Source organism: Bidens hawaiensis, unplaced genomic scaffold, assembly GCF_021521415.1.
Source record: "Bidens hawaiensis isolate Kalapana, Puna unplaced genomic scaffold, B.hawaiensis_p1.1 tig00014774_1, whole genome shotgun sequence".
Lineage (NCBI taxonomy): Eukaryota > Viridiplantae > Streptophyta > Magnoliopsida > Asterales > Asteraceae > Bidens > Bidens hawaiensis.
In genome coordinates this window covers 373,984-446,072 of record NW_027492301.1, presented here as the reverse complement: position 1 = coordinate 446,072, position 72,089 = coordinate 373,984, and the positions used below count along the sequence as shown (strand labels likewise).

At 39.3% G+C, this 72,089-nt stretch overlaps 4 protein-coding genes across 4 annotated transcripts in view; 1 reads left to right on the top strand and 3 right to left on the bottom strand.

Annotated features, from left to right (window-relative positions):
• LOC143547652 (organelle RRM domain-containing protein 6, chloroplastic-like) overlaps positions 1–1,041 on the top strand; it is a 1,047-nt gene extending 6 nt beyond the window's left edge. The window contains exons 1-4 of the mRNA XM_077039029.1: positions 1–121; positions 461–529; positions 609–715; positions 783–1,041. The exon at positions 1–121 is cut by the window's left edge and continues 6 nt beyond it. Coding sequence (XP_076895144.1) covers positions 1–121; positions 461–529; positions 609–715; positions 783–908 — 423 coding nt within the window. The 3' untranslated portion in view covers positions 909–1,041. The remainder of the gene's footprint in view (positions 122–460; positions 530–608; positions 716–782) is intronic.
• A 131-nt stretch (positions 1,042–1,172) lies between these two features.
• On the bottom strand, positions 1,173–3,486 carry LOC143547651 (choline-phosphate cytidylyltransferase 2-like). Its single transcript, XM_077039028.1, has 8 exons — positions 3,336–3,486; positions 2,405–2,518; positions 2,227–2,322; positions 2,077–2,119; positions 1,831–1,986; positions 1,685–1,765; positions 1,493–1,603; positions 1,173–1,418 (listed from the first exon to the last, which is right to left on the bottom strand). The coding sequence occupies exons 1-8, from the start codon at positions 3,473–3,475 to the stop codon at positions 1,212–1,214; spliced, it is 948 nt and encodes a 315-aa protein (XP_076895143.1). The 5' UTR covers positions 3,476–3,486; the 3' UTR covers positions 1,173–1,211.
• Positions 3,487–38,614: 35,128 nt separating this feature from the next.
• On the bottom strand, positions 38,615–61,541 carry LOC143547650 (polygalacturonase QRT3-like). Its single transcript, XM_077039027.1, has 4 exons — positions 61,412–61,541; positions 43,317–43,342; positions 42,976–43,206; positions 38,615–39,658 (listed from the first exon to the last, which is right to left on the bottom strand). The coding sequence occupies exons 1-4, from the start codon at positions 61,539–61,541 to the stop codon at positions 38,615–38,617; spliced, it is 1,431 nt and encodes a 476-aa protein (XP_076895142.1).
• Positions 61,542–69,042: 7,501 nt separating this feature from the next.
• LOC143547649 (polygalacturonase QRT3-like) lies at positions 69,043–71,555 on the bottom strand. Its single transcript, XM_077039026.1, has 3 exons — positions 71,367–71,555; positions 71,058–71,291; positions 69,043–70,091 (listed from the first exon to the last, which is right to left on the bottom strand). The coding sequence occupies exons 1-3, from the start codon at positions 71,553–71,555 to the stop codon at positions 69,069–69,071; spliced, it is 1,446 nt and encodes a 481-aa protein (XP_076895141.1). The 3' UTR covers positions 69,043–69,068.
• Between the last annotated feature and the right edge of the window lie 534 nt (positions 71,556–72,089).

The following is a 72,089-nucleotide window of genomic DNA, read 5'->3' as shown; positions in this document are numbered from 1 at the left end:
TCAAGCGGATGGTTTAGACCCACAATCGGGATAAGAACATCTCCTCCTATTATTCCCAAGCAGCTACAGCTGCGTGCTTGTTTCGTCGAGTATCCTCTAGCAAGCAAAATTATCGTCCGAAGTAAGCCTAGCCTTTCTTTCAATTCCCACGCTGTTTATCAGATAATATTCTGCCAATTTAGAGCTCCTTCGCACCCTTTTTTTATTTATTTATTTTTATTTTAGGTAATTGGTTGGGTATCTTATTCTTAAAATTACAACTTTAACAGGAGGTTTTTATATAATTATAATAAGGCCATTGTTTGTGTTTTTTTTTGCTTTGCTTTAAATACGTAAGTATTCATATTAAGTTTTCAGCTTTGTGTTGGGTTGAACAATATCCATTTAACCGCCCTGAGATGAACAATTGAAATATAAAAAACTCCTAAAAACAATACCAACTGTTTATGTTGAAATGCAGATTTATCATACGCAACCAATGAAAGCAGTTTAAAGCAACAATTTTCAAATTTTGGCCAGATAGCTGAAGGTATGCCTGCCTGCCTGCCTGCATAATTCCTTTTCAATTTTTATTTCAAACTGTTTTCTTAACCATGTACGGTGTTTAGTTAAACTCGTTAAGGACCAAATATCGAAGATATCAAAAGGGTATGCATTCATCCAATACACGAATCAAGATGATGCCATGAGCGCCCTTGAAGCAATGGACGAGAAGGTTTGATCCCTTTAGTTTTAAAATTCCCTTCATTGTGTTCATAAGTTAACGTTTAACCGTCTTGCAGTATGTAGATGGCCGAGTTGTGTTTGTAGAACTTGCAAAACCCATGGACAGAAGAATTGCTTACCCGAAAACCTCTGGACCGCCTCAGGAATTACCTTCTTTGGGTCAACAACCGGCACAAGATTAGCGTGTACGCTATGATAGCATTGGAGCACGTATTGTTGTTACCGTATATTAGTATTATGCCCACGGGCCAGTTTACATCTCGATATATTGTAATATTCTATTGAATGGAATACATTTCAGTCTCTTTCATATTCTTACAAATGGTGGCGATGTTAGATTATCAAACGGAGCCGTAGCCGTATTTAAGTTTGTCAGTACATTAACTAAATATAAGTTAGAACTTAAAAGCCAGAAGTTTATGGCCTACACAGAAACTTAATAATATTCATTATTACATAAACAAACAGGTACTAAACAACAAACTTCATTGCGATGATGGGTCGGGTACCAACCCATCAGAATACTCTTCTTCATCGGCACTATAATCGTAATAATACTCGTCATCACAATCATCGTCGTCATCATGACAATCATCTTCATGATAATCATCATCATCATAATCGTCATAAGTGAGCTCCCCTGCGTTCCCCTTCAACAACTGCACTTGAATTCGGTCCCTAATCGCAGTTCCCTGAAAATGTAGTAATACTTAAAATGTTAAATCTTGATATGATTTTAATGTGTGTGTAAAGATCATCATCTCACCATTTTGTGACATCCTTCTTCAAACATTTCAAGAAAACCGGCAACCAAACGATCGGCATTCTCGACCCAAAGGTTGTGATTCATACCTGCAGATTTAGCCACTGTACTGATCTGCAATACCAATATTATAAACATTGTAACAACCTTAATAAACATATTTGACCTAATCAAAAGTAATAATATCTTTTATACCTTCTCTTCCACCTTTTCTTGTTGTTTCTTCACTTTTTCTTGAAACTTCTTTAAACTCATGTTCACTCTCAACCTTTTTTCCTGGTACATTAAAAACATATATGTAAACTTAAATATTATTAATCTAGATTAACACAAAATTATACCTTAACATAACTGACACCAAGGTCCCTTCTTGAATAGCCTCGATCCAAATTGCGCATCACATAATTGTTATAATCTTTTACAATTCTCATGATAATATCTGATGTTGATATGCCTTCGGTTCGTTTTGTCTCCTTAAACCGCCCGATAGATTTGACCTAAACAGAGAATTTTTTTTTCAAAATTATTAAGGTAAACCATGAACGATCCGCTTACAAACATCTATACCGAATGAGGTCTGAACTTACAAATTCATACACATCGTTCGCTGCTCCGCTTGCATCAGCATAACTGAAAGTTTAAGAAAGCAAAAGCAATTAACACATCACATATGCATATTGAATAAAAACCTTATTTGATGATCAAATTGAATATAGTTTAGGGTAGGTTGACCTTACGGTAGAGAGTCGTGAGCCACATAGTCAATCTGATGCTTATCGATAAATTCCTGGTTCATAACCCAGGGTGCATCCGGGATAACTTCATCAACCCACCTGCACAAAAGTTAAACCAGACAACTTTCATCAATAACTAATTAATCAGTTTATCATAATATCACAAGGGTATCAAACATACTTGCAATGACGAAGGGATTCATAGCGTTCGATGTCGGTCATGACTGTTTTTCCCTTTAAGCTGTGGGTGACCTCATCATTGCAGCATCCAACCAACAGATAAGTATTTGGAAACCTAATTTAGTCATTACAGAAATCATAAGTTAATTGTAATGCAATATCTGATTATCATGTCATAGTTAGGGCTGTAAACGAAGTGAACAAGGCCTTCATAATGTTCGTCCATTAAGCTTTTATCGGACTAGCGAACAATTAACCGAACAAAATTTCTTGTTTGTGTTCGTTCATTAAGGAAATAGCTTGTTTGTGAACGGTTAACAAACACAAACAATGTTTTATTTAATACGGCTAACCGAGAATGGTGAGAGTCAACGGTTCAGTACGGCTACCAAGTTTGTCTTCGTGTTTTTTTTAACATTCATGTTCACATGTTAATTTTACATGTAAACATAATACCCATATACATATTTTTATTTTATACTGTAGTGTTAATAATTTTGCTTAAATCTATATAATCATATCACAAAAGTCATTAACAAGTATTAAAAACCTGACAAATATTAGCGAACGTAAACAAACACATTATCGAACGTTCACGATCACAATTGAACAAACATGGCCTCAGTCTGTGTTCGTTCATTTTGTTAATCGAACGACATTCGTTAATTAAACGAAGGAACATACGCGGCCAAACTCTTAAGTTCAATTACAATATTACAGAATTTAAACCAATATAACCAACCCTCTAGGTATCCAACCCTATAATAATAATTATTGAACTAGTCACAAAAAGTTTCATTTCTGACGCTTTGTGTTAAAAGCGGTAGGACATATGTAACCAAATCATATATATATATATATATATATATATATATATATATAAATTTTAATAATAATAATAATAAGAAGAAGAAATAGATATAAGGATTTACGATTTCTTGGCTTGTTCGAGGGAGCGGGCGTGACCGAAGTGGAAGAGATCGTATATGCCGTCGGCGTAGACGCGGACGGGGCGGTCCGTGGGGGGGTCTAGCATCCAGATGCTTTGTTTCTTTTGTTGTTCATCCTCCATGGTTTTGTTTTTGATTTTGGATGGATTAATCAGGGGATTGAGAAGAGAATTGTGGGAACGGGAATCAATTCAATATCAATAGGGTGCAAGTTTTAGTTATTGGGGTTGGGTTGGGTTGGGTTGGGTTGGGTTGGGTTGGGTTGAATATTATATGCAGACAACGTGTCCGTGTATTGTTCGCGTTGCTGTTGCTTCTAAATCATGCACGTCCATATGTCGTAATAATAACATAAGTTTCTATTATAAACCAATAAAGCTCATAAACGTTGGGCTAGACTATAAAATGATCTTGCTTCATAACACTCCCCCTTAGGCATTTTATATTATACACTATTAACATTATACTACTGGATAATGTTTGCTCGGTTTTTCTGGACCGATATTTACTGATACTGCTGGATTAGTTATGTTGCCTTATTAAAACCTTACTAAGAAAACCTAGTGGGACAAAACTTAGTCAAGAAAAAAGAGTACAGCATTTGTATTTCCCCCCATCAATTGAACATAACATCTAACACTTTAGAGGCCAATATTCTACCATTGCTGCTTGACTTGATTTTGATGTGGTCGTCTCCAATTGGAGCTTTGCATTTTATATTGTCTTCATGTATAGTCTTTGGGTTCTTCATGATTTGGTCTAAATCATATGCCTCTTGTAAGTGTTGAATCATTGACCTTTATAAGTGAAAGCGTATTGGAATTATAGCAGAGCTCAGTGCAAGTCTGATGGATATCTGATGTTCGGTTTATTTGTACATATTTTTGTTTGCTAACTTAGTCGTTTTAAGCGTTTAGTTTAGGAACTTTGGTACTTCATACATGTTTATTGTGTTTCAGGTCACAAGTACTTAACGCGCTTAATTTGGACCTGTACGAGCATGGAATGAAGACCAGGGATGTCCAGCAGGTACTTCATACATGTTTATTGTGTTTCAGGTCACAGGTACTTAACGCGCTTAATTTGGACCTGCACGAGCATGGAATGAAGACCCGGGATGTCCAGCAGGCAAACCGAGACATTAATATGGACTTGCTGAGTGAAGTAACCCATCGCGTAGCGCGATGGGTGTGGAAGGCAGGGCATCGCGCTACGCGATGCCCTTCATTATAATCTGCGATGACTTTGGTCCATCGCGTAGCGCGATTGACCAGGAGAAGAGACCATCACGCTACACGATGGTCCCCAAAATATGAAAGTTAGGGTTTGAGTTTATATTACGATTTGACGACCCTAGACGCTATTCTTCACCTCCCAGGCGATTTTCAGAGCAGTAAGGAGGGCCACCATCACTTCCAATCATCACCAAGCATCATACATGTCATACCAGATCGTAACCGAAGCCTGAGAGATGCCGATGCGTGGCTAGTTCCTTCGAGTCATGCCCGGGATGTAGAGTATTGTATCTTTCAGTTTTCTCATGTATTAAGAACGAATTGATTGTAATTATCTTTGATGTTAATATTTGAGTATTGATGTCTAGTATGATTGTGCACAACGTCAGTTTAGGTTTATTTCGATCAGAACGATTAGTGTGCCAGTTTCTATGATAATTGCTTGTAGGATTGTGTTGACCTGTTAATTGTAAGAAAGCATACGTTTGCCCTTAGTTGAGTCACACTGGCAGGGATCGTTTGATAACCAGTGCCGTGTGTTAGTGAGCGTGGATGCCTAAGGTTTAACCGGTTAGTCAGTCTGTAGTTGACACAGGATAGTTTATCTGTTAAGTTGCAAGAGTTTGCTGTTAGGTTACATACTTGGATTCCCGGGTGTGATTTGCTTTGTCTGATTAATTGAATACTTGATTACTTGCTCGTTTACTATAAAACCAAACTGTTTGCTAGTGTGATCAGCACTTTACTTGAACTACTTCATAATGTTAGGAATCAGTTTCACTGTACACTGACCACATACTCCCGTGGTTCGACACCCTACTTACCCTAGCTTGCTTAGGTTATTAGGAACACTGAATTAATAGTTTTTGACTAGATAGCAACAGTCTAGCATCAAAATGGCGCCGTTGCCGAGGAGTTAGTGCGCTTAGTGTTTTTGTGTTAATTGATTTCTTTGTTTAATTTAGTTGGTATTTTTATTTTTAGCTTAGTTTACTTTAATTTCCCATTTTACACGAGGTGTGTTCGTTGTGTAGGTAACAGGTTTATGCACACCCGCTATTCAGGAAGACGGTCCCCATTGATTTACGAGCCAGAGATTGAACGTTTAGCTCGGCCGAACCGAGTTCAGATCAAACAGCCAGATATGGAAGGTCAGAACTAGAACCAGAACCAGAACCAAAACCAAAACCAAGACCCACCACCCGAAATTAATGCTTTCCAACCCGAACCAAACCTACCAAATAATGACCTACCACCACCAATACACACCAATCAATAACCCCAAAATTTAGCCCGATACTCCAGAAACCGAAACCGAAACCATGACAGACCCGGGCCATCAGCCCTAAACAATACCCCTCGTCACCGACAGCCGATTATTCAAGATTTTGACCATGTCAGTATTCACATCGAAAACGAAGAAGAGGGAGATGAGGAAGAATTTGGGCCGAGAAATGACAATGCGGGTTTGCGTGTTGAAGAGGTTGATGAGGTTGAGGAACCGGTTAGGGTGAGAGGTAACAGGTGGAGGAACAGGAATCTTGATCGAGGTGGTATAGGAAGATATCGGGAGGAACAGAGACAACTGATTCAGGTTAATCGGGGAGGTTTTGAGGAACCGAGGGCCAGACAAAGGAATTACAGGCCTGCGGTTCAGGGTGTTAACAGTCGGTTCAGACCGGCTATTTTAGATGGTGCATCACCGATTGTCCCATAGGTGCGTGTTTAGGGACAGCCGACATTTAAGTCCCGTCCGTCCTACATCAACATAGTTCCCATTTTCACGGACTGGGGTCAGAAGACCCGTATTCACACTTGTCAGATTTTTCAGCTATTTGTGGATCTATGGTGATGGTACTTATGATCAGAATGAGGTTCGGTTGCGGTTGTTCCAGTTTTCATTAAAAGACAAAGCAAAACACTGGTTCAACTCGCTACCGATGCACAGTATTGAGAGCTGGGCCGAGATGCAGCAGGTTTTCCTTAACGAGTATTATTCGCAGTCGAAGACTAACGAAGCCCGGATGGAGATTCGACATTTTGCACAGTCACCGGGTGAGTTATTTCATGAGGCATTTATTCGTTATAAGGAGATGATCAGGAAATGTCCGCACCACCAGATTGAGTTGTGGGAGTTAGTGAAGTGTTTTGTTGACGGGTTGACTTACGAGGACATAAAGTATTTGAAATCGTCATGTAATGGGATGTTGTTGAACCAACCAGAAGAGGATGATTGGGATTTCCTTGAGTTTATGTGTGAGGATTCCAAGTCAGAAGCAGCAGCTGAACGAAGACGAAAAGTTGGGTTACCCGAACAGCTAAATCAGCTTTGAGTGAGTCAGTCAGAATTGCAGAATTGGAATGCGAACTCGCGAGTTATCGGAAAGAGAATAAGAAAGAGGTTGGTAAAGTCGGGGTGAAATTCCCGGTTTGTTCAGATTGTGGTGAGTTTGGGCATAAGGTTGAAGATTGCCCCGGGGTTGATGATGACGAGTATACCGATGAGGAGGAAGTCAGTAACGCGTACGGGGAGTCCAAGGGCCAAGGATTCAATTCGAACACTTATCACCCGGGCCTAAGGAATCACCCGAACTTCAAATACGGGAACGCGTCGAACCAATCAAACCCGAACTTTCAGGGGTCCAGTCAGAACCGACAGCAGAACAGCTACCGACAGGGTGGTTCGAACAGTTAGTATAACAGATGGGGATATAACAGAGATGGTTACCGGGGTAACAGTTCGTTAGGTAATCAGAATCAGGACCAGCAGAAAGGTCGTTCAGGAAATTCAGATGAGTCAATACATTCAAAGTTAGATGCGTTGTTGAAGCTCGTGATTGATAATCAAAAGGAAATGCAGAGACAGTTCGAGTTGAGAGACAAGTCAGCAGAAGCGATGTTAAAGGAGATTGGTCAACTCGCAGCAAACATGGCGAGATTTCAGAAGAACGCGGGTCAGCTACCGAGCGATACCATAGTAAACCCGCAACATGCCAGCTCAAGCTCGAAGAAAGGTAATAGTGTGCACATTAACGCGGTAAGTCTTGTACCTCATTTTGAAATTACCTGTGTTGAAGTTGAGTCGCCACCGCAGTTTGTTGAGGCGGTGGTGAATGATGTTAGTGATGAGAATGAAGGTGTTGGTCAAAATGAAATGGTTTTCCAAAATAAAGTGAAATTAAAAACAGATGAATTAACTTTTTGTGAAAACTGCACTTGTGAAAAATGTCTAAACGCCAAATTGACCAACACGAGAGATGAGGAGGTGGAGGATAATACCACCTCAAGTAAACTCCAAGACCCGGGAGTGCCATTTTTATCAATTCAAATTGGAGATTTTAAAACTGATCGGGCACTTCTAGATCTTGGAGCATGTGTTAGTGTCATGCCCGGCAGTTTATATGATTAGTATGAGTTTGGCGCGTTAGAGAGTGTAAACACCACCGTGGTGTTGGCGAATCAAATTCATACACACCCCCGGGGCATGGTCACTAATGTAATGGTCCAAGTGGACGATTTTTGCTACCCAGTTGACTTCCTTGTACTTGATTATGCTAAGGGTAATATTAAACAATCTGAAGTCATACTGGGCAGGCCGTTTCTTGCTACAGCACATGCGGTAATTGATTGTTCTGAGGGATTTTTGGGCATTAAGTGTGGGAACCGTGTTAAGCGGTTATTATTGTTCGAAAATGCTACTAACCCTCTTGTTGACAAGTGTGTACCATCGTGCACAAATCATACAAGAAAGGGATGTTTTGTAACTGACAGGAACAAGCTGAAAGGTAGCAGTGAGAAGAAAGGTTGGAATGAGAGAGGCGTTAAGATGAAAGATGGAGAGAAACCAACAGTAAGGAAAGGGAAGAGAGAAAAGAAATCGGTGTGTTCTATGGTGACTTCATCAGTTTAGGGAACTTCTTGAAGCATTCGAGGCATTATCGAGCTGTAGACACGCAATTCAGCACTGACCGGGAGGCAACCCGGGGTTTGTAAGTGCGTTCCATTTTATTTTATGTTTGTCGAGTCGTTGTTTGACTTTTGTCTCGAGTTATGTGCAACAAATCCCAAGTGTGGGGAGGCTTTTGGTGAAGTGTGCATCATGGAGGTTCGGTAAGCATTTGGTCAATTTCACGTCAATCCAGGTACGCATTGCAAATTTCAACTTCGGAAACGTGTTCAGGGTGATGTCGGGATGTCGAAAAGTGACCGGGTTGGAAAATGCCCGACGCAAAAATGGCAAAAACTTTCTGTTCTCTAGGGACCATCACACTACGCGATGGCCCTGGAAGGCTAACCATCGCGCTACGTGATGGTTGAATTGGCATCCCAGACGTCTGACGTCATCGCGCTACCAGCCACCATCGCGCTACGCGATGGTTGTCAAACCCTAATATGACCAGAATTGGGTCGCGTAGCGCGATCCCAATGTACGTGACCCATCGCGCTACGCGATGGGCCATGGATAATTAAAAAAATAAATAAATAAATAAAATTTAATATAAGATATAATATATATATATATATATATACAACTATCACCACCATCTCTTCATTTCACCTCTGTCTCTCTCTCACTCCAATCATCTCCGGCCACCATCAACCACCATCGCCGGCCACCGTAATCACTACCATCGACCACTACCGATCATCATCCTCTTCATCTCTCACCGATCATCATCATCTTCTCACCCTCCATCGCCGTTTTCATCACCACCGCCACTCACCTACATGTCACCACCATCATCCGTCTTCGTCTCATCTTCTCCTCTCCGCCTTCTCTCCACCACCGGCGACCACCATCATCTCTTTCATTTGAGTTCTTAGTCTTCCCGATTATCGAGGTAACGTTATTCTATCAAGTTTCTTTATCGGGTTATTGTGGTTTGTTGAATTGTTTATTATGGTTTGACTTGCGATGATTGATTAGTGCCGGGTGTAGAGGCAGTGGACTTGGATTAGGAACTAGTGTTATTCATGGTTTGGTTGCCGGGTTTTGGCAGACTTGATATTTGTCGGGTCGAGTTTAAATGTCCGGATACGGGTCGGGTTTCGTATTTTTAAGAATAATAATAATAATAATACAAGTAAAATAAACTAATAAAAATAAAAATAAAAATTTTAAAATTTTATTATTATTTAATATTATAATATTATTTTAATATAAAAACTATAACAATTAATTTTAATATCTAATATATAATATCACATAAAAATATGTTAATATTTTAATTAATAATAATAATATTAATAATAATATTTTTCTAATACATTATAATTTAATATTATAATAATATATAATCTAATATAATAATATTTTAAAATTTTACCTACGAATAATAATACTACTAATAAAATCTAATTAAATTAACTTAATCTTTTGATAATTTAATTTATATATAATATTAATGAATCTATAAATTTAATAATATTTTAATATAACATAATAATTTAATTTAATAATATGATAATAATATAAATGGATTTTGAGGCCCGATCTGCCCGATTTTGTGAATCTCGATTTATGTTAGTTTTTTTGCACGTTTGTCGAGACAGTAGTCAGTTGTGTCTATTTTCGTATCGTTCGAGTCAGTTTTGTCCGAGTTGAGTCGTGTGTCGTGTTCGGGATTTTGAGCGTTACTCGTATTTGGGTTATCCGCCCGTACCCAATCTCCATTCGGCCGGAGATACCTGGTTTATTTTAGATGTAAATAGGGTATCCCGAATTTTTCTCGTTTTTCGTGTCTTATATTGATATTCTATCTTTGTATCATGCAGTATGTTAGACATTCCCGTACCTTCATCAGGCGCCGCCGGGCGCAAGAGACAGAGACCAGCCGGCGCGGGACGACGTGGTCCCGTAGCCCGACTGAGAGGTGCTCCAGAGCCCCCACAGCCCGTGGTGCGCCCACCACGGGTCATCAGGTATAATGGGGACGAGATCCTGATCACTCCCGATACGGATCGGGAGTTGATCGTGGGGGACGGCCGCTTTATCCCTCATATTATTCTACGATTCGCTCCTTTGTCGGAGGAGCAGACATTGTATCGCCGTTTCGCAGCGATGCAGCTGTTCCGACATCGTACGATCAACTGGCCACTGCTCAGTGCAGTGGGCCATGAGGTGGTCGTCCCACGTATGTCGAGCTCACACGTGAGTTCTTTTCTACATTTTGACATGTGCCCACGGATTTCTCCGAGCCCCATGCAGTGTCATTTGCCCTCGGCCGGCAGACATTCGAGATGTCTGTACCACAGTTCACCGTGGCTACCGGGTATTACACCGCGGAGGAGGTGCTGACCCCGGCGTTCCTTACGAGCGTCCGAGGTTATACTCTACGATCGCAGACCGATCGTGAGTTTTGCCTGACCGAGGCCTAGTTGGCCAGTTCTGGGCGAAGATAGCGGACACTCGAGCACCGTTGTCGATTCGTCCATTCAGGACCCCGTCCACCGGTACCTTCATCGCATTGTTGGACCCCGTCCACCGGTACCTTTAGCAGACTCGGTTACCGTTTTGGGTTGTTTTTCCATTTATTTTGTTTTTATTCATATGGTCTTATATTATCTTATATTTGGGAAAACATGTATGGGTAACCGGTTGGGTAACATTTGTATATATCTTGTGATGTTTGCCTGCTGTATTTGATATGTATATTTGTTTGTGTTGCTTTGGAACTTTGTGGGTGTGTTCACCATAAACCCTCACGAGACCTCACTCGTCCATTCAGGCTACCGTGGGGTTTAAAGGGCTTGTTGTATACGCTAAATGCAACCGTGATTCCTACGAAAGTGAGTTAGGTCTTTTATTATTTTTAATTAATTAACAAAATTTTTTATGAAATTGACTAATTCGGCTCGGTAATGATTTTTAGAATATAATAATAATATTAACTCTCAAAAGACCTAAGTCTTATACTTGTAGTGGTTGCTTATACATGTCTCGAGATTTGTGCAGATTTGGTTAGACAGAATTGGTCAGTGGTGGAGACGTGTGTCACGAGTGTGTTGAGAGTTGTGGGCTGCGTTTAGCATTGCATTGTCTTTATTATCAGGTGATTTCAGTTTCATAAACTATTTTGTTATTTTTATTTTAGTTGTTAGAAATGTAATTGTATAATTTGCTTTAGTTCATCACATTTGTTCCCTGATTTTTTTTAGTGGTCAAACTGTCAGTTCAATCCCGTCCCCCAAATGATTATTAATTATTTTAACATTGAGGACAGTGTCAACCTCAAGTGTGGGGATGGGGGAAAATTGAAAATTTTTAGCCCAATAGTACATCGAACGGTATTCAGAAACTTAAGTTGTTAACTGTCACTTATTGCTATAAATGCCAAGTTAGAGGTTTTTGGTCATGGTTGGTTTTTCAGCTTCTCGATAGTTTTCCCAACAAATGTTTTTAAAATGAGAAGTTGGAAAATGGAATCGTCTAAGCCGGGATAACGAGTCAAGGGGACAGGTATACATGTTTCATATCGGCAGCCCATATTTCCAGACATATTGTGAGATTAGCCCCTATACTTAATACACATATTATATAATAGATAAAAAACATGTCTTGTTATTTATTAAGGGAAACCGGTATGTTTTACAGAATTAGAACTTGCTTGTCACATGCTTTTCGAGATCTTAATACCACCACCTGTATGGAGATTAGGACTTTAGAAAACCTATTCCGTACATATTTTCCTCACTAAATAAATTCCTTACCTGATATTATCCCCTAGGAGCCCGTTTGGACCATATTCCTTTTTCGTTTGTTAAACTAAACATTACACACCATTTCAGCCTTGGCCTTTATTTTATTTTTACCCTTGTAATGAAATCCAGTTCGTTATCAAGTTGTACTTAGTCATCGAGTTGTAAAGTTGTCAAGTTCTGAGTTGTAATTATCAGTTAATTCAGTTATTGATGTCTAAAAAAAATCAAAAAATCAGCAAAAAGACAAAAGTAAGTTATCAGTTCAGTATTTCAGTTGTTATTAGCAGTTGAGTATGTAAATAGCAGTTGATTTTGTATCTAGTTAGTTTGCATTCGTGAGTCTGTATATTGGTTTGTTGAACTGGGTTTCATCCACCTGAGTCACTAAATATGCCTAATCCGTACCCAAACCTAAGCCACAGCAACCGGTGGTTAATGGGTGGAGATAAGACTGACCTGCAAGCGTATTAAGTTGTAACTCATATTAGGTATTTTGAGGGCAGAGACATATACTAGCACATCTTTTGCTAGTCCAGATATTAAACCGAGTGGAGTGTTGATAGTGTGAGGGGTATGAACATGTATGCCCTAACCGGAAACAAAGTACACTTGTCTGGGTGATTCTAGGGTTTTATTGTAGCATTAACTTGATTTGCGAGTTGTCAATCTAGAAAGTGTCAGCCTGGGAAACTGGGTATGACCTTAAACCTTACTAGTATTAATGGTGATAATTTGTTGACCTATGACGGCAGTTAATATTTACTTTAGAGTTTTTCTTGAGGGCAAGCAAAAGACAAGTGTGGGGATGTGATGTTCGGTTTATTTATACATATTTTTGTTTGCTAACTTAGTCTTTTTAAGCGTTTAGTTTAGGAACTTTGGTGCTTCATACATGTTTATTGTGTTTCAGGTCACGGGTACTTAACGCGCTTAATTTGGACTTGTACGAGCATGGAATGAAGACCCGGGATGTCCAGCACGCAAACCGAGACATTAATATGGACTTACTGAGTGAAGTGACCCATCGCGTAGCGCGATGGGTGTGGAAGGCCGGGCATCGCGCTACGCGATGCCCTTCATTATAATCTGCGTTGACTTTGGTCCACCGTGTAGCGCGATTGATCAGGAGAGGAGACCATCGCGCTACGCGATGGTCCCCAGAATCGTGAAAGTTAGGGTTTGACTTTATATTATGATTTGACGACCCTAGACGCTATTCTTCACCTTCCAGGCGATTTTCAGAGCAGTAAGGAGAGCCACCATCACTTCCAATCATCTCCAAGCATCATACATGTCATACCAGATCATAACCGAAGCCCGAGAGATGCCGATGTGCGGCTAGTTCCTTCGAGTCATGCCTGGATGTAGAGTATTGTATCTTTCAGTTTTCTCATGTATTAAGAACGAATTGATTGTAACTATCTTTGATGTTAATCTATGAGTATTGATGTCTAGTATGATTGTGCACAACGTCAGTTTAGGTTTATTTCGATCAGAACGATTAGTGTGCCAGTTGCTATGATAATTGCTTGTAGGATTGTGTTGACCTGTTAATTGCAAGAAAGCATACGTTTGCCCTTAGTTGAGTCACACTGACAGGGACCTTTTGATAACCAGTGCCGTGTGTTAACGAGCGTGGATGCCTAAGGTTTAACCGGTTAGTCGGTCTGTAGTTGACACAGGATAGTTTATCTGTTAAGTTGCATGAGTTTGCTGTTAGGTTACGTACTTGGATTCCCGGGTGTGATTTGCTTTGTCTGATTGATTGAATACTTGATTACTTGTTCGTTTACTATAAAACCAAACTGTTTGCTAGTGTGATCAACACTTTACTTGAACTACTTCATAATGTTAGGAATCAGTTGCACTGCATACTGACCACATACTCCTCGTGGTTCGACACCCTACTTACCCTAGCTTGCTTAGGTGATTAGAAACACTGAATTAATAGTTTTTAACTAGATAGCGACAGTCTAGCATCAATATCCTGCATAAACATAGCATGGAACTATGTATTCTCTTTATGGAAACAAATCCATGTCTCGAGTCCTTCAAGGATATTAACTTATCATTTAATACGCATAATGATGTTATCTCCTTAAAAACCTTGCTAGGAAAACCCAGTGGGACAAAACCGTAGCTAAGGAAAAAAAATTGTGCATAGCGTATTTTATATTATAAACAGAATGCTTTAGGATGATTTTAAATCGGTACTTCAAGACCTATAAGATAAACTGATGCTACTGGATCAGTTATATTGCCTCATTAAAAACCTTACTAAGAAAACCTCTTAGGACAAAACTTAGTGAAGGAAAAAAGAGTGCAACATGATAGAATAGAATTAAATTTCACTAACACATATATTAATAATGCAATATTCAATCTCGTAATATTTTCAAGATACATAGAGGCATTGATCTCATTTAACTATGATACTTCTGGACCAAGTACATCTTCACCTTCTTCTTGGGGACGGTGAATTTTTATATGTGCATCTAGAGATCAAACAATCTTAAGTGTGCTTAGTGAACCAACTTTATCTGTTATTAAAATATGTTAACATCTTCTGGATGTAATTTGATTAACAAACAAATATAAGATTACACATATACTCGAACTGCTGGTCGAGGATTAATTTAGTTGCATTAAGTTATTTCATATCAAAATTTTCTCTTAAATAGTTCGACAGAGTCTCTCGATGATGTAGGACATCATCACTGTAAATTGCGATTATATGAACTTTTAAGAGTGAAATTTTGATAAATGCATATGACTCATTTGACCAAACTCATACCCTTTATTAAGATGTCTATAGAGTCGTTTGTACCACATACTACTAGTTTTATAGAGACCGTATAAAAATCTTAGATTCATATCTCGGGGTATTGTTTTTAATGCTTTAGGCATTTTTATCCATACAGGGATATTCATGTATATGTAATGTTCAATTGTCACGTACAAATATATAGTGATAACATACATAACTTTTATCTGAAGTCCTTCTGAAATTGCGAGGCTGTTTAAAACATCTAATGGTTATCGCATCCACTACAGAGGAATTCGTTTCCTCATAATCTACTACTAGGATTTGGGAAAACAACCATTGTGTTACAACTCGTGCCATACATCGCAAATCTCATTCTTTTCGTTCCTTTTTATTTTAAGGACACCAATTTATAACCTACTGATTTGATGTCTATGGATGTTCGAACTACAGGTTCATTAGCGTTTACCATTTTGGCAGTCATCTCTGTGTATATACTCTTACAGATTTTTAGATTCGTAATCTTTCTCATCGATTACATCTGTAGCTATAGCATATGCAAGTATTTCATTAGCGCGCATTACATGTAGGTTCCATATTGTACCTTTGTACATAATTTGAAGAGATCTCATATCGATTTAATACCGGTATTTCTTCTGGAACTTTATGGATTATATTAGTCTCTTTTAGGACATTTACCTCTTTCAAGGTTTTATTATTTCCTTCTAGAAATATATTAGTCTCTTCTGGGACATTTACCCAAACATGGTATTATATTAATAACCTCTTATATGGTTTTACAAGTAACCTCTTCTAGGGTTACAACAACTGCATTACTTTGCTCATTTGATTTTCGTGGGTTTTATCTTTGGAACCAATTCTGTCTTCCACGTGATCTTTGTTGATTACTTTAATTTGAGCAAATGAATTTTGTACTGGTATATGTGACAATGTCACTCTATATGTGTTTTATGAATCCATCTAGTAACTCTTTAGTTACTCTTCATAAATGTATGACATATTTGACTTCAGATTTATATTGATCTCTTCTGGGATCTAAACTTGATATTTGTGATGCATTTCATATTATTTCATATATAACCAGACTTTTCATTTATTCTTATGTCTCCCTAAGACTAGGAACATTGTTTCATTAAAATGACAATCAGCATACCTTGCTGTAAACATGTCTCATGTCAATGGTTCTAAATATTTAATTATAGACGGAGAGTTAAAACCAATGTAAATGCCCAGTCGTCTTTGGGGTCCCATTTTAGTATGTTGTGGCGGCGGTATTGGTACATATACCGCACAACCAAAAATTCTTAGGTGGGACATACATGGTTCTCTCCCGGAGACCAGTTGTAATGGGGAATACCGCTATCTATCAGGCATTCATCACCAATCATAGCTTTTTTAGAGCTAGCATACATATTTCTTCAGGAAATATATTGAAACTTGTTACAAACTTGAATCATAAAATATATTTAAGTAAATATACGCTTTTAGATTATTATGAATGCTTGGACCACTTTAAATTATTTAGCACTATAGATAATTTAGCACATCATTATGCTATACAGATGACCTAACTGATGTAGTAACTTTTTGTTACTCATTATAATATTAGGTTATTGATAATAAGAACTTTAGATGTATAAGTTCTAATATGGTAGTTTGTATGTTTTCAAAATTTTAAATTCATTTCGGATTATGTCCAATTAATTAGGACATAATATATATTCTTAATATATATTCTGCTGTGCCATTTGTTTAATAACTAATCAAATTTTCCATTCCTAACAACCGCCGGCTTATCCGTTCATAACCATCGCCGAAAGTTGTCATTTCATCAAGAATCCGTTAATTAATACAATCATATGCATATATATTCATATGCATATGGGATTATGCTTTCATACAATTATATAATCATTATATAATCATTTTATGGGTTATATTCATATGCATATATATATATCAGTTAATTCGAAATTGATTTGTAAATTTAAATTCTTGGTTTTGGTTTGATGATATCAAGTGAAAAATTCTTAATTGTTCTTGATTCGGATCACGAAATTCAATTTGAATGTGAAGGGTCTATTACTCTATTATATTATTTTGTGAGAATGGTGAATTTGATTATGATGCATAGAGGAGTATATATTTGAAAAGTCTGGTAATATATACCATACGTTTCAAAATTCGAACAAAATGGCACTAAGTACATTTTATTGATTCATAAAATAATTAGTCGTTAAAGTATAATAATGACAGTAACTATAGATATTTATCTTGCTGTGCCATTTGTGAAACTATAAAATACCTTTATATAGTTTACTAATTTCTGGTCTCTGTACGTAACCACCGCAGCTTTTCATTCGTAACCGCCGCCGGAGATGTGTAGCCACTACTCGGTGTACGTTATCGTATTCCGTTATGAAAATCACATAGTTCGTCGTCGCTACGTCCGCCATCAATTTGCAGTTGAGTTTAGTCACCGGAGAAAAAGATATAGAGGCAACAACGATCACCGCCGCATAAATATTTGATTTAAGAACAAATAAAACAGATTCCGTTTGATTTTCTTGTCACCGAATAAGTTCTTTGATGTTTTGGTCGGAAGTTTTGAATGAAATTATACCTTTAGATTGACGATCAATATTGAAGTTTTGTGATTCCAGTTTAAAGATTTAATTAGAAGATTGACGATCAATATTTTCTTGAATGATTCAATCTCCTCTGGTCGGACTTAGGGACCGTGTGTTTGTTGTGGGTCAGGCTGCGTTGAAGGCAGAATCGGGCAAGGTTGTCAAACACAAGAAAGCCTGTTTGGAGAATTAGCATGTGTTTCTCCCTTTTGCTTTTGATACGTTTGGGTTTCTGGCCCCAGAGGCTGTGAATTTTCTGAGTAGGGTTCAGCGCGTCGTACATGGCACTTGTTCGGCTCCTACGGCCCAACGCTTCGTTTTTAGTATGATTGCTTTTGCTATTCAAAAGGGGGTTGCGGCGCAGCTTGTTGCCCGTTTTCCTGCCACCGGATTGATGAATGTGCATGAATGGTTCCACGTAGAGATCAAATCGTGCTGATAACGTATTATAACTAGAGAGAATATAGAGAGAACCGTTCTTCATTCATTATTGATTAACATAACTATCATATACATCACATATATATATACATACAACATAAACCATTAAAGCCCATAAACGTTGGGCCAGACTATAAAATGATCTGCTTCATAGCAGTTTCCTATTTTTTCAGCAACAAAATTAAAATTAAAATGAAGGGTGTCAACCTTGACTTAGGACTAGCATATACTCGTCGCCTATATGTGATTTAATAATCTCTACAAGTTTTTAATTAAATCTCGTGAAATTTTGATGCCAACCCTTATAAAGTTATACAACTTTAAAACCGACCAGATAAAACTTTAACATTGACTCTTCTAACATATTTGTTTAATATTTTAAAACTATAGAAATATAATTGTGTAAACTTATTATTATTATAAACTAATTAAGACATGTATAACGACTAAGCCCATTTCAAACTAAACTTATTACCCATTAAACCAAAATGCCTAATGATAGTTTTAAACAATTAATCTCAAACATCATTTAGAGCATGTTTGAGATTGAGTTTGAAAAATGCTTATTGGCTTATTGGTGTTTTTAAAAAGCCAATATATTAAAATGTGTTTGGCAATCACAAAAATCTTTTTTATAGCTTTTTGAAAGTGTTAAAAAGCAGTTTTCCAAAAGCCTTTCAAAATGGCTTTTTGAAAAAGCCAATAAGCACTTTCAAACTCAATCCCAAACATGCTCTTAGTTTGTGTTATACAATTTTGGTGTATCCTCCCCTCCTAATCGACATTTGGCATGGTTTAAACACTAAGTTGGACCTAAAGAATGAGATAAATTGAATGGCTTTAGCAAAGAGACGTTTCACTCATAATCATCATCACAAATAAATTAAAGGTACCGAATTGGGTTAAAATATTTACTTTATTATTGGATATTTTCTGATCAATTTTTTAAGCCATAATATATAATTGGGTCTCTTGCTGATTTGACCAAAAACATGTCTACAAGCAAATGAGTTGTTTTGGATAAATATTGGAAATAGACAAACCATCATATATAATGTCATGATGAGTACAATTTAATTTTCTGGCTGCCTAAATTTAACTATAATTGTCAGAAATCAATAACCCCAACTTTATTTTCAGATCTTGAATACCACCGACTCGATACAACTTTAACACAATCAATATCGAACAAACAATACAATCAGTAGTCTAACAATAGATCATCATTTGTGATTATCTGCACTAATAATCTCTCATACAATCAAGACCAACCCTAACTGTGATAGACGAGAGAGAAACGAGAGAATATGAAAAAATATCTGGTGATTAATCGATGCAGGCCCTCTCTCCTTTTCTTTTATATATATCTGCTACAAGCATAAATAACAGCAACAAGTACAAGCTACAAGGCCAAAGCACCAGCCCAACTCCAAAAATACATGATTACGCAAAACGAACACAATATTAAATCAACTATTATATAACACAACATTAAATCAACTATTATATAACTAATGCAAATGTGACAATAACTGATATGACCTAATTTTAACACCCTCCTACAGATCAATTATTGAAACAAATCAAACATTCCTAATAATGAACAAACAGAATCATGATGTGAAGGAAACAAACCTTTCGTGAAGACGTCTGCAAGTTGATCATTAGAATCCGTTTTGATCATTTTGAGAAATCCAGATACAATCTCCTCTCGAAGATGAAACAAGCTATTTCAAAATGCTTAGTCCAGTCGTGAAAGACAGGATTTGCACTGATTGCCACAGCAGCACTATTATCACAGTGCAGTTCAACGGGAAGTACCACATTTATTTGTAACTCTCGCATAATATTGACCAACCAAATAAGTTCAGAAGTAGCAGCACACATTGCACGATATTCAGCCTCGGCTGAAGACCGAGAAACTGTGGCTTGCTTCTTACTCTTCCACTAAACCAAAGACTTGCCCACAAACACACAAAAACCAGTTACATACCTTCGAGTAGTAGGGTATTTTGCCCAATCAGAGTCTACAAATGCAGTGACACACATGTCCCCACCTTTTCTCAACAACACACCTTTCCCAGGAGATTTTTTTAGATATCTTAGAAGCCTAAAGGCAAGTTGTAGTGAGCACGAGTGGGAGTACGCATAAATTGACTAAGATTTTGAGCTGTATAGGCAATGTCTGGTCGAGTGTGAGACAAGTAAATTAACTTCCCTATCATCTTTTGATACACAGAAATATCTCTTAACACAGTTTCATCTTTTATGCACACATTCGTAACAACATAATTCTGATCTATAGGAGTATTTACTGGTTTACTTCCGGTTAAACCAAACTCGGCTAATAATTCAACACAATATTTTCTTTGGGTTAAACAAATACCACTCGAGGTTCTTAAAACCTCAATTCCCAAAAAAATATTTTAATAGCCCTAAATCCTTAATCAAAAAAACTGATTTTAACAAACTTTTAACCTTTTCAATTTCACTTATCTCATTACCAGTAACAATAATATCATCTACATAGACAAGTAAAACAACAATCACATTTTTCACAGATTTAATGAACAAAGAATAATCACATTTACTTTGTTCAAACCCTTGTTCAATTAAAGTGTAACGTCCTCGTTTCGTTAAATAAATAAAGTTAGTCGGTCTACGTTAGTTATCGTATCGTGTAGCGTTGCTTAAATTAATTAGATAATATATCGAATATGGATAAATTTAAGAGGTGTTAATGGACTTGGGTGAGATTATGGGCTAAAAGCCTTTGAGCTTTACCTATTTAAACCCCTAAAACCCTAAATCATCCATATCCTTATCATTTCACCATCATTATCACACCCATACACACAAAAACCTCCTGTGCACCAAACCTTCCAAATCCAAGTTCATTCCATCCTAGGTCTAGCTCGATCAAATCCAAGAGGTAAATATTATATTCATTTTGTTCATTTACTCGTTAAGATTATTAACATGAAACTGAGTCAAACCGGCATAAACAAATCGACATGAACGAACTAAGATGAACGAGTTTCTTTCAATCTCGCAAATGAATAACAACAACAACAATAATAATAATAATAATAATAATAATAATGGAATTTGACAAGTAAATAAATAATACAAATAAGAAATTGAAACAAACAGGTGTTCTGTGAAACCCGGATCCCAGCGGCTCGGCCAAAACAAGAACCCGAGCCCAGATCTGAACCATAACCGACTTAGTGAGTCTTGTATTCGAACCCAAAGAAGAGTTGAGCCCAGATTTGAACCACGACGGAATCTGAACCCCTAAACGGCTTGAACCAACCCGGAGAGGAACCAGAACCAAACCCATTTTGCGCGAAACTAAAACCCTATGCGAAACCACTAATTCGAACGCCGTGCGAAGCGAACCCCGCGCGAAGCGAAACCACCGAAGCGAAATCCCGTGCGAATCGTCAAGGACTCTCGTGCTTATGAGCTGTGATGGTGGAGGATGGATCTTCTAGAGTGGAGGCAGCGGTGTGGATGATGTGGGTGGCCGGAAATGGAAGGGGATGGCGGTGGTTGCAGGTTGTGGTCGTCATGGTGGCTGGGGGTAGGAAGGCCGATGATGGCCGGTGAAGGTGATCGGAAGTAGGAGCGGCGGTGGTGGCTGCTCGGTTGAAGAAAGAAGAAAGGAGAGAAGTGGGTGAGTGGGGGGGGGGGTAGGGTTTAAATACTTAGGGTTTTGAGGGGCATAACGGTAATTAACTAAAGACCTTTAATAATATTAATACTAATAATAATAATGGATAATAGTATTAAGTTATAATAATAATAATAATAATAATAGAAGTATATTATGGAAACGAGGATATAAACGAAACCCGAACCCGAGACCAGACTCGTTTAGAACGTACCCCGCCTCGAACAAAGGAATATGAGTTGTATGTGAATCAAAAACAAGAGCCCACTCGTTAAAGAAATGAAATTATTAATGGAGTTAGGTATAGACCCGACACAACCCGAACTCGCTTAAGGAAACGCTAACTTGCAAATGCGTGAGAACGTAAATTAATAATAACAAAGTGAATATAATATATACACATATATATAATAATAATAATAATAATAATAATAATAATAACTAAGGGTTGTATTACAATAATATTAATACTTAAATAATAAATCTATAATAATAATAATAGTAAGTTGTTAATAATAATGATCATAATATTGTTAGACATGAAAGGTGAAAGTAAAGGTTACAAGGTAAATAAAACCCGAACCCGTAACTCGCCTTATGCCAAACCCATGGTTTATGGGACCCGTTCAGAAACACTTAAATGAAAGAGCCCGTTGTAAATGGAGAAATTGAAAGGAACGTACAAGCGAAGGATAACTTACGAAAATATATAATTATATAATAATAAGTATGAATAATGAAATAATATAATAATAAACATAAATGCGATAACAATAAATATCATTAAGAATGCAAACTAATAAAGACAGTTCATTAATAAGATAAGACCAAGTATATTAAATAAATAAGATCAGTTTAAGAAGGGTATATGTCATCTCAGTTAATTTAAAAGTTAACCCCGTTAACTTTAGAAATGAATGATGAGAAATTATAGAGGATTAATACGATGCATTATTAACAATTAGTCGAGCTCAGTTGAAGAAGGGAATTACTATTAATTCGGAGAGAAATCGTCTGCAGGTGAGTTCTAGCCCCTTTCTCTGTGACGTTTTTTGGGGCTGTATGCATACTCCTATGTGATAGTTAATACACTTATCCTAAGTAATAAGTGTTGATATGTGTATGATTATTTATTTACTGTTATTATTAATCGTTGTATGAATGTGCGTATATAAATATAATTATTATATATGCAATTGAAAGATGTGTAAAGTATGCACATATGATAGGAAACATAGGAAGTATTGTATAGACGATTGACGGGACATGTATGGCTATATGGTTAAACGAAACAAAGGGACCAGACCCTATTAATATCTGGGATAGAAGGACCAGACCCCAATAATATATGAGATTGTGATAGAGGGACCAGACCCTAACAATATCTGAGATTGTGATAGAGGGATCAGACCCTAATAATATCTGAGATAGTAGGGATCAGATCCTAATAATATTTGAGATTTGAGGGACCGGACCCTATTAATATATGGGATAGAAGGGATCAGACCCTTGAAAATATCCGAGATTGAGGGACCAGACCCTGATAATATCCGAGATAGTAGAAGTAAGATAGTTACGGTATGCCATAGGAAATTAGGAAAGAAAGTGCGTAAATACGTATACATGTAAAGTATATATGAATGAGTAATAGCAGGTAAAGTACGAAATACGTATCTCCGGACGCATATATGTATAGACGTGAATGTATTGTATGTTAATTGATTAACTAGAACTCACTCAGTGTAGCTGACTTTTAGTATGCACGCAGGTGAATAGGATGAGACAGGTGACTTGAGGGAGACACGTGGTGAATAAAGGAAGACCGGCATTGAAGAAAAGAAGAGACACGTGTTATTTATGTTTTATGTTTAAGACTTATGTTATTTCTGTTTAAGACAAGTACTTATGTTTTGTAAGAATGATTGACGCTTATGTTCCGCGAAATGTTTTAATTAACTCTGATTTTCCGAATTATGTGAATGAGTAAAGCCAATCAGCGAGAAAGTAGGGCACCCGGGTCGAGGGCCTTGATGTGTTGTAAAACACTCGTATTTTCCGCACGTTTTATCTACGTATTATAATATATTTTATATGTTTTAACTCGATTTAGATAGGTTTTACACACATTTATTAATCTTGTATGTTTTGGGTGAAAGAAAGAAGAAAACCGGGACTTTTCGAGCATTCTACGAGCCTTTTTACGCATACAAGTTCAAGACAAAGCTCAAGGCCCGACCCGTATGCATCATGGAGGCCCAAGACCATATTATATTATAACATAAAAAAATTAAAAAACCCTAATACAGCTACAGTAGCCGCGATCGCAGCAGGCAAGGGGAAGAGGAAAAAGTTTTTTCGGCTTAGGTTTTGAAGGTTGTGGCGGCTAGGGAAGGAAGAAGACACAAGAACCAAGCCTCGGGATTGAATCCCCATCGTTTTTTACAGCAAGAACAGCCCCGGAAACATCCATATCCTTACATCTTTTTCATTGTTCATACACTTTGATTTTCTTGTTTAATTGTTGATTTGTTTTGCAACTGATTGAGAGATTGAATTGTTATTGATTATTGTTGATCATTGGATTATTGTTAAGATGTTTGGTATGGGATTAATGATGTGTTTATTAATTGTTTGCTGCTGTCCAAAAATGATTCTCGGCTAAACTTGTTAGTTCTACCTAGTATGATGATTCTTGTTAGTGTTTGATAGGTTTTATGGATTGTTTGATTAATAGACTTGAATTGCTATTGTAAAGTTTGATTTAGACATGATATAGAAGGGCTGGAAATTTTGGTGATTCATTGCATAAACCTCGTGTGTTGATTGATTAGTTTTTTATTGATTGATCGGTGCATTTTTTGATTCTAGACTTTGTGTTTAGGGTTTGTTTGCGGTAGGTACAACCGTAGGGTTTTGTTGCGGGATTAATTGGATTAAGTACAGCGGTTAAACACCTTCCTTGAGACCGAGAGGTGATAGGAAGTTAGGGTTGTCTCATTGTCTTTGCATGCTAGAATAAGGATTGCGCGAGAGCGAGTTCGTTTCTTGTCAGGTTTAGGTGTTTTGAGCGACTAGTTGATTATTTTAGTTTAAGTTGAATTGTTCCTCTATCCTTGGTTGTGTAGTATTCATCGCCATTAGGGTCGAGTGTTGGTGAGACCGAGAGGTGATCCTTCATTAGAACACGTTAGCAATTATTTCCCGGTTTGGTCGTTTTAGGCGATTTTGAGTAATTTAGGCTTGTTGAGTGAGACCGAGAGGTAATCCAGTGAGCCCGAGCGATCCTTAGTCGTGTCATCTTTTGGGACCGGAGTCTATATATCATTCAATCCATCAGCTTGTTAGGCCTACAATTTGATTCAGGCCTATGTAGACGTTTTCTCCATCCTAAGTTAACACAGTTAGTTTTCCGTTAAGTTTTCTATTTTTGGTAAGTTTTGTTAGTCAGTCTAGTTAGTTCAGTTAAGTATTTAAAAATCAAAAAATCAATATAATTATTATTCTGAGGTAGGTCTTGTCTAGGGTTAGTGATCTTTAGTGTTCTGACGTGTCCACGTGTTCGATACTCGGACTTCCTAAGTCTATACTACTTGCGATCGGTACACTTGCCGGTTGTGTGTGGTTTTAGGATTTTCATTTTAATATTAAAGCTTAGTTGTGAGGGTCATATTTATAGGGTTATTAGACACACATCAAGTTTTTGGCGCCGTTGCCGGGGACACGGTTTTAGGCGTTTTGAGAGCAATCCGAATTAGGACTTATCTTTTGTGCTAATTGTAATTATTTTTTGTTTTATTTTACTTATTTGTTAGAATAGTTTAGATAATCTTTTTCCTAATTATAGTTTTTTTGCGACAGACTCGATCTCGTGGACCACCGACCCTGAAGCATTTCCCGAGCCAGAGAGAGTTTCGTGAGAGACATCATCCCGTATCACCTTCGTCCACTTCTTCATCCGTTGACCCCGACGATAGGGATAGGATCATGGGCGACATTCCACCACCGAGGAGGACAGTTGCGGACCGGGCCCGACCGGCCAATGCTGGCGCGAGATCCAGCATCGCACCACCCGCCATTGGAGTTGCGACGAACTGGCAGATCCCGTCAAACATTCTAAATACCATTGCTCATTCTGTTCAGTTTCACGGGTTGCTTCATGAGAACCCGCACTCTCATCTCACCCGCATCGTGCGTATCTGCGACACTTTCCATCTTGTGGGCGTTTCCGAAGACGCCGTTAAGCTCCACGTCTTTCCGTTTTCTCTCGCTGATCAAGCGAGTCTGTGGCTCGAGTCCCTCCCACAGGGCTCTATAGCTACTTGGGCTGCCATGCAGACCCAATTTCTTGAAAAATACGATCCTCCGGCTAAGGCCGCTCGTTTGCATAACCAGATACATTCTTTACAGATGGAGGACACAGAGAGTTTTTACGAGACCTGGGAGCGGTTCAAGAATCTATTAGCGTTGTGCCCCAACCACGGCTTGCAAGATTGGGCGGTCGTCGAAAAGTTCTACAATGGAGTGACGTACGCGACGCAGAGTATGCTCGACACGGCTGCGGGAGGAAATCTGTTGACAACAAAGGACCCCGATGAGTGTATCGCTTTATTCAATGGGTTAGCTATGAGTGGGTACCAGAGACCACCCGCTAGAGGAGGTAAAACCGTCGATTCCATCTCACGAGGCATGCATTCGGTGGACACCACCACCGCACTGACGGCACAGGTCGAGGCGTTGGCGAAGATGGTAAAGGACATGCAGACGAAGAGCAAGTTGTGTGAGATCTGCACAGGCGGGCATGATACTGTTCAGTGCCCAGTCAGTTCCCAAGAAGAGGCCGTAGACTTCGTAGGAAATCCAAACCAAAATCTAAATTCTTTCAATTCGTATAATTCGGGATGGAGGGGAAATCAGAACTCCAACTGGAGGAGCGGCAACCAGTCCGGTTTTCAGCAACGCCAGAGTTTATTTCAGGATGCCGGTGAGGGAGCGAGCAGTGGGGAGAAGAAGCCCACTTTCGAGGAGATGATGGCGCAACAAACACAGATGCTGTCACAGCTTATGTCACGAGAGGATTCCCGACACAAGGAGACGCAGGAGAAGTTTCGCGAGCACGAGCAATTCATGAGGAATCAGGGAGCATCAATTCAGAGTCTCGAGCAGCAGATGGGAGAAATAGCGAGTAGGTTGAACGAGAGGCCGCAGGGTTCACTACCAAGTAACATCGAGCAGAACCCAAAGGGATTCGCTAAAGCTGTGACAACGAGGAGCGATGCAGGGGCACGAGAGGAGCCCGGGATTCAGCAGAGAGGAGTCGTCGAGGAGCCTGCAGTAGTTGTAGAGGAGCAGGTGGATGAGGAGATTCAGATGGACTCTCCACCGGCCCAGGTGCATCGGAGAAGCAGCCCAGGGAGTTCAGCACAGGCCGAGAGACAGCAGCTACCGAGCGAGCCGCCGAGAGTCTACAAGCCCAGAGTACCATACCCCGGAAGACTCCGCCGAGACAGAGATGAGGAGCAGAGTTCCAAATTTCTTGATATTTTGAAGCAGCTTCACTTTAACATTCATTTCCTTGAGGTACTGACCCAGATGCCTAAACACGCGAAATTCCTCAAGGATATCCTTTCGAAAAAGGAGAAGCTTGCTGAGGTCGCTTCCATCCCATTGAGTGCTAACTGTTATGCTGTCATACAGCGAAAATTACCGGAAAAGATGGCCGATCCAGGGAGTTTCACGATTCCCTGCATCTTAAGTGATGATACGGTTAATCATGCGCTGGCCGATCTGGGTGCCAGTATTAATCTCATGCAGTATTCCGTGTATCGCATGCTGGGTTTAGGCGAACCGAGGCCTACCAGGATGAATATCCAGCTTACTGATCGTTCTGTGAAATACCCTCGAGGGGTCGTCGAGAACATGCTGGTTCGGGTCGACAAGTTCATCTTCCCGGTGGACTTTGTCATTCTGGACATGAACGACGATGATAGCGTACCACTGATTTTGGGCCGACCATTCCTTGCCACTGCACAGGCGTTGATCGACGTCTGCGAGGGTAAATTGATTTTGAGAGTTGGGGATGAGAACGTCACCTTTGACGTTTGACAGTCACTGAAACACCCCAAGTCTGCTGATGACTCCCTGTACTTTATTGATACCATCATGGAGCATGTTGGGGAGTTTTTCAGCGAGATCTGTGGAGGATCTTCCTCCAACACTCAGATTCTCGATAGGGACATTCCGGAGATTGAGATGGTTGCCATGACCGACCGGTCAACGGAAGATGACGCCGAGTCACATCACCCTGAGTCTGAAGTGTCTGCTGAGATCGTACGTGACGATCCGATGGACCGACCTTCTGTCGAGAGCCCCCTCCTTCCTTAAAGCTTAAGGATTTACCCGCCCATCTGGAGTACGCGTTTTTGGACGAGGAGAGGAAATTGCCGGTTATTGTCGCATCTGCTTTGACGGAGGTCGAGAGAGAAAGATTGTTGAGGGTGCTTCGAGAGCACAAGGAGGCCATTGCATGGAAGATTATCGACATCAAGGGTATCAACCCTTCGTTTTGCACGCATAAAATCCTCATTGAGGATAATTATAGGACTGTCGTTCAGCCGCAGCGGCGGCTTAATCCGAAGATGCAGGAGGTCGTGAAGAAGGAGATCATCAAACTCCTTGATGCAGGGATCATTTTCCCCATTTCCGATAGTTCGTGGGTTAGTCCGGTCCAAGTGGTTTCAAAAAAGGGTGGCATGACTGTCGTCACCAATGAGAGGAACGAGCTGATTCCCACTAGGACTGTGATCGGTTGGAGAGTCTGCATCGATTACCGCAGACTGAATGATGCCACGAGGAAAGACCACTTTCCTCTACCTCTCATTGATCAGATGTTGGAGCGTTTGGCAGGTCAGCAGTACTACTGCTTCTTAGATGGTTTCTCCGGGTACTTTCAGATTCCTATTGCTCCCGATGACCAAGAGAAAACCACGTTTACCTGCCCATACGGTACGTTTGCCTATCGACGTATGCCGTTCGGACTGTGTAACGCTCCAGCCACATTTCAGAGGTGCATGGTGGCTATATTTCATGACATGATCGAGGACTCTATGGAGGTGTTCATGGACGATTTTTCTGTGTTTGGGAGTTCTTTCGATCAGTGTCTCTCTAACCTCGAGAGGATGTTGGCCCGATGCATTGACACCAACCTAGTTCTTAACTGGGAGAAGTGTCACTTCATGGTACGCGAGGGCATCGTTTTGGGGCATCGTATTTCGAGTGCGGGGATTGAGGTCGACCGAGCGATTGTCGATACCATCTCTAATCTTCCCCCGCCCACTTCCGTGAGATCCATCCGGAGTTTTCTGGTTCATGCTGGGTTCTATCGCCGGTTCATTAAAGACTTTTCTAAGATTGCGAGACCCATGATCAAACTCTTGGAGAAGGATGCCCCATTCGTGTTTTCTGAGCAGTGTATCGAGGCGTTTGATCTTTTAAAAGACAAACTCGTTAACTCCCCGATCATGATTGCTCCCGACTGGTCGCTTCCTTTTGAGTTGATGTGTGATGTGAGCGACTTCGCAGTCGGAGCGGTTCTTGGACAGCGGAAGGATAAACACTTCCATCCGATTTACTATGCGAGCCGGACCCTGAATGGTGCACAAGACAGTTACACCACCACCGAAAAAGAGCTTTTAGCTGTGGTGTTTGCATTTGATAAATTCAGGTCCTATCTTGTTTTGTCCAAGACGATTGTGTACACGGATCATTCTGCCATTCGTTATCTCTTTAGCAAACAGGATGCTAAGCCACGTCTTATCCGTTGGATCCTTTTTCTTCAAGAGTTTGATATTGAAATCCGTGATAAAAAGGGGGCCGAGAATGTGGCGGCCGATCATCTTTCGCGTCTTGAGGGAGCTGAGTTAGGAGAGCCGGGGGTCAGGATTAATGACCACTTTCTGACAGAGAGTCTTATGTTTGTTTCGGCTCAGGATGAGGGTTTCCCATGGTTCACCGACTTCGCGAACTATCTTGCTGACGGGTACTACCCGAAGATGTCTTACCAGTAAAAGAAGAAATTCTTTGCTGATGTTAAGTTTTACCTGTGGGACGACACGTATCTTTTTCGTATAGGTGCTGACCAGTTGATCAGGAGGTGTGTTGACGTTAAGGAGGGATGGCAGATTCTCAGCCATTGCCATCTTGGACCGACAGGAGGTCACCACGGTGCGAGTTTGACGGTAAAGAAGGTGTTTGATTGTGGATTCTATTGGCCTTCGATTTTTAAGGATGCGCACGCGTTTGTGAGGAGTTGTGATCGTTGCCAGCGGGTCGGCAACATTTCTTCGCGAAATGAAATGCCCCAGAATGCTATTCAGGTTTGTGAGGTTTTTGATGTTTGGGGCATTGATTTCATGGGACCATTTCCATCTTCGCGTGGGAACAAGTATATACTCATGGCGGTTGATTATGTATGTGGGTTGAGGCCAAGGCCTTACCTACTAATGATGCCCGAGTTGTACTTCAATTTCTCAAGAGCCTTTTTGTTCGTTTTGGTGTCCCGAAGGCGTTGATCAGTGATAGAGGAAGTCACTTCTGCAATGCGCAGATGGAGAAGGCGTTGTGTCGTTATGGGGTCACCCATCGACTTGCAACCGCCTACCACCCACAGACTAGTAGGCAGGTAGAAGTGAGTAACCGGGGGATCAAACATATTCTTGAGAAAACGGTTGGTTGGAATCGTCGGGATTGGTCCGACAAGCTGGATGACGCGTTGTGGGCCTTCCGTACAGCCTACAAGACTCCGACCGGTTCCACACCATTTCGGATGATTTATGGGAAGGCCTGCCACCTGCCTGTTGAGTTAGAGCACCGTGCTTACAGAGGGTCAACTTTGATATGTCTGCCACAGAGAGCACTCGTTTCCACCGGTTGCACGAGTTAGAGGAGCTGAGAGATCACGCTTACGCGCAGTCATTTAGGTATAAGGAGCGGACGAAGGAACTGCACGATAGGAAGTTGAAGGGTAGCAAGCAGTTTAAGTGTGGGGATTTGGTTTTATTGTATAACTCCCGGTTGAAATTATTCCCGGGAAAGTTGAGATCCCGATGGTCGGGACCGTTCACGGTCACTGAGGTCTTCCCGTACGGCACTGTTGAAATAGAGGATAAAGGCGGGAAGTTTAAGGTGAACGGTCACAGACTGAAGCACTACATTGGAGAGCCGGTGACTGATCAGACGGTCGAGGTATTCTACCTTGACGCGCTCTCCGTGACTTAGACGCGATGGATGCACACTCGGGAGACTGCCCGAGTTGTAGAGTTTGTATTTATGTATTTGTGTGATGCTATCTGTTTTCTTTGTTTTTTCTATTTCAGGTTGTTCCAAGATGAAACCGCTCGTACTCAACCTCCATTCGAGTCGGTCAATTTAAGGAGTATCCTATATATAAAAAAAATGTTTATTTCTTTATGTTTTTGTTTTCCGTATTGTACGCCGTTACATGCGAGCGATTTTGAATTTTTGCAGGTTATATTATGCGCATGGTAGCTATGGTGGCGTGTTAGAACAGGTTCTCCCGAGGTTGCGGCCGCGAATGAAATGCTATACGGTCGTTTGGATACTACTCAGCTGTTGAGGACTCTGCACACAAACCAGGGGAGTAACCCGTTCTTTGGTTTTACTCTCGTAGACTTTATTTTTATTTTCTGGTTTATTTTTATTTTATTTTATTTTCTTTTCCATATACTCATCGAGGACGATTTCGTTCTAAGTGTGGGGATGGGGTTTAATTTATCTACGTATTATAAAAAGCCAATCAGCGAGAAAGTAGGGCACCCGGGTCGAGGGCCTTGATGTGTTGTAAAACATTCGTATTTTCCGCACGTTTTATCTACGTATTATATTATATTTTATATGTTTTAACTCGATTTAGATAGGTTTTACATACATTTATTAATCTTGTAGGTTTTGGGTGAAAGAAAGAAGAAAACCGGAACTTTTCGAGCATTCTACGAGCCTTTTTACGCATACAAGTTCAAGACAAAGCTCAAGGCCCGACCCGTATGCATCATGGAGGCCCAAGACCATATTATATTATAACATAAAAAAAATTAAAAAACCCTAATACAGCTACAGTAGCCGCGATCGCAGCAGGCAAGGGGAAGAGGAAAAAGTTTTTTCGGCTTAGGTTTTGAAGGTTGTGGCGGCTAGGGAAGGAAGAAGACACAAGAACCAAGCCTCGGGATTGAATCCCCATCGTTTTTTACAGCAAGAACAGCCCCGGAAACATCCATATCCTTACATCTTTTTCATTGTTCATACACTTTGATTTTCTTGTTTAATTGTTGATTTGTTTTGCAATTGATTGGGAGATTGAATTGTTATTGATTATTGTTGATCATTGGATGATTGTTAAGATGTTTGGTATGGGATTAATGATGTGTTTATTAATTGTTTGCTGCTGTCCAAAAATGATTCTCGGCTAAACTTGTTAGTTCTACCTAGGAATGATGATTCTTGTTAGTGTTTGATAGGTCTTATGGATTGTTTGATTAATAGACTTGAATTGCTATTGTAAAGTTTTATTTAGACATGATATAGAAGGGCTGGAAATTTTGGTGATACATTGCATAAACCTCGTGTGTTGATTGATTAGTTTTTTATTGATTGATCGGTGCATTTTTTGATTCTAGACTTTGTGTTTAGGGTTTGTTTGCGGTAGGTACAACCGTAGGGTTTTGTTGCGGGATTAATTGGATTAAGTACAGGGGTTAAACACCTTCCTTGAGACCGAGAGGTGATAGGAAGTTAGGGTTGTCTCATTGCCTTTGCATGCTAGAATAAGGATTGCGCGAGAGCGAGTTCGTTTCTTGTCAGGTTTAGGTATTTTGAGCGACTAGTTGATCTATTTTAGTTTAAGTTGAATTGTTCCTCTATCCTTGGTTGTGTAGTATTCATCGCCATTAGGGTCGAGTGTTGGTGAGACCGAGAGGTGATCCTTCATTAGAACACGTTAGCAATTATTTCCCGGTTTGGTCGTTTTAGGCGATTTTGAGTAGTTTAGGCTTGTTGAGTGAGACCGAGAGGTAATCCAGTGAGCCCGAGCGATCCTTAGTCGTGTCATCTTTAGGGACCGGTGTCTATATATCATTCAATCCATCAGCTTGTTAGGCCTACAATTTGATTCAGGCCTAGGTAGACGTTTTCTCCATCCTAAGTTAACACAGTTAGTTTTCCGTTAAGTTTTCTATTTTTGGTAAGTTTTGTTAGTCAGTCTAGTTAGTTCAGTTAAGTATTTAAAAATCAAAAAATCAATATAATTATTATTCTAAGGTAGGTCTTGTCTAGGGTTAGTGATCTTTAGCGTTCTGACGTGTCCACGTGTTCGATACTCGGACTTCCTAAGTCTATACTACTTGCGATCGGTACACTTGCCGGTTGTGTGTGGTTTTAGGATTTTCGTTTTAATATTAAAGCTTAGTTGTGAGGGTCATATTTATAGGGTTATTAGACACACATTAGGCCTTACATAAAGTATTAACAAGTTTCTGGTTCCACATTCGGGGAGCCTGTTTTAAACCATAGAGTGACTTATTTAGTTTACACACTTTATTATCTTTTTTAGAAAAATAACCCTAAGGCAGCGTCATATACACATCCTCAATTAATTCGTCATACAAAAAAGCATTATTGACATCTAACTGGTATAAAGACCAGTCATTTTCAACAGCCAAGGTTAGAACCGTTCTAATTGTTATCATTTTTACTACTGGTGAAAAAGTTTCGTCAAAGTCAACACCTTCTTTTTGAGCGAAACCTTTTGCAACCAACCTAGCTTTATACCTTTCAATTTCACATGTGGATTTGTACTTAATTTTATATATCCACTTACAGCCAATGGTTTTTCTTCCTTTAGGAAGTTCAACTATATCCCATGTATTATTTCTATTTAATGCACACACATCCGTATTGGTTGAGGCTTCTTTATAACTCCTAGGTTCACAATTTTTATTTAACACAGAAACAAGACACCAATTATCACTAGACAGCTTAGAGTAATTTAAGACTTTTTCAAGTCCATCTTGACCTTACCTTCTATCACATAATCTTGTAACTTAATAGGTAAAGTAGACCCTCAAGTTGATCTCCTTATAGTTGATTGTTTGTTACTGTTATTCAAAGCATGTGTACCCTCATGAGAGATCCTCTCATTATTCATCTCAGCCTCATGACCCGCCTCACTAGAACTATTCACTATTACAGTTGATTGATGATTCCTTTCAGCCCTACCATTGGAATTAGAAAAGGTTCTAGGTGACTAGCCATCGGTTAAGTTATCTTGACTATCACCCTCGTCATCATCGGGTTTTGTGTCACTTGCAAAAATTTCAGGTCCATCATAAAACCAATGATTAAAAAAATTTTGATGATTTATTAAAGAATCAGCGGTTGTTTCACTTTCTTTAAAAACACTATCTTTAAAAGGGAAAACATTTTCATAAAATTTCACGTCTCTTGAAAACAAAACTTGTTTTTTATTTAAATCCCACAATTTATAACCTTTTTTGCTAAAAGAATATCCAAGAAATACACATTTAGTTGACCTTTCCTCAAATTTATTACTGTTGTTTAAAACTTTACTAAAACACAAACACCCAAAAATTCGCAAGTGACTAAGAGAGGGTTTAAAACCAAACAATTTCTCATAAGGAGACCAACCTTCTAACATGGAAGAGGGGGTCCTGTTTATTAAATAAGTTGCAGTCAGTATGCATTCAGACCAAAACATTAAAGGAACACCACTCTCAAACAAGAGAGACCTAGCTACATTAAGAAGATGTTGATGCTTCCTCTCAACAACCCCATTTTGTTGAGGAGTATGGGTACATGAGGTTTGATGAATAATACCATGAATTCTTACAAAATTTTCCATTTGATTATTTAAAAATTCAGTACCGTTATCACTTCTAAAAGTCTTTATGTTAACCTCAAATTTAGTTTTAATCATATTATGAAAAGTTTGAATGTTATAAAACACCTCACCTTTATTACTCATCAAATACACCCATACTGCCCTAGAGAAATCATCTACAATAATTAAAAAATACCTATAACCTTCTTTACTTATTACTTTATATGGACCCCAAACATCTAAATGTATTAATTCCCCTACACATGTTGATCTATTATCACTTAGTGGGAAAGGATCACGTTTTTGTTTAGCTAAATGACACACATCATAAGGAAAAGACTCGTTTATAGTACCAATTTTAAGATCACATTTAAGTACATTAAGTACTTGATGAGAAGGATGTCCTAATCTCGTGTGCCACAAACTAATTTGATCAAAACTGCTAAAACAGACCTTAAAATTTTCCGATGACTCTCCACAGAAATATAGACAGTCTATTTCATTACCAGTCACCAAGGTTCTCTTTGTGAGCGAATCCTGGATGCAACAATTTGTCTCATCAAACAGTATAGAAAGCTTATTATCTTTAGCAAGCTTGTAAACAGACAACAAATTCACAAAGTAGTCGGGAACAACAAACACATCAGTAAGGATGACTTCGTTAGTTAATTTTTTTCCCAATTTTTTTTACATTAGCATTAATGCCATTAGGTGTTTAACAAATATTTTAAATTCAGAAACATCAATAGCATCAACAATGTCTTTATCATCCATCACCATGTGTTGATTTGCTCCTGAATCTACAACCCGTCCATTATTGAATTTGGACAGGTCACTAAGTATTAAAACAGAAGACACTTTTAACCAAAGACTGGTTTGAAAAATTACAATAGTAATTACCTCCAACGTTGGAGTTTTGTTGTCCTTCTTCCTGTTTCTCATTTAACAGCCCTAAAAATTTAGTTACTTGTTCAGGAGTTAAACTACCAGACACAGAGTTTGATGAATTATTTTTACCAGAATTAGAACTAGTAACAGCAGGTTTATGAACTGGTTTAAACCAATTAGACTGAGGATAACCAACTAACCTCAAAACATCTTTCCTCTGTGTGTCCAATTTTATTGCAGTGATTACAAACTTATCAAAAGAAAAAAATATACAAATTGAGTCGTATCCTTCCTTTGATCTTCAACAAGAGGTCAAGAACGTAATCTAGGTTTTCAAAACAGGAAACCCTAGACCATCGGACCTCAGATATACGCGAAAGACGATGGATTCAGAGCACACAAGGCTCTGATACCATGTCAGAAATCAATAACCCCAACTTTATTTCCAGATCTTGAATGCCACTGACTCGATACAACTTTATCACAATCAATATCGAACAAACAACACAATCAGTAGTCTAACAATAGATCATCATTTGTGATGATCTGCACTAAGAATCTCTCATACAATCAAGACAATGGCCTAACTGTGATAAACAAGAGAGAAACGAGAGAATATGAAATAATTTCTGGTGATTATTCAATGCAGGCCCTCTCTCCTTTTCTTTTTATATATATCTGATACAAGCCCAAATAACAGCAACAAGTACAAGCATAAATAACAGCAGTCCAGCAACAGCTACAAGCCCAAAGCACCATCCCAACTCCAAAATACATGATTACGCAAAACGAACACAATATTAAATCAACTATTATATAACACAACATTAAATCAACTATTATATAACTAATGCAAATGTGACAATAACTGATATGACCTAATTTTAACAATTATGCTTCACTTGTCTGATCCTAGCGTGTGCAAGAGAGCAAGAACTTCACCAGGATGCAACCTTGTCGAGTACCTCATCTTCCTAAGATCGTCATATGTGGTAGAGACATACTGGCGGGGATGGTCATCGTCCACCAGTTCTGGTGGCGGTCCCACCATCTCTCTTGGCCCACAAAGGAATGATGCGATTGACACTCGAATCTTAGCTTCTTTGCATAGCACCCTATGTTTCACGGTGCAAAACTTCTCATTGCTCCACACGTTCAACTCTTCAAGTACAATCAAACACCATATTTCTCAACATTGATATCTAGCAAAAGAATATTGAAACAAGTGTTTGAAAACAAATCATTTCTATGTCGTCGAGATTAATGAGAAGGGTGCCAGGCCATGGATTGACGGGGATAAACTCGCCAGACTTGTTCATGACTTCCAAACCATCGACGCCTTCATCATCTTGGAGGATGGTATGTGTAATTGGACACAAGAGGATCCAATATCTTCAGGGGTGAAATGGTATTTGTTTATTCTGAATTGACATGACCAATTCTTAAACGTGTAATATCAAAGAACAGTAACCAATTTTTAAATATGTCACTCAAGTTTAAAAAGTGTTTGAATTGAGTCACTCAACTTTCATATTTTATTAAATTAAAGGTTTTAACATATTTTTTTAGCATTTTTTCTTTTTTGATTCACATAAGAAATATTTTTATCTTTTATTTATGTTGACGTTGAGTGGTGACGCGGATTTTATTTTTTATTTTTAAAATTTTAATATAAACGTTTTTTTTTATTCTTTAAAGTTAACTACATATATTACAAATCCCGAGTCCCGACCCCCGCATCTTATCCTCCATTGTTTCTAAACACACAAAAAGAGAGATAGGGCATTGGGTGGCCATGTTTTGTGTTTGGTGAAACCGGCCTAGAGAATTATTAGTGTTTTGTAAAGTGAAGTCTTTGCAAAGTCGTAATTGTAAGACAAGAAGAAATATCAAACTCATTTCCTTATACTTTTAGCATGTTATAACTTAACCAATTTCCATGTTACCGTTTCGGATTAAAATGCCTGGCATGGACCTGAAAGCATACGTTCGTCTAATTTCATCTTTTTGAATTGGATGATAAGATGATGAAATTGGTTTCCAAATCTATTTTGAGGGTTTAATACTTGAAGATGATGATTGAAAGTTTGACAGTTCACTTTGGAAATATATCTTAATATTCAATAACTAATTTATAATGCCTACAAATCCAATTTAAACATGAACCAGGTAAGATTTATCAAACCTGGACCGACCATACCCGCTTAGAATACAAGAGAGTCGGTTCCGGTTCCAGGTATGCTCGACGGGAAGTTGAAAATACCCGTTAAGCCCGTTTTGTATGATTAATTTGGTTTTTGCATCAGCTATAGTATTGCCTTTGTTAGCACTATGATTTAGTACACACTAATTTAATATGATTTGTATGTACATTATATTTAAATTTAGTTTCAAGAAAAAAAAACAGATCCTTGTGGTTTTACTTTGTGGCCCGTAAGATTTAACAAACTTATTCGGCCTATTTACCACTTTATTTACAAATTAGTCAATCTGCTCTGGCTCAGCTTTAGCTCATAACAAGTAGATCTGGCAAATATCAAATTACTTAGGTAACACAGGTCCATGTACTTACAAGACCCATATTAAACAGGTGCTAAATCAAATATAAATTCAATATTTATTGCAGTTCTTATATCTGGAGCCTTGATATTAGTTTTTGTTCGTTTTGTTGCACAACTTTTTTCTACTTAATAACACAAAATATGTGCCGCAGGTGTTGTTGGCCTGGTAGTTTGGCAGGGTTGGCTACGTTGCTATTAAAAGCGATCGGTTCTTTTTGACTGATAATTTTCATTAGTGTAGCTAACCTGTTGATCGTTGTGTATGGGAGATCCGTTTGGGGCCTTCGAAAGGATTGGTCAAAGGTAGCTGTCAAAAAGAAGCAAATACAGTTTTTGTATAATTATGTTGAGCTACCCGGACTGGGACGGGTATAAAACTAGTCACTTATATATACAAGGTTGACAAAATATCAAATGCAAAATAAATCCCTAACACTTCATGGATTCTGATCAACCAAAAACCACACAGTCCCATTCATTTGTTTCTCTGCCTCAACCACAACAACATTCCCACTAATATTCGTCACAGCATGATATCCTCCCAGCTTATCTACGGTCCACGTACTATCATAAATCGAGTATTGAACATGACTTATTCTGTTCGGAAACACCAACACCGGAGAAAAATCCGCTATCCACACGGTCCCACTTCCTGCCACCGCCAACTTCCCTGTTGTAGATTTCAACCTCATCCCGCCTTTCACATTGTTATTATCAATAACAACTTGATCAACGCTCGTGAAGTCCCCGTCTAGTTCCACCACATTTCTTGAGTCTCCGGAGAACATATTATTAACAATGTTGAGTCCTGATATTCGACCATTCACGGCCTTCAAAACAATATTACCTCCCCCTAGAAAAAACCCATTACTAATATGAACTTGTGAAGGGTCGTGTATAACTATTGAATTATAATCCATGTAACAATTATCGACCCAAATTTGTCCCGTTTTGATCAAAATCCCGATTCCACCGAAGAAAGTTGCTTTGTTGTAGCAATGTACCCCGGTGATCATGTTAGCCTGGCCCCTTAATACTATCCCAATTGCGGCTGAGAAGATAACGACATCAGTAACTGCATTATCATTACTAGCGAGATCAATGGCGGTCCCCAAGAAATCCCGCTCGTGTTGGTCCCCACCTATCTCGCCCATGAAACAACTAGATATGAAGGTTTCATGACCTCGTGCAACGAGGATTCCCTCGGTGACAAAATGTAGGAAAAAGCAGTTGTTGACTCGGGTCCTGACCGAGTCAACAACGAGAAGGCCTCCACCTATGTTACTTGAATCAACGAGGATGTCGTGGAAGGTGATGTCTTCATAGTATATTGGTTCGTTTCTTGTTTTCATGTCGGAGAATGTATCGTATGATGTGTTGGTTGTGGTTGTTGAAGGTTTTAAGGAATTTGGCGAGTGTAGTTCGATAAGATAGCCGTCGGGTGGGAATGTGATAGATGCTCGTAATGTACCGCCTTGTATCTGTAAAGTAAATCGTGTTAGATGTCAACCGGGTAAATGTTGCATTGGCAATTTGAATCAATAGGGTCCACTATATAAAAATTTCCACTAGTTAAATCAAACATGAATAAAAAGGTTACAAAATGAAATATCATAGATAGATGAATTAAATAATTCGTAAGATATGGTAAAGAAATGTTAAATCACAAAAGATTTCGTATTCCGTGCTTAATTTTATTATATCACCAAACTATTCTAATAAAACAAAATAAATATAAACACTTGTCATGTTTTGATTAATTTTTATAATTTTTTCCTTCCAAAACTAATTTACCCTAATATATATAACAAATTAATAAATACTAACATATTATTTTACACTAATTTACATAATATCTATATATTTTTATAAATATAAATACTAACATATTATTTTACTACATATTTCAAAATACTTGGTAAATTTCAAAAATTAACAACAAATTATGTTTCTCAAATGAAAGTTGTTTCGGGTTTTTTATAGAACTTAAATTTGATATTATGGGTCAAAAGTTGGTAAATAGATTATTTGGTACAAATTAACTACATTTAGGTCAAATTTTGTTACGGGGTCAAAAATGAAAATTTTGAGTATTTTTAAAAGTTTGAGAATCAAAATAGACTTATCGTCAAATTTGTTATGGGTTCAAAGTGTTAGACTTTGAAATGTCAAAAGTATGAAAGTTAGAATTTTAAACATGATTCGAGTTTAAAATTTATTTTTAAGGGCATTTTTTGAAATAATCAAAAGGTTCGGAATTTGACAAAACTAACTATTTTTCCCTCAACTATTAAAATGTAAGAAAAGACTGCGAACACTTTCGACATACCACCCCCATGCCTATTAATGCTTCTAACTTTTATCAATTTTGAAATATTTATGTTAACCTTAATTTTTCCTTCAATTGTGATCAGAACGTTGTATGAAAAGCATGTCATGGAAAACTATGCTCAAATGAAACAAAATATTCACAAAATTGGATGGGTTAACATGTTATTTTTTATATTGTCATTATGACATAGTCGAGAAACCCTCTGAAACTTATCAAAATCTTTTTCATGGTGTAGCTCAGAAAAACATAGCTCTTGAAGAACATCCATTGTTACAATTTAATGTTCTACTTTCCTTTAATGAGTGGTAAATTGATAAATATATCAATAAAGGTGACGCTCTTTTTGTATTTAGACTGAGTGGTTAGAACTACTATCGTATGAGAAGCTTTATTTTCGAAATTGGTTCATAACCAAAAGTCTTTCAATTATATATATATGGCACCGAGAATGAATTTTTCAATAGAAAGAAATATTCTCAGGTACGTTTTTACATGAGCATTCTTTTATTAAGTTCATTTAAAAAAATAATTTTGTGATATAAATAAAATCAATTTATGTACATATTGTATAGATACAAGTATAGATATAATACATTTTTTTTTCATATACGCTATGTAATTATTTATTTTATTTATAATTTGAATTATCACGTGTGTAACACGGGCTCCAAAACTAATAGATATTATATTGAAAAAAAGAGGAGAAAAAAAAAACTATCATTTGGTAAGTAGTAAAAACTTGTCAAATAAGGCGAGTTTACAAAAACGGAAAATAACTTTTATGGTAAATGTGTTTTTAATTTCTTTTTCACGTTAAGATGAATAAAGTAGTTAAAAAGTTGTTTTCTGAAGTAGTATTAATTATTAAATAGAGTCACGATTATTAGAAAATTAAAAAGGTAAAAAAATATAAACACTTATAATATTTATTTAATAGCAATATGAGACCCTTACGCAATCACCTACTTTATTCTATTTCTCATTTCCATAATATCAACAAAATGGTTGTTACTTGTTACACTTTTATGCTTAAAATTGATTAAACCGTTTCAATTCTGTTAATTTTCCAGATTTTTTCATGGGTTGTTAGTTTCTTTGGCTGCATTTTGTTCTTTGTACTTCGAGCTTCTTACCTCTTGTAAACGATCCATTTTGGTTTTTATAAAAGTCGCCTATCAAAAATGTATATATTATAAAAGCCAAAAAAGGCTCATAAATACAATGAAAAACGCGTAAAAACTGGAGGTGCAGATGGGAGACGACGCAGTACATCATTCCCAACATTACCATTCTCTTGAAAATACCCAAGAGTAGACCTACTAAGCATTTACACCATTTTAATGAGACATGCAAATCTGCAACACAGAACTTAAAAAAATGTGCAACATTATTATTTTTACTTTTTTCTTCAACCGGTTTACATAATTGTGTTTGTTTGTTTCACCACACAGTTTTAAGTCATTTATCCTTCGTTTTAATTTATTATTTAAAATTATTAAATTCGTTTTTAACTTTTTTTTTCTTTAAAGGAATACAAATTATTTTTCCAAGCTGGCCAGGCAGGTGTGCATAAAGTAGGAAAACCCTAACCATTCAACCGCTTCAACATCATTAGGTATCCGGACACACGTATTTCAGTTTTCACTCTCCAATTATCCATATCAAATCAAATCAAAAAATTAATATATAATGTAGAGAAATGTAGATAAAAGCATAAATTCTTCACCTCCTTGCAATTTATTAACTAAATTTTCTAAATACATTTAAATATTTCTAAAACCTAATTTAAAAATAACAAAATATAGTGCTGATGGTATTTTGTCTTGATACATACATATGTGCTGATATATACCATATGGATATGGATGTGTATGAGCAGGGCTGTCTTCGAAATTTATGATGCCCAGAAGAGTATTAAAAAATACCTTATATCTCTTAAAAAAAGTAACTTATATAGAAGATAATTGTAATAACAATAAATATAAACAAAGATATTGAGTGTTAAACTAGACTAAACTACTCTTCTAATCGGACGTATTGTAAGCTTAAGTGCTTAAAAATAGTTATAAAAATTTCAAGCCTCTCTCTGTATTGGGCACTCAGCAGTGGCTAAGCTCGACTGGCGTAGGAGACGGCCTTGTGTATGGGTCTGTATTGTTAAATTCTATAGAGAGATTAATGTTTTTGTTCAATTTTGATCTTCTATTAAAGCGATTTGTGAACGTTTTTATCAAAATATTAGAATTAGTATACTTACTTTATAATTAAAAAAATTAGTTACTTTTTGAGAAATGATGTATTTAGCCAGGTGTCCATATTTAGAACGGGTAAACTTGAATGCACGTGAGACGCATATAGTTCCGAATGTACATTTGTACTACTGACTCCGTAACTCCACATTCACAAAAATAGACATGAATTTAACACAACATATAATAAAAAGGAAGGGGTAAGTCAGTAAATTACCACCAGATTGCCGGAATTTGGAGGAATAACAATGGGGTTAGATATCCTGAAGCTGCCACCTTGAAAGTCAACAACAGCACCACCCAAATCGTTGACTCCGGGCAGCAGCTGCAGCCCGTTAACAGCCAACGAAGCGTCAGTCACCGCAGCCATGACCGCCGCCGTACTATCCTGCGCACCACTCGGGTCTGCTCCATACCCGATTGGGTAAAACACCCGACTACCGGAACTCTGTTGTCAAATTATTTACTGATCATTTCAGATGGCCATTTGAAATTTTAAAATCATAAATGCCGGCATACTTTATGATAAGTTGTACATCATGCATAAAATGTGTGTACCTTAATAGTATCGGAAGATGATGAAAGATGAACCGAGTGTGAAGAGGTAGGTCCCAGCAGAGCCCAGTTGGACCCGCAAGACTCACCTTGAAGAGGGACGTCTGCGCAAAGACCAACTGGTTCCGCATGACCCACCATGCTCAGAGAGATGAAGACCTTACGCGCAGTACGCCAGCTATTCCCGCAGGAAAAGCCTCCCAATGGTGAAGTACCCCGCCTGTTCCCGCAGCTGCGGATACAAGCCATCAGCGGATCCTACCCGCACTAATAGTAAGGCTACACGCACAAGGCACTAACTCTCAATAATTCAGTAATGTCACCGGAAGAAGGAATGAGCAAGCCGGGAATACTCCCGCCCAAATGAGCCAGTCCGTACGCTTCTGGAGGATCTTTTGTACTATACCTGCCAAGGTATGGACAAAATAGACAAGATCTGACCAAAGCAGCCCATCACAGGGTGACAGCTCGCTGACAACAGTACGACGAGGAGCACGCTCTAGTACTTAATGTCACTATCAGCCGCTGCCTACTCACCAACCCTTGTCGTGGCACGTGCATAGCCTGCAGTTGGTGGAAAAGGAATAGTACACAGCCGGCCATGTCACTATCAGCCGCTGCCTACCCACCAACCACCAGCATGGCACGTGCGTAGCCCACAGTTGGTAGAAAAGGAATATTATACAGCTGGCTGTACCTGCTTGGAAACCTACCTTCGGCTATAAATACTCCAACACCTTGGAACGGTATCATATATTATCCGGTATCATCATATACTCTCATATATCATCTGATACTATCTTATCTGCTCTAGCTATTTCTCTTAATATATACTTATATTCAGAGCAATCTAGTCTGATTCTCACGCCGGAGGGTGGTCACAAGGAGGTACCCCCCCTTCTCAGTGACGAGCTCACGGTGTCTGTTTTGCAGGTCATCAGAAGAATAATCATCTTTGCCGGACCTAACCCTCGTGGGAAACATCTACTTAACCCCCAGATTATCCGTAATCTGCCGGGGTCACTTAGTGTTTCTTCATTGGCGCCATCCGTGCATAAAAGCTAGAACTAATTTTCTCAGTTTTTTCAAAACCTCTGGAAAGATGGTTATGGTTACTCCGATGCCAAGGCCAACGAGTGACCAAGAAACTCCGGTAACCACAACCCCAGCTACTGGGGGGAACACCGGCGACTACACAATTTTTACGAACACTACCCCGGTTACCCAAGCCGGGGCAAGTGCAGTAAATAATCCTCCCCTGTGATTCAACGATACCCTGTTGGAGAGACAACAGACGAGGCTCCCCCGCCAAACACTTGATCAAGTTAAAGCGTGAGCGGAAGCACGTCAGAAGGAATTCCAAGCTGAGTTGGATGAACGCTTACGTTCACTCCAACATGCCGACGAATTCGGAAGCACTCGACAATAGCTCAACATGAGTAATGAGTGCGAGTATGATAAAGATTGGGAAGAATCTGACAGTGACGCAAACCCGCGCCATAGGGCGAAAGGGAAGCGTAAACAAGTAGATTTCCACAGAAGAAATTTTGGAGAAACCTTTAAACCAAAAAACGCGGGTGGAAACCCACGTGACTTCTCTAAAACCTTCAGACCAACTGTTGCAAATGCGGGAACGTCCAAATTTGCAAGGGACATTGCGGAAGCAATTGCCCCGAAAAGTGCCAAACAAATGTCCAATATCGGCACTTATGATGGTATATCCGACCCAGACGATCACTTGAACAGATTCATAGCGGGGGCAACCGTCAGCAACTGGACGGAACCCACGTGGTGTTACATGTTCCAAATGACGCTTGTTGGGGCAGCCAGAGCGTGGTTCGACCGTCTACCGGTCCACCACATCTACGATTGGGCAGACTTCCAGCAGAAGTTCAGCCAACACTTCAGTCAACAAAGAAAGTATACCGAAGAGCAATGGACGATCCTCAACTGCATCCGAGAGGAAGATGGGTCTTTACTAGACTTCATCACGCGCTTCAACTCAAAGAAGCTGAGTCTGGGCACCATAAGCGAGGATCTTGTTCGCGCAGCTTTCATCCAAGGCGCCGAATACCCAGAGCTTATCCACACATTGACGGGTAAAGACGGCATGCCATCCACATGGGATGCCATCATGACAGCAGCTAAACACTTCGCGGAAACGGAAAAGCAACTGGGTAGAGATCTTCCCCAGAGTACAAACCTCTACACTCAGAAAACAAGAGAAAACAACGTCCTTACCGCCCGACAAAACAAAAAGAGGAAGCTTGGTATTTGGCAGTCAATGGTAAACTTTGACACCTCATCCGGCTCGCACCCTCGGTTAGGCGGAAAGGACAACATGCAGTCGTCGAACCGGAATCCCAGATGGACGCCACTCACCAAAAGCATCACCGAAATATTTGCCACCGAGAGGCTCCCATGGCCAAAGGCTCCAATAGTCCGACAGCGTCACAACGCTGATCAGAGCAAGTCCTGTGACTTCCACGGGACAAAAGGTCACACCACTGAGGAATGCATATCCTTGAAAGATGTCGTTGAGACATTTGTCAGAGATGGGAAACTCACTCACCTCGTGGCGTAATGGACGCTAAGCAGGCTAATGCGTGTAGAACCCCAGTTGGGGAAAACACGGATGAAACTGCAGCCTCAATGTTGGAGACTACATACTGCGTAAACAACGAGATTCCGATCCAGGTGCATATCGGCTCGAAAGGCTCGATGACACCCCCATCCCAAGAACATGGAAGGGAGCTAAATTACACAGGCTGCATGTAGATCAATTCCAAACTTGTAAAGAAAAGGCCTAGAGCCACTTCTAATGGAAATGATTCTCCTTATCACATTGACGCTGATGGTCTTACATTTATACTTATGATCTGACCACTGATATGCCGGTATTCACCGCATGAATAAGTGGGGAAGTCGTTGCGTGTGGAAGGCGGCAAAACCCGCATAAACACAAAAAACGGTAAAAATTTCTAAGGAAAAGATGAGGAAAACCTTCACGCAGGTCAGTTATAGGTGAAGTTTGGTCATCCCACTAAATGAAAGTGACGGTCCTACCCGCACAATCATGATAGAGGAAACTGAACATTAACCTATTGACAACCGCGCGTCGAAAGGTTAACTTATTCAAAACACTGGTATGCCGGTATTCACCGCATAAATAAGTATGAAAAGAAGTAAGTCGTTGCGTGTGGAAGGCGGCAAAACCCGCATAAACACAAAAAACGGTAAAACTTTCTAAGGAAAAGATGAGGAAAACCTTCACGCAGGTCAGTTATAGGTGAAGTTTGGTCATCCCACTAAATGAAAGTGACGGTCCTACCCGCACAATCATGATAGAGGAAACTGAACACTAACCTATTGACAACCACGTGTCGAAAGGTTAACTTATTCAAAACACTTGGAAAATTGCTAAGTTAAACTTAAGTATGCATGAGCGAATCATATATTGTTTATGAGGCAAAATAAGTGCCAAATTAAACTATCATATGCATGAGCAAGTCATACAACGTTTATAAAGCAAGCCATTAAGTGAAAGTGACGGTCCTACCCGCACAAACATTTATATTTCACAAAAAATTCAAACATTACAAGAATGGCCAGGTATCTACCCGCCTACAGAAATATAAATCTATCCTAACGGTGGGAAGGGATCTCAAGGTTCAAACTTCAGGACCACTCCCTCCAAACCCACTTGAACCCGCACCATCAGTTGGCTGTGGCGGTTCAAGGAAAGCCTTGAGAATAGTTAGCCCATCATCAGCAGCAGCAATTTCGTTCACCTTCTCCACCACCGGATGCGGGAAGGCAGCATACTGGTTCACTGCTTGGTCGTAAGCAGCTTCAGTATCCACGTCATAAAGAGGGAAGTTGGAAGGCGGGATGCCCTTCTCAACAAACCCCAGACCAAGCAGGAAACCAGCCTTTTCCCCATCCTCATGGGAAGCGTTGAGGGCCGCGCTCATGGCATCGTCATAAGATGTGTTCGTGAAGATCCGATGCACAACCTACAAAAATATATATATATATATATATATATATATATATATATATATATATATATATATATATGTATCAAAAACTTTTCTAAGTATAAAGAAAAGCGTAAAGATATTATGAAGCTATGCATACCTGCGACAACGCTTCTCGTAGAAGCCATTCCTTGGTGATCAGAGCTTCCTGGAGGGCAGCTTGAGCTTGGTCACGGGCGCGTTCGGCTTCATTTTTGTTAAGGTTGGCAAGCAACACTTCCTTAGCAGCAGCCTCTTCAACGCCCTTCAGCTTACGCTCAGTGTGGTCAAGCATACCCCTCTGGTCCAAGATCTCTTGGAGCTTCTTGGCATCTTCTAAAGCCAAAGCATCATGAGCCTGCTGAAGCCTCTCTAGTTGGCTTTAAGCTCCTCATTCTCGGCGCGCAGAGGCTCAGCAATGGCTTCCGCTTTAGTGGCCCTCTCGGTCGCGTTCCGCGCAGTTTCCTTAGCCAACCTAAGCTGTTCGTTAACAGCTTGGGTAGCCTTGGAACGGGCCTCGATCCGGGCCTGAACTTCAACCTCAAGGGCCTTGAAGGCCTTTTCCTTCTCCGCAGCAATGGCGGCAAGTCTCTTGTTCTCCTCCCGGATAGCCCGCGCCTGAGCCACTTCCTGGCTACGCGCCGCCTTTAACTTGTCGTTTTCAAGACAAAGCAACTCGACGCGCGGCTGCATCCGGGCAAGGAGAATCCGAAGCTCATTCGTCAGCCTACCCTCCTGGTAGCTAGACATGGCTTCCCCCAACGCACCACTTGGGGCTGCGTGACGCGCCCACTCGACGCAGTCCACAGTCGTTCGAAGGGTTGTTCCCCGGCGGATGTTCCACCGTGGAACATACACCTCATTGGAATCCGAAACTGTAAAAACAAAAAGCAGTTAGGAAAAGATGATGTAAAAAAAAAAAGGCCAAAATAACCCTACGCACCTGTAGGGTCGACAACAGGCCGGTAGCTGTAACACCCCGACCAAAGGCGGATTATACATCGGGGCGCCACATATTGTTTCATTACTCGTGACACTATTGGTGTCAATATTTATTAATACACATTTTATCGCGCACGCGCAGCGGGGAAAATAAAGAACATAAATCAAACATAAATCAATATATTATAAATTATAACATTCAAACATCATTAACTTGTCCTGATACATTTTAATTCTAGGTCCAAAAGTAAAAACGTCCTACATGTCCACAAGCTCCAAAACAGCTACTGCAAACCTGAACATGTGTTAAAATAAACGTCAAACACTTGCGTGTTGGTGAGAAATCAAGTTTAATACAATACATAGATAACAATAAATCTGCGCGCAACATGTGTATGTCTGGTTTTCAACAAGGGTGTAATCTGATCGGGACCAACTCTAAGAGACAAGACTGCCAGTGCTCACAATTGAGCTCACAAACAAGACTAACTGTGCAAGTGTAACAAAAGAGAAAATCATAAACGAATGTTCTCCCGTGTTCATCTAATGGTACCATGAAAACTGCGGAATAGACCGACAAGACGGTTAATGATCCACACATACAAATAAACAGCCAAGTCTACGTCCTCAACACATGGGATACTGCGCGACTAAAGCTCATAAACAAGTTTAAGACTCTAAGTTTGTATGAACACATGAACATCCCAAAACATTAAAAGCAAAAAGGGATTAGGTACGAGATTACTCACTTGATAAACGATGCGGTGAAAGATATGCAAGAATCAACTCTTAAACAAGCAAAATTAACCTATAATTAAGATTATTGTTTTAACGATCTGTTTTAAGTCTTGATAATAAGTTAGCATAATTAATAAGTAAATTATTATATAATATATATATATTACCGGAAAAGCAGGGCAGAACAGGGAGGAAGACGGAGGCAGAGAGGAAGACGGCAGAGAGAGCAAGGAGCAAGAGAACAGGAGAGATTAAGTGTTTGTGTGCGATGTGTTATGAAAATATTATTATTATTTATAGGAAAACCCTAGGAGACACAAACCCTAGAAAAAGGGGAAAAGATCTCAAAGAGTAAAAGAAAAGATATCAACGGTAAAAAGTTCTGAAAAGTAAAGATATCAAAAGATATGGCAGCTGCAGGGGGCAAGATAAAGCTGACAGGGAACAGTAAAAAAGGCATGGGCGGTTCAGATAAAGGTACTGGTCAAGCATGGCAAAAGCAGATCTCAAAAGATAATGTCAGTCACTTTTTCTACCAACCAATGGGGGTTGGTACGCATGCTGCGCCGAAAGTAACTATTCAGACATTAGATAGGTTAGGTCAACAGCACAGAAGATAAGACAACACAAAAGCAAACGGCTAGATTTAAACAGAAGATACAAGGGTTAAGCGCGGGAAGGCTGAGTGCGCGAGCGCGAAGGCTGGCACAACAATCCTTAGCGCACTGCGGGAAGAATCACATCCTTAGCGTGCTGCGTGAAGAACTAGAATTCTAAGCGCATCGCGGGAAGAACATACATTCTTAGCGCATTGCGGGAAGAACATGCATTCTTAGGGCGCTGCGAGAAGAGTTCTCTTCACGCATCGCAGGAACAAGATGTCTTCTCGCAGGCTTCCATGTAAGGAGTCTGGCGCGTGGAGCTGCGCAGACAACCTTAGGCGGGAAGGAACAAAGGACAAGCAAAGAGTTAGAAGAAAGAGGGAAACAAGGCGGAAAGAGAGAAGGAGAGGGACGGGACGGCGGAAAGAAAGAGAGAGAAAGAGGCGGGAAGGAAAATATATTACTATTATTAAAAATAAAGTATAGGTATAAATATATATTAAATCATAAAAGAAAGAGATCGGATAAGAGAAACGGGTACCTGGGTCGGGTCGGATCGGGGCAGATGTTACAGTCTCCCCTACTTTAAGAAATTTCGTCCCGAAATTTATCTCGAAGTAGGTTGCGCAGAGAACAGGTGCGGGTACTTGATCTTCATTTGACCTTCCCTTTCCCATGTAAACTCGGCTCCGCGCTTGGACTCCCAGCGAACTTTCACGATAGGGATACGACTGCGCTTGGTTTGCTTAACCTCGCGATCCATAATCTCAACAGGCTTCTCAACGAAATGCATAGATTTATCAACTTGAACTTCATCGAGTGAAATGTGAAGGTTCTCGTCAGCTAAACACTTCTTGAGATTGGATACATGGAACGTTGGATGCACATTACTGAGCGCGGGCGGCAGGTCAAGTCTGTAGGCAACTTTTCCCACACGCGCGAGAATCTTGAATGGACCAACATAACGAGGAGCAAGCTTACCCTTCTTCCCAAAGCGGACAACACCTTTCCAAGGCGACACTTTGAGGAGAACAAGATCACCAACTTGAAATTCGAGAGGCTTTCGCCTACGATCTGCGTAACTCTTATGTCGGCTTCTGGCAGTCAGCAAATGATCACGGATCTTGGCGATTTTATCGGTTGTCTCTTGAACAAGTTCGGGTCCTGTGATTTGAGCTTCACCCACTTCGCTCCAACAAATCGGGGAGCGGCACTTACGACCGTAAAGTGCTTCAAATGGGGCCATACCGATACTGGAATGATAGCTGTTATTATAAGAGAACTCAATCAAAGGCAGGTGCGAATCCCAATTACCTCCAAAATCAAGAACACAAGATCGGAGCATATCCTCAAGAGTTTGAATAGTTCGCTCAGACTGACCGTCAGTCTGAGGATGATATGCCGTACTCATGTCCAAGCGAGTTCCTAGCGCAGATTGGAGAGATTTCCAAAAGCGAGATATAAATCGGCCATCGCGATCGGATATGATGCTCAAAGGAGTACCATGGCGGCAGACGATTTCCTTGACATAAAGCTGCGCGAGATGCTCAACACGGTAGTTTTCACGAATGGGCAGGAAGTGAGCAGACTTAGTCAATCGATCCACTATTACCCAAATGCTATCATGTTTGCTTGCTGTCAAAGGTAACTTGGTAATAAAGTCCATCGCTATACCTTCCCATTTCCCCGTAGGAATTTCTGGTTGTTCGAGCAAACCAGATGGGCGTTGGTGTTCAGCTTTAACTTTAGAACAAGTCAGGCACTTAGCTACGAACACAGCAATATCCTTTTTCATTCCAGGCCACCAATAAGTAATGCGCAAATCCTTGTACATCTTATCAGCGCCAGGATGAATAGAATATCGAGATTTGTGCGCTTCACTCAGGATATCAGCGCGAAGATTCTCATCAAAGGGAATCCAGATGCGATTAAGATAGCAGAGAATTCCACTCAGATTAGGGACAAAATGCGCTTCCGCGCCACACGCTAACTCGGCGCGAAGGTTACCATTACTGATGGATGCGCGCTGCGCGTCACGAATACGCGATTCAAGGTTGCTTTGAATCGGCGCGAAGTGAAGCTGGGTGCGCGGCAAGATGCAGTTAAGTTGGCAGGGTTTTCGGCTGAGCGCATCGGCTACCACATTAGCCTTACCAGGATGATACCGGATCTCACAATCGTAATCGCTGATGAGTTCGTTCCATCGGCGTTGCCTCATGTTAAGTTCCTTTTGATCAAAGATATGCTGAAGGCTTTTATGGTCAGTGTAAAGGATACACTTAGTACCATAAAGGTAGTGTCTCCAGATCTTCAAGGCAAAAACAACTGCACCAAGTTCGAGGTCGTGAGTTGTATAATTCTTTTCATGAACCTTAAGTTGCCTTGATGCGTAAGCGATAACCTTGCCTCGTTGCATAAGAACACAACCGAGACCTTGGTTGGATGCATCGCAATACACGACAAAATCATCATTACCCTCAGGTAGCGCAAGAACAGGAGCTTCACACAACAAACGCTTGAGCGTTAGAAAGGCTTCTTCTTGCTTCGAGCCCCAAATATACGGTTTACCTTTGTGCGTCAGAGCTGTTAAAGGCAAAGCGATCTTTGAGAAGTTCGAAATGAAACGCCGGTAATAACCAGCTAAGCCCAGAAAGGAACGGATCTCAGAAGGAGAGGATGGCGTAATCCAGTTCTTGATTGCTTCAATCTTGGATGGGTCGACATGAATACCCATCTTGTTTACAACATGACCAAGAAACTGTACTTCATCCGACCAAAATTCACACTTGGAAAGCTTAGCATAGAGCTACTCGGTTCGAAGCTTCTGCAACACCAACCGAAGATGTTGCTCATGCTCGGCCTTGGTCTTAGAATACACCAGAACATCATCGATAAACACGATCACGAATTTATCCAAGAAAGGCCTACACACCCGATTCATAAGATCCATGAAAACGGCGGGTGCGTTGGTTAGACCGAAGGACATGACCAAGAATTCAAAATGACCATAACGAGTTCGAAAAGCAGTCTTCGGAATATCTTCATCGCGGATGCGCAACTGGTGATAGCCAGAGCGGAGATCAATCTTCGAGAAACAAGAGGCACCTTGGAGTTGATCAAAGAGGTCGTCAATACGCGGTAAGGGATACCGGTTTTTAATGGTGAGTTTGTTCAACTCGCGGTAATCAATACACATGCGAAACGATCCATCTTTCTTTTTAACGAACAACACCGGAGCACCCCAGGGCGAAGAGCTAGGGCGAATGAATCCTTTAGCAGTCAACTCTTGAAGTTGGCTGGCCAATTCTTGCATCTCAGCGGGTGCAAGACGATAAGGAGATTTAGCTACGGGGGAAGCACCAGGGACAAGATCAATACGGAACTCGACTTCACGAGCGGGAGGGATACCAGGAAGATCATCAGGAAAAACTTCAGGAAAATCACGCACAACAGGGATATCGCGAAGCTTCTTTCCTTCATCGGGTTTAACCACATGGGCTAGAAATGCAATACACTTCTTCCGCATGAGCCTTTGGGCTTCGGCGCAAGACATAAGTTTAAGACCACTGGAGGGTTTTTCGCCGTAAATGTAAAGATCACCATTTTCTCGAGGTATGCGAATCAATTTCTTGGCGCAAATAACTTCGGCGCGATTATGCGAGAGCCAGTCCATACCAATAATAACATCAAAGCTTCCAAGAGGCATAGGGATGAGGTCGATCAGAAAATCGTTTTCGTTAAGATTAAGCGTACAATCTTTAATCACTGAGTTAATTAAAATAATTTCACCATTAGCCAATTCAACTGAAAAATCTTCTTTTAAATCGTTGCGCGGTCGCGCAAGCTTCTGCTCGAAGGCGCGAGAGATAAAACTTCGATCGGCGCCAGTATCAAAAAGTACAGAAGCATAAAATCCGTTAAGCAAAAATGTACCATTAACTACGTCATTATTCGCTTGCGCTTGGTGCGCGGTTATGTTAAAAGCTCGTCCACGCGTCACTTGGTTCGAAATCTGGTTCACCGGATTCGCTTGTGTGATTTGCACTTGCAGTCTCGGGCACGCGTTCCGGAAATGACTGGGATCACCGCAGTTATAGCACGACCTGGGTCGTGGGTTTTGGTAGGTTAGTTGTGGATTCTGTGGGTAGACTGGTGGTGTTTGCGCAATTGGGTTGGCGGGAAGGACTCTACAGTTCTCAGCAGTGTGACCAGTACGGCCACATCGGTTACAAAGTCGACACGGGGTTTGGGTTGGGTGGTGAAATCTACAGGTTGGGCAAAAGGGATGGTTTCCTGTGTAAGGTTTCTTAGTTGGCGGGGCAGGGAGTGCTGGATTGGTTAAGGCATAGTTATGGACTGTAGGAGGTGCTGGGTAGGTTGACAGTGGGTTAGGCGCGTAAACTGGGGGTTGGTATGCGGGTTGCTGGACAATGGGCGGGTTGGTAAGCGCATAGGCCTTGCGCCTGCGCTTGAGGTTGTTACGGTTTGAGGGTTCTGGTTTGGTTTCTGCGGGTTCAGGGGCAGTCTTGGGGAGTTTGGTCTTCTCAGTTCCCCGCAGGAACAGGGTTCCTGCTCTGACATGGTTGTCGCTGAGCACAGCGGCCAACTCAATGGCGTCAGAGAGGGTAACTGGGTTTCTGGCCCATACAGAATCTTGAATTTCCATGGGGAGACCCCCAAGGAATTTCTCTATGGCTCGGCGGGAAGGGGTAACAAGGTGAGGGACCAGTAAGCTTAGCTCGTGGAAGCGCGTCGCGTACTCGCGCGCTTCACCGCTGTATTGCTTCAAGTTCCAGAATTCTTCCTCCAGGCGCTTAACTTCGTTGGGAGGGCAGAATTCTCGCGTAAGAATTTCCTTGAATTCCTCCCATGTTATGCTAGAAGCAGCCTCTGCGCCACGCGCATGGGCTACTCCATTCCACCATGTAAGCGCTCTGGATTCCAGGACACTGGAAGCATATAGGGTTCGTCTGTCTGAGGGGCATTGGGTGTGAAGGAAAGTGTTTTCAATCTTCTCAAGCCATTGGAGCATCACGGTGGCTCCTTCAAGACCTGTGAACTTCGGAGGGTTACCCGCATTGAAGGACTTAATGTTATAACTGGAGGTATTAGCATTGTTTTGGCTCAAAGCTTGGGCTATTGCGGCGGCCATTTCCTGTGAACGTTGCTGTCTACGCATGCGCGAGGCTTCTCTTCTCTGAAATCGGCGAGATAGCGGAGGCATTCTATAAAAATTTTAATTTTAGTTAATATCTTGGTTTTAGCGCAAAGTTTTAATCTTATAAAGCTTGGTTTCACGGAGTCAGTTACAGTCAACAGTTAAAGTAAAATAAATGATCCTAAATGCAGACTTAATAAAGGTAACAAATTCGAATCAAGAATCGACAATTCATGTATCACCATGACTTTCCGAATTCCCAATTTAAAATATACGAGCAAACGAGCATTGGAGATTGACGATTCATGTATCACCATGACTTTTCAATCTTCAATATAAAACATACAAGAAAATGAGTATTGGAGGTTGACAATTCATGTATCACCATGACTTTTCAAGTCTCCAACCTCAGAACATAATCGTAAATGGAAATTGAAAATCAACTATTCATGTATCACCATGACTTTTCGGATTTTCAAATTCAACAAACGAACATGTAAGTAAAATCAATAAAAATCGAAATTCAACAAAAATCGAAATATCGCGAAATAAAACATAAAATCATATACTGCGCAAGCGCGAGCATATTCATAAATAACGAGTAATTAACAATAAGCGCGCAAACATGAGATTTCTCTCGTGCGCGAGAAGGGACTCTTAGGTATTCTAGGCCGTTACGTCTAACCACCTATCCTAAAGTCAACGAGCTCTGATACCAATCTGTAACACCCCGACCAAAGGCGGATTATACATCGGGGCGCCACATATTGTTTCATTACTCGTGACACTATTGGTGTCAATATTTATTAATACACATTTTATCGCGCACGCGCAGCGGGGAAAATAAAGAACATAAATCAAACATAAATCAATATATTATAAATTATAACATTCAAACATCATTAACTTGTCCTGATACATTTTAATTCTAGGTCCAAAAGTAAAAACGTCCTACGTGTCCACAAGCTCCAAAACAGCTACTGCAAACCTGAACATGTGTTAAAATAAACGTCAAACACTTGCGTGTTGGTGAGAAATCAAGTTTAATACAATACATAGATAACAATAAATCTGCGCGCAACATGTGTATGTCTGGTTTTCAACAAGGGTGTAATCTGATCGGGACCAACTCTAAGAGACAAGACTGCCAGTGCTCACAATTGAGCTCACAAACAAGACTAACTGTGCAAGTGTAACAAAAGAGAAAATCATAAACGAATGTTCTCCCGTGTTCATCTAATGGTACCATGAAAACTGCGGAATAGACCGACAAGACGGTTAATGATCCACACATACAAATAAACAGCCAAGTCTACGTCCTCAACACATGGGATACTGCGCGACTAAAGCTCATAAACAAGTTTAAGACTCTAAGTTTGTATGAACACATGAACATCCCAAAACATTAAAAGCAAAAAGGGATTAGGTACGAGATTACTCACTTGATAAACGATGCGGTGAAAGATATGCAAGAATCAACTCTTAAACAAGCAAAATTAACCTATAATTAAGATTATTGTTTTAACGATCTGTTTTAAGTCTTGATAATAAGTTAGCATAATTAATAAGTAAATTATTATATAATATATATATATTACCGGAAAAGCAGGGCAGAACAGGGAGGAAGACGGAGGCAGAGAGGAAGACGGCAGAGAGAGCAAGGAGCAAGAGAACAGGAGAGATTAAGTGTTTGTGTGTGATGTGTTATGAAAATATTATTATTATTTATAGGAAAACCCTAGGAGACACAAACCCTAGAAAAAGGGGAAAAGATCTCAAAGAGTAAAAGAAAAGATATCAACGGTAAAAAGTTCTGAAAAGTAAAGATATCAAAAGATATGGCAGCTGCAGGGGGCAAGATAAAGCTGACAGGGAACAGTAAAAAAGGCATGGGCGGTTCAGATAAAGGTACTGGTCAAGCATGGCAAAAGCAGATCTCAAAAGATAATGTCAGTCACTTTTTCTACCAACCAATGGGGGTTGGTACGCATGCTGCGCCGAAAGTAACTATTCAGACATTAGATAGGTTAGGTCAACAGCACAGAAGATAAGACAACACAAAAGCAAACGGCTAGATTTAAACAGAAGATACAAGGGTTAAGCGCGGGAAGGCTGAGTGCGCGAGCGCGAAGGCTGGCACAACAATCCTTAGCGCACTGCGGGAAGAATCACATCCTTAGCGTGCTGCGTGAAGAACTAGAATTCTAAGCGCATCGCGGGAAGAACATACATTCTTAGCGCATTGCGGGAAGAACATGCATTCTTAGCGCGCTGCGAGAAGAGTTCTCTTCACGCATCGCAGGAACAAGATGTCTTCTCGCAGGCTTCCATGTAAGGAGTCTGGCGCGTGGAGCTGCGCAGACAACCTTAGGCGGGAAGGAACAAAGGACAAGCAAAGAGTTAGAAGAAAGAGGGAAACAAGGCGGAAAGAGAGAAGGAGAGGGACGGGACGGCGGAAAGAAAGAGAGAGAAAGAGGCGGGAAGGAAAATATATTACTATTATTAAAAATAAAGTATAGGTATAAATATATATTAAATCATAAAAGAAAGAGATCGGATAAGAGAAACGGGTACCTGGGTCGGGTCGGATCGGGGCAGATGTTACAGTAGCCGCCAAACCCATCACCCGAACCTAAGGGATATCCATCCAAGAGGTCAGGCAGATGGGAAGGAGGCAGAGATTGGCTAGAAGCCCCAACCCTGAACATACCTGATGAACCGGCCGGGGACGAGGTAGTCGCCGGTTCCGGAGTCACGGTTGAAGCCGCCGCGGTAGAGACCATCGGAGGTGAACTCACAACCGAGGCCGCCGCTGCGGAGGAGCCCGCAGAAAAAATCACCGCCGGCTCAGTGAAGGATGCAGTAAAGATGGCACTGACAGCCGGCGGAGATGACGTCACAATTGGAACAGTTGCCTCAACGGGATGAGCAACTGAACCAACACTGCAAACAGGCGCAGCCGCCTGGGTCATCGCCTCGGGTAGATTGACCAAACCTACCGTCATGGGTCCAGAGATGCTCCTTCCCGCTCCACTCTGGAATGCGGTTGCATCCACGCCTGCATGAAGACAAAATATTAAAAACAATGGCGGAAAGAATTGCGGGTAAGATTAATTTATATTTACGAGTTTTCTTGAGCTTGAAGGTTCTGACAGGCGGGGACGAACCCGATGGAGCCGGCCTTTTCACGCCGATCACCGTCGTACTGGGCTGCCCGGAGGTGACAGCTGTCTCAACCTCCGGAACAGTGGTCTCACCATCACCAGGGTTCCCCACTGCCTCCTCGCTTTCGGTCTCCGAGTCGGACCGATTTCCCTGATCGGCGGTTGAGGCAACCTTCGCCTTGCCCTTCACGCCGGCAGCTTTCTTCTTCCTCACGAAGAAAGACCCATCTGCGGATCCCTCATCAGAAGATGATAAAATTAGGGAGACTCCAGCAGAGGTTTGAGCATGAACAGGGCGAGGGTTAAAGAATCCCTTACCTGGCCGCGTGGCGCTCAAAATCTCGTGGCCCGGCGGGTAGACCTCCACGAACCTATCCGCCGTTTGCTCCAGGATGGGCAACTCGTTCTCATCAAGAGCACGAGTACCCAGCCGAGCGGGACTACCGCTCTCACGCGGTTGCAGAAGCGATTGCAAGTTGTTTCCCTCTGAAAATAAAAGAGAAACAGTTAGAAGAAAAACCCTAAATCAGCAAAAAAGACGGAGCATACCGTAGGGAGTAGAATTCAAACCGTATTCGAGGATGATAGGTACTTGCCGCGTCCCAGAACCGGCATCCTTCCATACCCGGCTCATTCCAAGCATCACCATCCCAGACTCCGCAAAGCGGTAAACCGGAGTCTGGATCCGGGAGATCTTGGTAAACTATTCCGCCTCCTGGTAGTTGGAGGTGTGAAGGTTGGGGAGTGCCCTCCCGTTCTTGAATGTCATCGCAATAGGGACGACACGGGCAGAGATATAGAAGAACTCCTGCTTCCAAGACCGAAGACTGCGCTCGGTAGCACAGATCTTCAAACCCTTGATCCGAGTGATCAAGGTGTACCAGCCCTGGATGCACCTCCAGGAATAGAAGGTCATCAGGCGGTCGACGCGGGGCTCAATGCCCAGAATGTGGCACACCCATTCAAAGTGGCGAACCTTTGCGATCACCATCGGGTGCACCTCCGTTAAGTGTACACCGTGTTTCTCCAAAACACGGTACACAAACTTCGTCAATGGGAACCTGAGATTCCCATAGATGAAGAATGCAGCATACACCCCTATCTTGCCCTTGGGGGCATCGTACACCGTCTGGTGAGGCTCAGGAAACTCAGGCTCGAAAGGCTCGAGCATGAACTTCTTGACGATGTACTGATAAAGGTCGACGGAAAGAGCACACTGGCACTCGCTAGCAGTACTCTTATCGTCTTTGTCAGACGCGGACATCGGGTCCTCAGGGTATACGTCGGACTCTTCGGCAGTAACCTCAGGATCATGAATAGAAGACATGTTGAGGTTGGAAAGAAGAACGATTTCAGGAGAATGCTCGGCAAAAGTTAAGAGTATTCGCCGGAAATCGCTTAGAAGTGAAAGTGTGAGTTGAGATGCATCCTCTTCCCCCTTTATATACCCATCGCAATGAATGCGATGAATTTAATGCGGGGGAGAGGGAAAAGCGCAGGCGCAATGAGACGATGACACGTGGAAAGCAAGCTGGCAACAGCTGTCGACAGGACGCGTGCCGTAAAATTCGCGCCCACGCGCCCGAAAACTCGCGCCCACGCGCCTGAAAAAGCGTCTGGAATGACCATATACTGTCACGTCGCCATAACTTCCTGCACGTCCTGAAACTGTCAGAAGAAACCGTCGGACGACGCTAACGTCCCTTCAACAGTTTGGACTGTTCTTATCCTTTCACCAACTCTTCGAATTTCAAAAAGACTCAAAAAAATTCAAAGATTCAAAAATAATAGGGAATATACCCCCTTACCTTGGTAACCAAGAAACCGTAAGACAAGTGCGGGTACAGTGTCAAGGCGAAACCCTTCACATACTTAGCACCTGCAGGGAATTGAAGCCAAGAATACCTTGGTAACCAAGAAACCGTAAGACGAGTGCGGGTACAGTGTCAAGGCGAAACCCTTCACATACTTAGCATCTGCAGGGAATTGAAGCCAAGAATACCTTGGGAGTCAATTAACTATAAGACGAGTGCGGGTACAGTGTCAAGGCGAAACCCTTCACATACTTAGCACTCGCAGGGAATTAAAACCAAGAAGGATCTTCTGGGCCATGCTTGTGGAAAGGGAAATAATATCCCCGCATAGCGGGAACGTTGAGAACTAGATTGTTTGAAGCTCCAAGATGTAATTGGTTGTTTAACATAATTGATCACTATGTCTAAAACTACCAAAACCTCGTGGAGAATCTACACAAGTGAAACTCAACGCTCCTGACTTGCGAGGAGGTTACATACCTACCCGCATCATACCCAAAGATCAAGCAGAAAAGTCGGGAATTTCTGCACGTGACATTAGGAAACCCGCGGGAAGAATCCCCACGGAGAACCTTAAAACTAAAAACCCTTTTCAAAACCCCTTGCTTAAGTCCAAAAGTTCACCTCACTTATTAACAATTCATGAGAAGAACATTGGACTGGGGGGGACTTGAAGAGGTAGGTCCCAGCAGAGCCCAGTTGGACCCGCAAGACTCACCTTGAAGAGGGACGTCTGCGCAAAGACCAACTGGTTCCGCATGACCCACCATGCTCAGAGAGATGAAGACCTTACGCGCAGTACGCCAGCTATTCCCGCAGGAAAAGCCTCCCAATGGTGAAGTACCCCGCCTGTTCCCGCAGCTGCGGATACAAGCCATCAGCGGATCCTACCTGCACTAATAGTAAGGCTACACGCACAAGGCACTAACTCTCAATAATTCAGTAATGTCACCTGAAGAAGGAACGAGCAAGCCGGGAATACTCCCGCCCAAATGAGCCAGTCCGTACGCTTCTGGAGGATCTTTTGTACTATACCTGCCAAGGTATGGACAAAATAGACAAGATCTGACCAAAGCAGCCCATCACAGGGTGACAGCTCACTGACAACAGTACGACGAGGAGCACGCTCTAGTACTTAATGTCACTATCAGCCGCTGCCTACTCACCAACCCTTGTCGTGGCACGTGCATAGCCTGCAGTTGGTGGAAAAGGAATAGTACACAGCCGGCCATGTCACTATCAGCCGCTGCCTACCCACCAACCACCAGCATGGCACGTGCGTAGCCCACAGTTGGTAGAAAAGGAATATTATACAGCTGGCTGTACCTACTTGGAAACCTACCTTCGGCTATAAATACTCCATCACCTTGGAACGGTATCATATATTATCCGGTGTCATCATAAACTCTCATATATCATTTGATACTATCTTATCTGCTCTAGCTATTTCTCTTAATATATACTTATATTCAGAGCAATCTAGTCTGATTTTCACGCCGGAGGGTGGTCACAAGGAGGTACCCCCCCCCCTTCTCAGTGATGAGCTCACGGTGTCTGTTTTGCAGGTCATCAGAAGAATAATTATCTTTGCTGGACCTAACCCTCGTGGGAAACATCACTTAACCCCCAGATTATCCGTAATCTGCCGGGGTCACTTAGTGTTTCTTCAGAGTGAGATGAATGTTGGTAAAGCTTTGTTTTCAAGTCATAAAGCTTTTGTTGTTTTTGTGAACCATTTGCTTCTTGCAACGCTGAAAATGAAACCAACAATAATAAACAAAAGGGTCTCATTGAGCCCATGGTTCGAGCCACAAACCGGTTAGTTAGTTCGTAGGTTCGAGCTAGTCTAAGATCAGGGTTAGGGAGAAGAATCAGATGAGTAGATGGCTAGTTTGGCTTGTCTATGTATCAATCTATCTATATATTGTTTAGTTGTTTTTTTTTATTTATTATTTTGCTTTTGCTTTATAATAAATGAAAGCATCAATAAGTTTGGTTTTAATTGTATCTAGTGCACTCTGCCTATATAAATGAATAAATCCATCTGTTAAAGGGCAAAAGATTACCTTCTCATATGAAAAGAATCAAAAGGTGACATCTTTTTATGAAATATTTCATGTGTTTTTTTAATTATTTTTCGTGTCGTGTAATTTGTATCAGGTTGTTGTAATAGTGACAGAAACAAAACTTTTTTTAATCCGTAGGACATGAGTCACATTTTATTTAAAATAAAATAAACAGTAACAATACTCTAGTTAGTTATGGTGAATCTTCTAGTATAATACCGTTTACATAATTGAATCAAGTAATTATAAAATACAAATTTTCATATTCTAAAATAGATTCGAACCGGTGTCTTTAGCGGGTATTTTAAAGGGTCTTTAAATAATATGTTCGTCTTGAGTTTTCATCACATTTGGTCTTCAACTAAGCTCGAATGGCGTATTTTTTAACGATCTTTTATATAGTCCTCAACGAGATCTAAATCACTATCTTCTTGTATGATGAGTGCTTAAGCCATGCCTTCTTATACAATTCTTTGCTATAAGAACAAACAAACTGACGTTGACGGTTGTGGCTAAGGATTCGTGTTCAATACAGGTCCCTTAAAACAGATTTCGGGTCTCTACTAAAGAGTCTGTCTGTCTCCCAGGGTACAACAGCCGAAACAGTATGTACTGTCGGGGAAGACCACGCGTCGGAGGCTACACTGGATAGATTAGTGTGTTAGAACTTGATAATATGAAGATGAAGTTTAGAGAATTCTCCTATACAATGTTCCATGAAAAAAGAAATATACTAAGGTTTGTTTTTAATGATCAACCTTTTTGTTCTAAGACTTCTATTCATACATTTTTTAGGCACATAAGCCCTTCACTAATTTTTGAGGCACATAAGCCTTTCATTCAATTTGAGACATAAACTTTAATAAAACTCATCAAGTGAAATAAATAAAACTCTACTCAATAGTTTATTTTTAATTCACCATATTAAGAGTTTCATTAATAATTTCACTAAATAAAATATACATTCATATTAAATAAATTTCCAACAATCCCCCACATGAATGGAGATTGATAGAAACACACACAAAGTATCCGATGGAACCTTGACAGTTGAGTATTGCAGGATAGGTAGGTGTTAGCTTTGAACCTTCCTTTGTGAAGTATACTTAGTCTCCTAGCGGTTAGTAGACGCGGTGTCCTTGAACAAACCCTTATTTGTGTAGACAACAATACACTTCACACAATACTCTCCCTAGCCGAGCACATCTCCTCATTTTTGTGTCCATTATGGTCCTGTAACACTAGCCTGAATCTGTGAAAGCTCTAGGAATTGCGCAACCCACAATTTCATTCGAAGCGACCTCACTTCTCTTTCACATAAGTGATTATCCATAAATCATTAAAAGCATTAAGGTTATGATTATTTACATAAATCATCACAACATGTCACTGTTGATACAGGAATGAATTAGGAAGTAATTACACTCCCTTTACTATTTTGGAGGATATATATTAGCATACACACTAGCTTATATATAAACATATATATATATATATATATATATATATATATATATATATATATATATATATATAAACGAAACCCTTAAAATCCTACGTGTTGCGATGTAGTCGCTCCCCCATTTTATGGAAACCACCAGATTGCTTGATTTTTAAATGGATGTCTCTAATTGATTTAACCCAAATTCATGGGTATGGGTCTTACCAAATTCAGATAGCTCTTAAACAGGTTATAAAATAGGGATATACTAAAATTTAATATCTAATTTAAAAGGAAAAAGATACTATTTATAATTAATAAATAATTTTATAGTAAAAAACATAAGCGGGTCATGAGTCACCAAATCCAGATAGCTTTTAAACGGATTATAACATATCATTTATTTATGAAACCCTCTCATCATCTAATTCTAAGTATATTATTAACTTTCTTACAACAAAGAAAATTAAAATCCAAAAAATAAATATTAAAAAACGAAAAATGTAAAACAACCATTCTCTCAAGCCATCAGATTGTTTTATTTGAAAATGAAGGTTTCTCACGCATTTGACCTGAATTCACGGGTAAATGTCTCACCAAACCCAGATAGCTCTTAAATGGGTTATAACATCTCATTATATTAAAAATTAATCTCATAAAATATTTGATATGAAAATCCTATAAAATAGGGATATACTAAAAATTAATATCCTATATTATTTAAAAAAAATATTATTTATAATTAAGAAATAATTTTATAATAAAGAAAATAAACGGATAATGGGTATCACCAAACCCAGATAGCTTTTAAACCGGATTATAACATATCATTTATTTGTGAAACCATTTTATCATCAAACCTCAAGTATATTAATTATTAACTTGCTTACAATAAATAAAATTAAAATCCAAATATACATATATAAATATTAAAAACGAATAATGTAAAACAACCCACCGTAATACGGCGGGATAAAATCTACTATATATATATATTTATATTAGCTATACCCCCCCAATGACCTTAGTTCATGCAGTTAGGTTGTCCTATTAAACCTAGATCTTGGGATCTCCAATCTCATAGGTTAGGTTTTCCTTTGCATTCACTTTCTAATGGGTTTTAGTCTCATTCCACAACTCCATCTTCATCAACCCTCGGGTTGTTGGATCCAAAACCATTATCTATGACTTCGTCAAGTCAATATTAGATAATTGCAATTACGATGAGTTGTTATGCCGTGTTCTTAACTTGTAAGTTAATATTGCCTATTACTATCTTTTAAGACTATAACCTCGAGACTCATCTTGAATCTTGTATAAAGATTGTCTTTTGAAAACCACAATTCTCATTTCAAGGCAAACATAACCTTCTAATGTTCAAATGCAAGAAACCCCCACATTTAAGTGTTATTGGATAACATCATTCAATTTTCGGATAAGGTAAAGAAAGGTTCTTTCTTTCTACGCAAGTCTGAGAAATCATCTCAATTACCATTTCTACATACCCCAAAAGGGTTGTTTCTTAACTTACTTCCTCCACATTTCTTGCATTTCTAGTAGTTTTATTAACTTTACTTATTACCATACATCTATACTTATGATTTGAACAAGACAGTCTCTTTATACCAGTGAGTTCATCAATGCTTATTCAAATATTATTGAGAAAAAAAAGTTGTGTTAGAAATTTTTATTATAGTAAATAAGGTGTACTCCAACTTCAAGTTTAGAATCATGAGACATCATTAAACATGTAAAGTAATATAAGACAGGTCGCTTGCCAGGTCAAAATAAGTTTTATGACTTTCGGTAATGTAAGGATCTTTTAAGAAAAATATAGATATAGGCAATGACAAAACAAGAGCCTTTGTATTGAGGGGTTATCATAAGGCCCTCTTCTTTATGAACTGCAAAACAACTAAAGCGTTAAGATCTATGTTTTTTTCTAAAAATATCTCATAATTTTAGATAAAAATCCAACAAATTTTGGTATCCCAAGGGTTAGCGGACTCTTGACCCTTTGGTTTCACCCCTAGTTTTTGGATTAATCTTTTTTTTTTAAGGAAATTTGGAAATAAATAATTCCACCTTTTGTGTATTGGACGATAATAATCTCACATTTAAAAATCACTAGCAATGGTCCCACCTATTAAATATTTTTGTTTCACTGGTCTTCTGTTAAAAAATACTTAACGTCGTTATGTTTTTTCCCTAGTTTCAAACCGATGTTTTAAGGCTTTTGATCGGAAGAACGATATGAGTCGACTGATGTAAAACTTATTTCGAAACAGTGATTCAAATGACTTGATTTTTGTTAATTCGAAATTCAAGCACCCGAATTAAAATATTGTTTCGTCGTTTGGATCACCATTTCGTGATAAGTTTTACATCGGTCGACTCGTGTCGTTTTTCCGATCAAAAGCTCTAAAACATCGGTTTGAAACTAAGGAAAAAACGTAACGACGTTAAGTATTTTTTAACGGAGGACCAGTGAGACAAAAATAGTTAAAATGTGGGACCATTGCTAGTAATTTTTAAAGAAGAAATTATTATCAGTCAATATACAAAAGATGAGATTATTTATTTCCAATTTTCCTTTTTTTATAAGATACCTGGTCTGAGAATTATGCATTTAAAAGGCTTAATTTCAAGACTATTTGAATTGGAAATATAGGGATCACATGTATGAGAATGAAAGAGAGTTTAAATAAGTACAACATATTTAAGAGTGTATGAGTTGCTATTCAAATAAGAGAAAGTGTGACTCGTGGGTTCGTCAATAAGAGTGTGTGAGTTGCCAAGAAAAAGAAAGTATGTTTAACAAAGAATTATATTTTGTAATTAAACAAAATCTAGGTACATTTATATAACAAAACTTGCATGAAAAACCAAAAATCATTTTATGCTAAGAAAATTAGCCCTCTAGCTTGCTTTCTTCTGTTAATCCATCAAACTTCTACCTTATGAAAGCTTGAAAAAAAAAACTGCTTATATGTTTTCTTAAAATATTTAGATACTCCTTTAGAATCCATCAAAATTCATTATCCCTTTCATCTAGAAATTAGGTATCGTGTTCCTATTCGAAAGAAAATGTTTTTCGATTTTAATTCGTGGAAATCTATAAATTGTGTAACTGATCTTGAAAACTACGGGGTATATGTAAAGAATGGTGTTGATGTGGCATCCAAAACACGCGGAAAACTCTGAATTATTTATATTTTATATACGTTTTTTATTAGGAACACAACCGTGTTTTCTCATCCATATTATTATTTTTATATTATTGTTTTAATGATCCAATCAAATTTACCAACGTCGGTGAAACCTTTTGGATACCTTTTTTATTTTAAATTTTAATTTAAGGAACCAACCTTTTTGTTTTTGTTTTTTAGGATACAACGTTTGTATAATAGCCAAACATATTTATGTTTTTCTGTTCTGCTTTGCAATTAATTAAGAAATTTGGCTTGTTTGTACATCCACTGCAACATCATATCCATCTGTTAGGAAAAAAGATATTCACACCTTTTTAGATTTAACTTTTATGTACATGTGATGATAAATTTAATTCATTTACATCAATAAATATATCATTTTAAACCTGCATTTTCTTAGTAATATGCGAAATAAACATAAACAAAATATACCATGAAGAAACAAACGTTTAATGCCTACAATATTTAAAATTATTAAATAAAAACGTTGGGCACAGATTTAACATTTATGAATTTGAATAGCCAATCAAGTCACCTCACCTTTAGGGCTAATTATATTTTCGATTTAATTTCCAAGTGATATCTACGTGACAAGGGACAGCGTAGACTGTTTTTCACTTTCTAAGTTTCTAGTGAAACCATTAATGCCCTAATTAGGAGTACTTCTTAACAACATTTAAAAATGTTATTAACCCTTTTAACTCGTTTATTCGTGTCAATATCGACCTTAACCCACACACACTTAAAATAATGTAAGTACCTATATACGACTCGTTTAACCACTTTATCTAAGCGTGTCAAACATGTTGGTGAGTAATAATCAAGTAGAAACCATTTTAAATGGGTTTATGGGTTGTAAAATATAGGTTAACGGGTTAGCCGGATGACTTCTTTAATAAAACAAGCTAAACAAGTCAACCGAAACTCGACTTGCTTATTAAATGAGATAGACATGACAACTAAAATCCCGGTTATTTCTATGTTGTTTCATGTAATGTTTTGAATCGTATCGGAACTTGCCATCCCTAACATATACCAAGTCTTGCATGCATATTAAAAAAAAGAAAAGAAGAGAAGGATGGCTCACGTGAGAGAGTGGATAGAAACACATAATTTGAGTAGGAGGTATGAAAACAGATATGCGCTAAAAGTCTTAATTTCAATTCAAGTCGCAACAATGAAATGTATTTCATCTATATATGATCATGTTTTGTTTTCAATATGGGCTTAAGTACTATTTTAAATTTTAATTCATCAAATTTAATTGGTCCTTGGCAGCCCACTATGTGGAATTTCCCCCAAGCCCACGTACACAAAGATAACTAACAGTGGGCTAATTGCTATTCATGTGCATATTTATATGTAAAAACCGGTTTTGGACCCGACCCGGTGGTTCCTACCTGGAACCAGACCTAATCCTACCTAACCCGTAGGTACGAACCGGACTTTAGGTTTCTCCCTATGACTGTACTCAGACCCGGTGGAACCTGTTCCACCAATACCCGGTCAAAGCCCCACCCAACCCTACCCGAAAACCGAAAAACTATGTCTAGATAGCTTACTAGTGTAGTTAATCAATTAAGTTGAATTATAAATTGTGCTATCAAACCCTGAACAGGATGTGATTGCCTCTTTCAGTCTTTCTTGTCTCATATTTTTGTGTGTTTGTTAGTTTAATTGCAAACTAGGTTAGGATTATTTTAATTTAAATCAATCACGTCTTTATGTTTTACTTTTTATGATCAAACGAAATATGTAACATCAAACACATGCTCTTCTTAGATACGATACCCTACTTACCATAACTATCTAAATTAATCAGGTTTTTGAATTACTTGACAACTGCCATCAAAATCCCTACGTGACAAGCTCCATTTTCTTGGTAAAGAGATTTTATCATTGTTTTTTTGGGGTATAATCTAATGAGTTTCTGCCTTGACTTTCTAATGGTTTTGAATTTTCGACAGTTATTAGACAATCAGTTACAATAGTAATAGTATATGGACTATACACGTAACTTGGTGTTCTATATTACATGATGTAACCCTAATTAATCACATAAACCAATACAAACTACAATATTTACTGAATTAATTACACTCTTATACAAAATATACCAATGGAATTGCCCAGCTTACATTCAAGAAATGAAATACTAGACACCTACAGACCTGTTAAACGTGTTGGACTTTTGAGGACGCTTAGTTTTAAAACTAGAAAAGTGTTTGTGGATCAACCCAACCTTCAATCCGCACTAACAAAAAAGCCCGTTACACAACCTACTTAGGGTGCTTGTGAACAAGTTGCTATATTATTATAAAAAGTTATGCACCCATATCATTATTAGGTAAAGTCGAATGAAAGAGTTCCAACATATTAAAAAACGAATTCAAAGTTTGAGAGTAATGTGTTGATTTATCAATAAAAGTATTAATTTGAATAATCCAACCTTTTGACAAATAACACAAATGAGACTAGAATTCCAAGAATAACTGAACACTTTTACAAATTTCCTTTGTATGTTTTTGAATCAATCTATAATTTGTAAACTAAAAAAAAGAAAAAAAAGAATGCATTCCAATCCTATAATCATAAAACCCTACCTTCCTTTTGACAATCCTTGATCAACTGTTACCGAAACAGTACCTGCAACCGGGATATCCGACTCGATAAACACCTTGTTGTTGGTAATGTTGCGTAGAACATAATTCGGGAATGCGTTGTGTTCACTTGTCATCATAGTATATTGCACGAATTTTATATGCCTAGGAAACAAAAGTATTTGGTTAAAATCAACCGTCCACGAGGTACCATTACCTTGTGTGGCACCTTTGGCAACGGTTGCCTTCAAGTTCATCCCATTAACATTATTATTGTCGACAACAACTTGATCAATACTATTAAACGCGCCATTCCTTTGATCGAGTTGAACAATATCGATTCCTTTATTTGATCCTGAAAACATGTTATCAACAATGTTTACCCCGTTCACAACTCCACGAACCGATTTCAAAACAATAAATGCGTCCCCAAGGAAGAAACAACCTGAAACATGAAGTTGGACCGGGTCTTCGGTCACAATCCCGGTATAGTCAAAATAAGAATTAACTATTCGGGTTTGTGTAAGACCAGGTAATTGCAAATATACCCCGGTCCCACCAAACCCGGTGGCCTTATTGTAGCAATGTACACCTGATATAATATTGGCTTGGCCAGATATTATTATTCCGGTGGCGGCTGAGAAAATGACAACGTCTGTGATGGCGTTGTCGTTTCCAGCTAACCGAATGGCGGTTCCTGAGAAATTCCGTTCTTGGTGGTCCCCACCAGCGGTGATGTGCTGACCTAGGAAGGAGTTACGAATATAGGTCTCGTGACCGGATTGGACGAAGATGCCATCGGTGGTGAAATGAGTGATGTAACAATTGTCGATGTTTGTTCTTAGAGCGTTGATTACTCGAATACCTCCTCCATGATAATTGCAGTCGAGCATTATATCTCTGAATGTTATATACTCGTAGTTATATTCCAAAGATGATGGTGTTGTTGATGATGATGATAGATCGATGAGATAACTATCGTTTGTGAAATTTTCAGATGCTCTCAATGTCCCACCTGATATCTATCAATAACAATCATAGGTTTAACATGATCAGATTTGCTTTTTGTAACATGTCTAGAGATTAATAGGACATATAAGTTTGTCTTATAAGTCTAAAGAACATGAATTGAAGTCAATAGATAATAATAACAGCACTAATAAATATTAGGACTTTTTGGGCAATTTGGTCAAAAGTATATGAAAGTTATTCCATGTATTTTTTTTTTAATTTCTAGCATTTTGTAGGCACATGAAACTATTTGATGCAAGATGCTTATCAACATTTTGCATTTACATGTATGAAATTATGTACTTTAATAAAATTAATAAATTATATAAAGTAATAAAAATGATATTTTACATTAATATTGTAAACATGTTATATCAGTAATTAAAAAGGGAAAATCACGATGATAACCAAGTTAACCAATTACTTTAAATTTTAAATCAAATAATCACTTATTTTTATTTTTTAAAATATTTTGTTATTGCACCAGTTATATATAACCAATGAAAACATGTCGCATGCAGAAAGAATGTAACTTTACACCTATAGGCACAAAATTTCCCAATTATCATTAAAAATAAAATGTAATTTTGTGTAAAAGAAAAACGTACTTTTACACCTTTATATATTATGATATAGGTGAAAGCATGTCTTGTTGACGTAAAATAAGTCTTGTCGACACACAAAAAAAGTATGTCATGCTCATGCCGTATGGTAATTGGTTTTCAAACATTATTAAAAAAAAGTTAAAATTATTATTAGAAAATTAAGAAAGGAAATGTGTATACTAATATACTTCTATATACAAAAGGTTCCCTGATTTCTCATTATATAAAAAAAAACATTTGTCGTCGAATTAATTTTTATTTAAATTTCACGTTTTTTAAGCTTATTTGAACAACTCTTAACAGTCAACATATTAGTCTTGTGGAATTATTATTATCATCAGTTTTCAATTTTCAACTTGAAAACCAACTTACCACGACATTTCCAATTCCGGCCATTGGAAACTTGACCGGGCGGCTAATCATGTAAATCCCACCTTCAAGACTTATTTGCACGCCACCGTGGTTTGCAATCCCCTCCATCAATATCCCATCACGTTCCTCCGCCACCGCATCCGCTATCGCGTTCAGAATCGCATCCGTGCTATCCGTTTTTCCTGTTGGGTCCGCGCCATATGAGCTAACACCATACATGCGAGTACTCAACACCTACATTTAAGTTATAAAATATTATCTCCATGATGTGAAACATCAACAAAATAATGATTATGAATATGCACTTACCGGATTCGATTGAGAAATCGATGATTGGAGGTCTTGAAGTTTGCGTATATGGAGGTTGTAATCGTGGGTTCGACCGGGGATCCAAGGGTTTGGTGTAAACGAATATGTAATGTATACATGGTTTACTAGGATGAAGAAAGTGGCAAGAGGAAATAGGCTTTTGAGAATATTGAACCAAATAAGAGCCATTGTTGTTCTTGTGTTTGATTCAAAACAAAACCATTAAGGTGATATTTATACATATGTGTATATAGGCGTGTGCATATGTTTAATGATGTTAATGGGTAAAGATTTGGACATGGAAAGAGTGAGGGCTAACTAAGATGCCAATCTTATTTGAAATGGTTCATGCTAATGACACCCATACATAAATATATCATATACACATATATGTGCTTATGCATGTATTTATGCATATGAACTAGTGGGCGGACCGCGCTTCAAGGCGGGTTCATAAGAGTTAAATATAACTCGACCTCTAACCCGACTTGTCTTAAACACTTATTATATTTAAGTAAAATTTTTGTTTATCATTATTATTAAATGCACATTATTATTAATTAATAAACATATTGAAGCGAATTAAATATTCATTAATAAATAATATACACTAATTACTAGTGGTTTCAAAAGGCAATTTTACCCTGTAAAAAGTTTTTATTATTTAAAGAACATGCATCAATTGTTGTATTATATGCATCAAATTTTGAAACTTAAAGTTCT

Bases quoted from the DNA above. Each gene is read 5' to 3' on its own strand.
- LOC143547651 (XM_077039028.1), bottom strand. From the start codon at position 3,475: ATGGAGGATGAACAACAAAAGAAACAAAGCATCTGGATGCTAGACCCC. The intron at 1,987-2,076 runs GTAAGTTCAGAC...TTCTCTGTTTAG, and splicing joins CGAACGATGTGTATGAATTT to GTCAAATCTATCGGGCGGTT. The intron at 1,419-1,492 runs GTGAGATGATGA...CTACATTTTCAG, and splicing joins AAGAAGGATGTCACAAAATG to GGAACTGCGATTAGGGACCG.
- LOC143547650 (XM_077039027.1), bottom strand. From the start codon at position 61,541: ATGAGACCCTTTTGTTTATTATTGTTGGTTTCATTTTCAGCGTTGCAA. The intron at 43,343-61,411 runs CACTAAGTGACC...ACTCGGTTCATC, and splicing joins TTCATCTCACTCTGAAGAAA to TTTCATCATCTTCCGATACT. The intron at 43,207-43,316 runs GTACACACATTT...ATTTGACAACAG, and splicing joins CATCTTCCGATACTATTAAG to AGTTCCGGTAGTCGGGTGTT.
- LOC143547649 (XM_077039026.1), bottom strand. From the start codon at position 71,555: ATGGCTCTTATTTGGTTCAATATTCTCAAAAGCCTATTTCCTCTTGCC. The intron at 71,292-71,366 runs GTAAGTGCATAT...ACTTAAATGTAG, and splicing joins CGATTTCTCAATCGAATCCG to GTGTTGAGTACTCGCATGTA. The intron at 70,092-71,057 runs GTAAGTTGGTTT...TGTTATTGATAG, and splicing joins CCGGAATTGGAAATGTCGTG to ATATCAGGTGGGACATTGAG.